Here is a 72,089-nt window from a genome sequence, read left to right as displayed (position 1 = left end):
AAATGGCTCACAATACTCCAAGTGCAGTCTGTCCAATGCCTCATAAAGCCTCAGCATTACATCCTTGCTTTTGTATTCTAGTCCTCTCAAAATGAATGCTAACATTTCAATTGCCTTCCTTACCACTGATTCAACTTGCAAGTTAAAGTTTAGCATATCCTGCACAAGGACACTAATTCCCTCTGCACCTCTGATTTTTGGATTTTCTCCTCATTTACAATAGTCCACACCTTTATTCCTTCTACCAAAGTGCATGACCAAGCACTTCTCTACATTATATTCTAGCTGCCAAGTGGTCCATTCCCCCAATCTGTTCAAGTCCTGCAATCTTCCAGTTTCCTCAAGACTATTTGCCCTTCCACCTATCTCTGTACCATCTGCAAACTGGCCACAAAGCCATTAATACCTTCATCCAAGTCATTAACACACAATGTGAAAAGAAGTGGTCCCAGTATCAACCTCTGTAGCACACAGCCAACCAGAATTGGCCCAATTTATCCCATTCTTTGCCTCCTGCCAGTCCGCCAACCTTCTATCCATTCTAGTACCTTTATCGCAATACCACGGGCTCCTGTTTTATTATGCAACCTCATGTGGCACCCTGTCAAAGGCCCCCTGAAAATCCAAATAAACAACGTCCACTGACTCGCCTTTGTCTATCCTCAATGGTTTCCAAAAGAATTGTCAGGTAAGATTTCCTCATTAGAAAATCATGATGCTTTTGGCTTATTTTATCATGTGCCACTAAGTACCCTGAAACCTCATCCTTGATAGTAGACTCCAGTATCTTTCCAGCTATTGAAGTTGGGCTAACTGGATTATAATTTCCTTTCTTCTGCCTCCCTCCCTTCTTAAAGACTGGAGTGACATTTGCAATTTTCCAGTCCTCTGAAACGATGCCAGAATCTATTAATTCTTGAATGATCATTACTAATGCAACCACAATCTCTTCTGCTACCTCTTTCAGTACACTGGGTGTAGCCTTCTGGTCCAGGTGACTTATCTACCTTAGAATTTTCTACTTCCCAAGCACCCTCTCCTTAGTAATAATGACACTAACTTTTTTCCCCTGACACTGACAATTTTTTTCATTGCCTTCTGTGGGTTTTTAAAAACTTCCCAATTCTATACCTTCCCACTAAATTTTGCTATATTATATGCCCTCTCTTTTGCTTTTATGCTGTCTTTCACTTCCCTTGTCCACCACAGTTTCTTCAGTCTCCCTTTAGAATACATCCTCATCTTTGAGATGTATCTTTCCTGCACCTTCTGAATCTCCTCCAAAATCACCTGCCGTTGCTGTTCTGCCATTATCCTTGCTAGTATCCCCTTCCAGTCAACTTTGGCCGGTTCCTCTCATGCCTCTGTAATTCCCTTTACTCCACTGCAATACCGATACATCTGATTTTAGCTTCTCCTTCTCAAACTGCGAGGTGAATTCTATTATATTATGGTCACAGTCTCCTAAAGGTTCCTTTATCTTAATCTTCATAATCAAATCCCTTTCATTATGTTGGGAAAGTCCAGAACGAGGGGTCACAGTTTAAGGATAAAGGGGAAGCCTTTTAGGACCAAGATGAGGAAAAACTTCTTCACACAGAGAGTGGTGACTCTGTGGAATTCTCTGCCACAGGAAACAGTTGAGGCTGGTTCATTGGCTATATTTAAGAGGAAGTTAGATATGGCCCTTGTGGCTAAAGGGATCAGGGGATATGGAGAGAAAGCAGGTACAGGGTTCTGAGTTGGATGATCAGCCATGATCATACTGAATGGCGATGCAGGCTCGAAGGGCCGAATGGCCTACTCCTGCACCTATTTTCTATGTTTCTATTACACCACATCCAATCCAGAATTGCTTTCCCCTACAGGGTTCAACCATAAGCTGCTCTAAAAAGCCATCTTGTAGGCATTCTACAAAGTTTCTCTGTTGGGATCCAGCGCCAACCTGATTTTCCCAATCTACCTACTTATTGAAATCCCTCCTGACTATTGTAACTTTGCCCTTTGGACATGCCTTTTCTATCTCCTGTTGTAATTCATAGCCCACATCCTGGATATTATTCAGACGTCTGAATATAACTCTCATCAGGGTCAATTTACTCTTGCATTTTCTTAATTCTACCCACAAGGTTTCTATATCTTCTGATCCTATGTCACCTCGTTCTAAAGATTTAATTTCATTTTTTAACAACAGAGCCATGCCGCCCCTCAGCCTACATGCCTGTCCTTTTGTTACAATGTGCATCCTTGGATGTTAAACTCACAACTATAATCTTCTTTCAGCCATGACTCAGTGATGCTCACAACATCATATTTGCTAATCTCTAACTATGATACAAGATCATCTACTTTATTCCATATATTGTGTGCATTCAAATATAACACCTTCATTCCTGTATTTGTCAGCCTTATTGATTTTGTCCCCCTTGTACACTGCAACTCATCCCACTGACTGCAACTTTGTCCTAATTTCTTCCTGATAGTCTCACTACACACTCTCTCTGCTTGTAAACCAACAAACCTATCCTCAGCCCAGTCACTTTGGTTCCCATCCCCCGCCAAATTAGTTTAACCTTCCCCAATGGCTCTAGCAAACCTGCCTGCACCTCAGCTGTCTCATCTTTGTTACAACAGTAGGTTTCTCCTTCCCTTTACTAAGAATACCTTTCCCTCATTCTTCACTGCACACAACGACATAGCCAAGGATTTATATTACATTTGGGTGTGCTGATGCCCAGTGATAACAGCATTTCTCCCTCACTTTGATGCAGCTCCTAGCTCCTTCAAATTTTCCCTTTGGATTAAATGTTTAAAACCCATTTGCTTCTTTAGTGCCCTCAAAGGAGGAAATCCACTATGCCTAACAATTAAGTAACTCCAGACCTGTAAAACTGCTGTTAATGCTCTCACTATTATAGATCAGAAAAAGAATAAAACAATTCAAACTATCTGTTAGCAACTTGGGCATTCAAAGATGGCAAAGTTGCTCCCAGACTCAGCCTTGAAGCCAGACACAGATTGAAGAGCAACACCTCATATTCAATCTTGACACCATGAATATAATTTTCCCTAACTTCCAGTAACTACGTACTCCTTTCTCCTCTCTCACTCTCACAACTTGCCCATCACCCTCACCTTCCACCTTTTGGTTCTGCATCTCCCTCATTTTTTTTCCATGGTTTGCTGTCCTCTCCTATCAGATTCCTCTTTCTTCAGCATCTCTGCCTTCACCACCCATCTCTTCCCAGCTTCGAACATTATTCTTTTTTATCCACTCCCTACCCTTCTGCTTTTCCCCTCTTACCAGGACTTTCCTATCTCCTCCCTCCTCCTCCTCCTTCTGCCCTTCTATACTACCTTCAACCCCCTTCCTTCCAGTCATGTGGAAGGGTCTTGGCTGAAAGCAATCACTGTTCATTTCCCTCCATGGATGCTGCCTGACCTGCTGAGTTCCTTCAGTATTCTGTGTGTGTTGATAAACTATTCAATTGCAAATAACAACACTTCAAAAGTGCCAGGAAATGAACATCTCCAACAAAACAGAGTCCAACCTTCTAACCTTGGCATTCAATGGTGTCATCAAATATGCACATTAACACCATGAAGGCCACTATAAACTGGAAACTCACCTGGAACAGCCACATAAATACCCTGGCTATAAAAGTAGATCACAAGCTGGGATTCCTGAGGCAAGTGACTTTCCTCCTTACATCTCAAAGCACTTCTACTGTCTACAAAGCAAATTAGGAGTACACTGAAACACCCTCCATCCACAAATGGGTGGAACTACAACAACCCAAGATGTTTGACCTTCTAGGACAAAACAGCCCACTTTAGATTGTTACGATAGACATTCGTTCCCTCCTTCTCCAGTGCACAGTGCTTGCAGTGTGCACCATCTACCAAATACAGTCTCCTTGTTCACTTTGTCTACTTTGACAGCACCATCCTAACCTGTGACCTCTGCTACCAGGTGTAACAAAGATTTCAGGCACATGAAAGTACCACCATTTGTTGGTTCACTTCCAAGTCTCACATAATCCTGACTTGGAAATATAGCATTATCACTGGGTCTAAAGCCTGGAACTCCCACCTCATCAGCAGTGAGGGAGTAGTTTCCCCAGACGAATTACAGGCTTCAAAATGACAACTCACCACCCATTTCTCAATGACAACTAGGTTTGGGTATTAAAAGCTACATTACTAGTGATGCCTAGATCCTGAAAAAAGAATTTTCTGTGTTCAGAGGGCAGCGGGTGAGACCACAACTCATGTATTTGATGACGAACATAAAGGTGAAAGAATATTTATACAAAGTAAACTCACATGAACATAAAACAGAGCTGAGAAGAATCCAGAGGACTAGGCTTCAAGTACAAAGTCTGCTTAGGTGGCAAGATGTGGGAATATACGTGTTACTACTGTACAGGCAGCGTGTGAGGAAATGCTTCGTTGGGCAGAAGGCAGCTGCAAAGAATGTACAGTATACACAAGGGAGTGGGCAGAGATCGTTGAGTCAAACATGCAAGTACATAGTCAGATCTACCTCATCAGTCAGGGTGACAGGGGACGGTCGGAGAATATGCGTTTCCCTTACCAACACATTTGAGTTGGAAATTTTGATATAGCTTTATAGGAGAAATTTGACAATGTGGTGACAATCTAATAAAGCCTTCTGAAGGAAGTGTTGTCTTCTTTCAGTTCCATGGGAAAGAGATAGGTTCGATCAGGTTTAGTTGAGATAGATTCACAGAGTTCAGGCCTTATAATCAATATGGTGTTCCATACTTAGCATGCAGGAGTAGGGAAACAACCTGATAGCTGTTCAGATGTTGGTAACAATGGAAGACAGCACACAAGCACAACTAGTAGACGTGCTGCCTGGCAAGCCCAGTGTTCAGTCCTGGGTTCAGTCCTGACCTCAGGTGCTGAGTGTGTGGACATTCTCTCTGTAACCACATGTATGCATTTCCTTAAAGTGCTTCAGTTTCCTCACACATTCTGAAGATTTGGGGAGTGGTAATTAATTGTCTCTAATGTGCAGGTGACTGGTAGAATCAACGAGGGTTTATCCTGGAGGAATAATGTAGGGCTGATGTCTGGTGGAGTTAGCACGGGCACAGTTGGCAGAAGGGCCTGTTTCCGGGCTATATGTGTCCATGACACTGACCAGCTGTATTATCTTTGTAGAAGAAATCTATGTCCTCTTAGAACAAGTGTGGAGTTGAAGCATTGACTCTCTGAAATATGATCAAATCTCACAGAGTCTGTGCTGTTAAAACAGGGTGTCACTGAAGTTGTACAGGGTGATGCACTGAAATTGCTTTTGGGGGCTTCCATTCAATAACTTAATCCCCTAATCTGACCAAAGCTCAGAGATTTTACTGTGGACATTTTTTCTTATATAAATGCTGAATACTTTCAACAGTTTAATCTCTCCACAGCCTGTTAGAACTCAGAACATAGTTTAAACTTAGATATCCAATCAAAGATGGCTAATATTGTAATTGTGTGTTTAAATATTTAAAGCTAAACACAACATAACTTTGGGATAAACTATAATTGCAAAACCCCAGAAAAAAATGCCTTATAGCTATTAAAATTGCAATGGATATATGCAAATCCTGTGAGATTTAAATACCTTTCTGAAGTCAAAAGGCTCTCCAGTAAACTCCTTGGAGAACTGAGACCAGAATGTGGGAATGGGAAAGAAATCAGAAATACAAATTGCCATTTGGAAATGTAAATTTAGCCCCAGACTGGAGGAAAGAGAAACGGAAATCCTATAGTGATTAATGTCAAATATATGTAATTTATATAGATGATCTGGAGACTTTAACATAATATTAACTTACGAAAATTTACTATCAACTCTAAAATCAAGGAGGCATTGAGACAAAAGGGTTAGAAGATCACCACTGGTTGCTTTCTCTAAACACATAATACATTAGCAGGTACTGCACTTCAGTCCCACTCAGAATTTCAGAACCAGAGTAGAACGAGCAGCCACTGATAACAATGTGAACACAAGAGGTTCTACAGATGCTGGAAATCCTAAGCACACACACAAAATGCTGAGGAACACAACAAGTCAGACAGCATCTATAGAGGGAAATAAACAAATGACATTTCAGAGACCCTTCATCAGGACTGAAGAGGAAGAGGAAGAGGAAGACAAAATAAGGTGGGGGGAGGCAAAGGAATACAAGCTAGCAGGTAATAGATGAAACCAGGTGAGGGAGAAGATCGATAGGTGGGAGAGGGAAGATGAAGTAAGAACCTAGGAGGTGATAGATGGAAGAGATAAGGGGCTGAAGAAGAAGGAATCTAATAGGAGAGCACAGTGGACCATGGAAGAAAGAGAAGGAAGGAAGAAAGGGAGGGAGGAAATGGGTAGGTAAAGAAAAGAGAAAGAGTGAGGGGGAAGCTGAATGAGGAATGGATAAAGAGAGAAGGGGGAGGGGGGAGAAATCCTCAGAAGTTAGAGAAATCAATGTTCATGCCATCAGGTTGGAAGCTACTCAACGGAATATAAGGTGTTTAACCTCCAACCACAGTTCGACCTCATCATAGCAATAGAGGAAGGCCATGGTCAGATATAAGGGAACGGCAATGGGAATGGAAGTCAAACTTAATGTATATTAAATTTATAGCACAAGAAATTGAGGATTAATTTCTGTCACAAAGACTGGAACTATAGTTTGCAGAAGAGTAGATTGATTAAGTAATTAAAGAAATAAATGGCGACTGAAATGGAATACAGATAAATAAAAAGTAATGTACAGAACAACGGCAGATGTGTCCTACATCATTTGTACATAATAAATCATTTAACTCCACTACGTGAAAAAGGGAATGGTGACAATCTTATCTGTTTGTTACTTTAGGGGGAAGAATTCTTACAGGCTTGTACTGCTGGATGCTGGTTTGCTTGGCAACAGTATATAAAATTCTGCAGGGGCTCTCTGCCCACAATCCTCATACTACTAAATTCAGTAGTCAGTAAAATAAGAGATGTGGGTGTCCAAACTCTTTAACTGCTTTCCCAGATCAAAAGGCTTTGCTTTGAGAGTATCGCCTTTGTTATTATCCAGCTAAAGTTTGGATATTGCAGTGGGGCACTTTTGTTTTAAAGAAAATCCTAAGAGATTGAAGTACTGGAGCCATTAGCCTTTTCTCAGAACCTTATAACTCCATTAAAACTTTCCTCGAACAAGTGAACCAATCAATTTATTTCATTTCAGTGAGCAATAAACTATTCAGTGATGTAGGTAAATACAAAAACACTAATTCCCTGGCCAAGGAATTCATGAAATAGCAGTGATCACGGGGAACACAAGGCACAAAGTGTCCACTTCCTCTGATTCTGTATCAAGGAGATCCTCTTGCATTTGTACAGAGCCCTGGTGAGACCACACCTGGAGTATTGTGTACAGTTTTGGTCTCCAGGGTTAAGGAAGGACATCCTGGCTGTAGAGGAAGTGCAGCGTAGATTCACGGGGTTAATTCCTGGGATGTCTGGACTGTCTTACGCAGAGAAGTTAGAGAGACTGGGCTTGTACACGCTGGAATTAAGGAGTTTGAGAGGGGATCTGATTGAAACATATAAGATTATTAAGGGATTGGACAAGATAGAGGCAGGAAATATGTTCCAGATGCTGGGAGAGTCCAGTACCAGAGGGCATGGTTTGAGAATAAGGGGTAGGTCATTTAGGACAGAGTTAAGGAAAAACTTCTTCTCCCAGAGAGTTGTGGGGGTCTGGAATGCACTGCCTCGGAAGGTAGTGGAGGCCAATTCTCTGGATGCTTTCAAGAAGGAGCTAGATAGGTATCTTATGGATAGGGGAATCAAGGGATATGGGGACAAGGCAGGAACCGGGTATTGATAGTAGATGATCAGCCATGATCTCAAAATGGCGGTGCAGGCTCGAAGGGCCGAATGGTCTACTTCTGCACCTATTGTCTATTGTCTAATTGAAATGAATTGCAAATGTAAAGCTTAACATCTTCACAAACAGGGGAAAATCTGCAGATGCTGGAAATCCAAGTGACACACACAAAATGCCAGAGGAACTCAGCAGGCCAGGCAGCATCAGTGGAAAGCACAGTCAATGTTTCGGGCTGAAGCCCTTCGGCAGGACTCCTCAGCATTTTTTCTCCAGTCCTGCCGAAGGGTTTCAGCCCGAAACATCAACTGCACTTTCTTCCATTGATGCTGCCTGGCCTGCTGAGTTCCTCAGGCATTTTGTGTGTTTTGCTTAACATCTTCACCCCCAGCCAGAGTGAAGGAGATGCTCTTCATTTTGGATGGCTATAGCCAAACAATATACATATATATTGAGGAAATATTTCAAAGCAGTGGAGAATGGACTGGGAAGCAAATGGCCAGTTGCTTTGGTAAAAATCTGATGTGAACGGAAAGGATGGAGAGGCTTCCTTCCACATCGTAACAATTCTATAATTCTACTGTTTGCACATAGGCATTTTACAGTATTTGAACAGCATAAACTTAATGATTTTATATTACCCATGTAATCACAGTTAATTCATTCATTTCTTCTTTAATAATATAACAATATTAATGCACTTGGCATAATATTACATAATATACATAAACAATTCACTCACCTGTGGAGTAAGCATTGCTTTAAAGATTAATTCTTCCATTCTTTACAGTGGAGTGGCATATCCAGGACATCAGCAGTACATAATCTGCAGTCATATGGATTGTGTCAACTGCAGAATTTATTTTACTATGATTAATGTAATAAAGTTCAAATACGCAGACACTCATGAGTGTACCAAATGATGGTATTAATTCCAAAAACGAACTGCTGAAAGAACTTAGTGAGTCAGCCGCATCTGTGAAAGCAAAAGGTCAACATTCTGGGTTGAGACCGTACACCAAGACTGTGACTGTAGAGGGAAGAGGGCTGATATATATTCATATGTTTCCACAGCCATGTATTCTTCATCAGTTTATCGCCACTCTACAATCTCAGTTTTGAGACATGAAACAGCAACTATCCCTTCTGCCTCCACAGACGCTACTTGACCTGCTGAGTTCTCCAGCAGTTTATATTTTGTGACAGGTTCTAGCATCTGCTATCTCTTAGGTCTCCATGGTAATTATCCCATTACATCGACAGGAACCAAAACTCCCTGCCAGCTATATCAACCCCACTCTCTTCATCAGCATTCTTCATTGTAACATACAACACAGCAGGGTATTGCTAAAGGGTTGCAGGTTCTTCCAGTTGTGACTCAGTTCTGCTTTCTGTCTGCTATTCTTCGCACGGAATATTTAAAAATGTTTTAAAGTATCATGCAATGATTCAATATCTGTTTATCCACTTATCCACATTTAAAAACACCAACTGTACCAAAACAGAGTTAGAATAATACATATTAAAATTCTTAAAATGACAAAAAATTTTGTCTTTCAGCTATTATTTCATATTGGAGGCAGACCATAATTCTGTCCTCAGTGGCACATTAAAATAACATATTATTGAGTCAGTATGCATTTCATAGCCTTTAAGGCATTAGATACCAATATGTAGCCAAGAGATGATAAATCGTTTGATACTAAACTTTGCTAAATATTTTGCTTAAATTATAAGTTCAAAATCCTTTTACTAATCAAATGCATTCGTTTCTGTGGGGAGATTTTCTATATTAACCAGGAGTAGTGAAATAATTACCTCATCCCTTACTCTGAGGCACCCAAATTAGTTTTCTGCTTAGTCCTATCTCCTCATTACCTAATAACATATATATTTGGCACCTTGCCAGTTGGAACAGCCAAGAATCTGGAAGTTTTCCTTGCAGAACCAAGCCAGTTCAGGTAAATTAAAATAGGGAATGTGGAGAGAAATGGAGAATCAACCAATAGAAACCGAGAGAGGGAAAGGTAAAGGCAGTCGGAGAAATTATTTTTAGGTGTATTTAAATTATTTACAAACCATCTTCCTCTTTTACTAAGTTGCCTCCATAGAGAACCACTACTTAGGGTGCTTAATATGGTGCCACGGTAGCGTTGGGATGTCACAGTAACACAGCGGTTAGCGTGACACTATTACAGCTGGGGTGTCGGAGTTCAGAGTTCAATTGCAGTGCCTTCTGCAAGGACTTTATACATCTTCCCACTGAACGTATGGGTTTTCTCTGGGTGCTCCAGTTTCCTCCCACATTCCAATAACATACCAGTTAGCAGGTTAATTAGTCACTGGAAATTGTCCTTTTAAGAGGATGGGGTTAAATAGGTGGGCTGCCAAGCAGTGCAGCTCGTTGGGCCACATAACCTCTAAATAAACAAAGCCCAACCGCAGTGGTTGAAGCATGCGGGACACAAACTGAAACCATTGAGCATTCAGGATTACATCAGGATCCTATTTATATTATAGAATACCATGCTGTATGGAAAAAATGAGATTCCTTTAAGAGTAACACCATTTAAAATGGCATTGATCTATGAACTGAGAAGAAAGTACTGCACTGCTGGTATACTCATAGTATGTTTCCCATCACACCAGACAAGGAAATAGATGAAAAATCTTTTTAACACCAGATATAATTTTAAATATTATTTTGTTCCCTCTCCTTTGCTTTTGGATTTCAAGCTTCCTATTTTTATTTATATCTTAAATATATGACAATTGAATGCATTTTATATTCTTGTCTGGTTTCACTTTGCAATGAGGACAATGCTGAAGCGCTGTACATAATGTACCTGCAATTCTGCTTTAACTTCATTTTCTATTTTGCATTTAAAAGTTATCTATTGCAGGTTAGTCATCAATGATAACTCCTTTCATAATCAATATTCAACCAGTTCGAAATTGTATTTTCATTTGTGCAATAAAATGCAACCTTTATTTTGAATAAATTTTGATCTGCATGCTGTTTCCTACATTTCATTCTCATTCTCCTTACAGTTCTATAGATTTTGAACCAGCTACCAAGCAGATTAGGAGCAATGTTCATGCACTGAATTGCTGCATATACCCAGTTCAATTTTTCTTCTGCTTGGCAGCTTAAAGTAGGAAAATTCATGTCAAATAAATTTTAAAGTGAATTTCTTAACTGCGTTGAACTAATGCCACAAGCTGACTTTATTATTTGACTGGGATTTAATCAAACTAATAGCTGGAAACCAGAATCCAGGAACTAATATTGGACAGCTATGCTGTTTCTAACTTTAACCCCATGATTGAAGTGGAATATCTTCAGAATGAATTACATTTATTTTATCAAACTGAAACTTGTTTCGCACATTCACTCTTCCCAAAATTCTTTCCAACTTGAATCGGAATAATACAATTTAAAATAAATTATGCAAATGAGAACATCTGAAAACACCATATCTATTATGATTCTCATATGTTTGATTCACAGCAACAGAGTCTTCTAATTCAGCGGGAAATTTAAACTTGAAACTTAATATTAACAAAGCACCAATTGTCGTCTTATAATATGTGAAACAACTATACAAAGTTCAATCTCAAAATGTTAAAATGTCACAGTCAATTTGCTGGAGTAAGTTCCCACACACAGCAATAGGATAATTACCGAATTACATTTTAATCAGTTTTCAGGATCTGGGCGTCACTGGCATTAATTGCCAAACCTTAATTGCTCTTGATCATGTGGTGGCATATCACTATCTCAAGTCACTGCAATCCATCTGGGAAAGGTACTTCCATATTTCTATTTGGGAGGGAGTTTCAGAGTTTAAAACCATCCACAATAAAGGAGAGGTAACAAGTTTCCAAGTTGGGTTGGTGTACAACTTGGAGATGTTGGTGCTGCCCTTGTCCTCCTTGGAGACAGAGGCAATGGATTGGGAAGTGCATTCAGAGTAGCCTAGGTGAATAAGTTTCACAGATGCTGCACAGTGCAGCCACTGAGCAACAGCGAAGGAGGAAATCAATGCTTAGAGTGATGAATGAGTTGCCTTGTCCGGAATCATTGAGATTGATGTTGTTGGAGCTGTTCTCATTCACTCTCACTCCTGACTTGGACAAATGGGTCTGGATTACTTGGGAATCTTGGTTGGCATGGAACAGCTGGTCTGAAGGGCATGCTTTCATGCTATATGACTCGATGACGTGCTTTGTAGACTGTAAAAGGAAAGTGAGTTGATCACCACATGATACTTACCTGTGAGCTGCTGAGGTTATGTGTTTGGTCCAGTTGAGTCTCACCAGACAAATGAAGAATAATTGATTCATTGATGTTAACTGAGGCATAATTATTTGTCAGGGGTCAAGGGAAGTTTCTCATATTTTTATGAACTATGTATTTTCCATTCTTTTGAGGGGGCAGAGAGGGCCTTGGTCTAATCTTTAATCAGACAAGCAATTCCCTTAATTCTTTGATTGCAAGACTGGTTCATGAGCTCGCAGGTTTTTGATATGAATTTTATCTCTCAATTTCAACCTCAAAATACCAACTATTATGATTGGTCAATGGTGATATTTGTGGCAATTTGCTTGCTCCAAAAGTGCTCCAGTTCCAATGTTGAGATGACTCTGAAAAGAAAATAAGTTTGCATTTGACTCATACAGATTCTGTTACAGATGCCAAACATTTTTGATATTTTTATACAGTACTTACTATTGTTCTTTTTAACTGCTATTGACAATCTGTGTTTGATGAGTTCAGTAAAATACTAAACATATTGTTATGTTTGAAGTATACATACTTTAACTACTACAATTTGGTTTAATTATTTTGTTAATTTTGGTGCACGATATATATTTTAGAAGTTGCCTACAGGAAAGGTGTCAGTTCACACATAGAAAATGAAAATTATTACAGAAAAGATCAAGTCAGAATTCCTGCCAGCTTGCATCTCTCTCCTAAAATAAATACCAGTCAAATCATATATTTCCACAGGCATACAGCATAGTCTTTATCATATGTCTTTGATTTTACTGAATTTATAATTGCATTGACAATTCTTTTAGAAACAGACAAAACATTATATACTTGCATAAAGTCGAAGTCAGTAAAATAATTCACATGCTTCTTTCATGTTCATGAAGATATTACAATCAATTAAATAGATATTGTCTGTCAAACATATAATACCCTGAGTACTTTAAAGTGCAACAAATAACTGAATCATAGAACATAATTTTATCAGGAAAGCAGAGGTTCAAGCCAAAAAAAAAGGTGTACGTATTCAGTTCTCAAATGTTGCTCTGTTATGAACAGTTTCAAGATCTTGGATGCTAGAAGCATCTGTGCTGCGATCACTGGCATCAGTGCTAACCATAGAAGAGATGCTAGCTATGAAAGAGTGCATGTTTTTGGCATATATGTCTCGAATGTTCACATAAGGTAAATCAGGACAACTTTCTGCAAGTTCTGCATTGCAACGGTCAATGTCCACCATCTTATGCTTCCTGTAGTACTTGGAAAACTTGTTGAAAATGATAGTAATGGGCAGAGCCACTACCAAAATTCCACATATAATGCAAATGCTTCCAATGAGTTTTCCTAGCAGTGTGACAGGGTATGTGTCCCCATACCCAACGGTGGTCATGCTAATAGTTGCCCACCACCAGCTCATTGGAATACTGTGAAGCCCTGACTCACTTTCATCCTTTTCAACTGAGTAAGCAAGCACAGAGAATATAGAGATCCCAACTGTCAAGAAGAGGAGTAGGAGCCCAACTTCATGGTAGCTGTGCCTGAGTGTGGCTCCCAACGATCGCAACCCAACTGAATGCCGGGCAAGTTTCAGGATACGGAATATCCTCATTAAACGCAGGATCTGAATCACCTTACCCACATTTTCTAACTCTTCACTGTCCTCATCCATTGACTCCAAGGTCAACGTAAAGTAGAAAGGTAAGATTGAAATAAAATCAATTAGGTTCAGGGGTTTTTTGAAGAATTTTTTTAGACACGGTGAAACTGAGAATCTCACAATAAACTCCGTGGTGAACCAAATAATACACGCAATCTCCAGTCCTTCTAGAGCAGGATCAACTATCACCTTATCGTTTGCATCAAATTGTTGGAACTCATGCATGCTGTGAATGCACATCGCCACAATGGATATCAGGACCACACTCAATGATACGATTGTGAAGATTTTGGCTGAGAGTGAATGTCCAGGATTTTCTAACCTGATCCACATATTCATCCTTAGTTTTCCACACCACATGTTCTCAAAGTTATCTATATCTTTATCCAAGACTGACAGCTCCTCAAAGGAAGAGTCAATACTCTCATCGCTTTTCTGATCCCAATCTTTATCCACCACATCCTCCTTCCTCTCTTGGTACCTGTTGCTGCAGCAGGAGTCAATAAAAAGTTCATTAATCCCCCAGTACTCAATCTCTTGACTGAAAGAAAATGCACAGAGCTCTTCCATGACATGCAGTTTCCCTGTGTAGTAGAAGTTCAGAATGTACCGGAACAGGCACGGATTCCGATCAAAGTAAAATTCCTTGTCCACAACGTTGTAATCATCGCAGAGCTCTAAAATATCCTCCTCGGTGTCACATTTCAGCAGTTTTCCTAACCTGGTGTGAGGAAACCGTAGCAGGGTCTGTTGGTCGATTCTCTGTTTGTATCCTCCCACGTTTATGTTGATAAGTTCGCAATCAGTAACAGTCCTTTCAAACAGCCTCCCATAAATCATGGTGACAAATCCTTATCATTTAGTACCTTCCATTTACTAGTCCCAAGTAAGAAACAATTGATACCTAAAACAAAGTAATGTTACATAGTCAATGGAGTAAAGGGAATGGAAAGAAAACTTTATTTTCTCCAAAGCACTGAAGCCAATGAATGTAAATTATAACTAAAACCATTACATTGTTTGTAAACACTAGTCACAGAACAATACAATAATCATTTACCTTGAATTTTGCAGAAAGAAGTTACTAAGTGTTCTCATACTATTTACCTTCAACATCTATTTAAGATAACTGATTTTAGTCAAAGATTTTGTGAAATAATAACATTTGTAAATTCAAAATAATATTGTATAGTTTAGAAAGTTATCTTTTAAAAATTTAAACAGGTCATATTTGGTCTGATGTACTTCTAGATTCTTTTACTTGGATAATTTTTTTTTAAAAAGTATGTTTGTATTCATCAGAAACACTGTAATAGTTTTTTGGTTCTATACATCACTAAATATTTTGTCAAAATCTTCCCAAAACTACAAAAGAAGAGTAAACTATAAATGATGAAAAATTATAAGATTTAATTTAACAATATTGTATGAAACTTTCATAAACTTACAAGATAAGCTTGTGTACACTGTTATAAGTAGATGTGGGCATAACGAACAGTACAAAACAGCAAGCAAAATTTCATCACTGAGATATGGACGTGATCCTATGTGAGAATACAATCAAACTACCATTGCCATAGGTGGCACAGGAACGTAACACTTAGCGTAATTCTATTACAGCACCAGTGATCCGAGTTCAACCCGCCGCTGTCTATCAGGAGTTTGTACGTTCTCCTCATGACTACTGGGGCTTCCTTGGGTCCTCCGGATTCCTCCCACATTCCAAAGACGTATGGTTAGTAGGTTAATTGGTCAGATGGGCATAACCAACCAGACAGTGCAAGCTCATTGGGCTGGAAGGCCCTGTGACCATGCTGTATCTCTAAATAAAATAGGCAATTAAAAACTATTGTGGAATTTAAATAAAACTGAAAATGTTGGAAATATTCGGCATGTCAGACAGCAACTGTAAAAAGAGAAAAAGAATTGTAATATTCAAGGTCAATAACTTTCATCTGACTGATGAAAGAGATTATGAATAGACCCTTATCCCAGAACATAAAGCATTAAATTATCAGCCTTCATTTTAAAACTCTCTCTTCCCCTTGTGTCTATAATTTCTACCCTCTCCATTTCTCTAAATTCTAGATTATCCTTGTAATTCAGAAATAAGTCAGCCCTTTCCCTTAAAACATTATTTACAAATGTTTGGTCCTATTAAAGCCTATAGTAAAATGCCTGGTGATATGAGGCTTTGGAAATATTTCAGTCCAGTGTCCATGTTTACATTGTAACCATATCTTTATATGGCCCTGCATCAATATTTATTTGACAATAGTTTTGTGTTATATAAGCGTGTGTTAATCTTCCTATTCCTACTAACACAACTACTGTAAAATTAGTGTGCTTCTCCATCACATAAATCATGGTTTTTCTCATGCTTGATGACTACGTTCAGCAGTTGTTTACATTTTGATGAGTATTACTGGGGATTCACATGTAATTGGAATACCTGAGCAAAGTAAACATTCATGGAAATTATTTCTACCTCAACCCCATTAGTGCCAGCAACTTTAGCTATCAATAGAAACACATTCTGAAAACTTCACTCCAACCCCAACCATTTCCTCCTGTTTGCTTCCTCATATTAGTTTTATTCACAGTCTATTTTTCCCCTAACCCACAGTGAAATACCTTTGATAAAGGGAGCTTTATTAGCGTCAATAGTGATTGCTGTCACAAAAGGTAGTTCTCAAATTGGAAGAAATTGTTAAGGAAAAGAAAGTTAAGGAACTGTTCTATAGTAGGAGGAATTGGTGTCTGAGTGTTTTTGATTTGCTTTTTAGCTGGTTCAGCACAACAATGTGGGCCAAATGGTATGTTTCTGTGCTCTACTCTAGGTAACATGTCTAGGTTCTGAAACTTCCTTGTGAGTGACTAACATCAACATTTACAGTACAGAAGTTATTAACCTACCATTCCATTCATGTTAGCAGTAGGTTAGCATTTTACTTTGAACTTAACATCATCGACCTGTTACAAAATAGTGAAGAAATTATTTTATGAAGAATAGGTAAAGTTTCAGACATTATTTAAAGCACCTCATTTAAAAGATGGTGGTAAAAAAAACGCGAATACAGTTACACAGATAAGGGAGTAAAGCAGAGTTAGGTAACAACTAAACTGCTCAGGTTTTCGCCTCAAGGACCAATGTATAAAGTATTTGAGCTGACGCAAAATGCTGGTCATTTGTGTATTATCTGTGTGGTTATTGCAGAAGTGGGTATTCCGGAGTTCATATTCGCTCCACTTCATGATATCCACACCCTTCCTTCCCACTTTCCATTGTACAGATTACAATTTTCAGTTGCAGTTGTTTCAATTGAGCTGTTCTCTCCATTTTAGTATGAGTTAATTGTGAAAATATGGTACATAGGTAATACTGATTTGAATTTGTAATTTGTGGCTGAATTATAATGCAAAGGAATTTTAAATAATACATATGTTCTGCAATGGTTAAATACTTAATTATTTTGTATCATTAGAATATTATCTGCAATATTATTAATATACAAACTACTATTCTTATTGGATACATCCCCAAAATAAGAGCACAGAAGAGCACAATTGTGATTGAGGAGTAAAACAGTCATGGAAGTTTCAAGATAAACATGTTTTAAAAGTCATATTCAGGCAAAAATGCACATACTGTATACATGAAGAAGAGCTCACAAGTAAAACGAAAATGTAAAACTTTCCACTTAAACTTTTAAAGAAAAATACTCTGCATTCTATTGTTCAACTATTTATATTTTTCTGAATTATAATAATGTAATATCAAAGTATCAACTGGTTTTGAATGAATCCTAAGCGTCTTCCTCTTTATGGGAGATGACTCACTATACTGAAGAAGGATCTTTGAGCTGAAACGTTAATTTTGTTTCTCTTCTCAGAGATGTGGTCTGACCTGCTGAGTATTTCTAGCATTTTTTTTGTTTTTATTTTAGATTTCCAGCAGTTATTTTTTTTTTCATTTTCATTCATGTTACTTAAGATGGGTTGCATGAAAGCTGAAACCAAGGTCGTAACTGCAAAATTAGAGTTACTCAAACAAGTTATATTTGCAAATTATCAAACTTTCCAAAAGTTGTCTAAGGCATCAGATTGAAAGAAAGCATGAAGTGAATTGGTAAAGTGTTTTATTTCATAGAGAGATGGTCAGAATTGACCTCTTGTAATTTAAAGAGTGTGGTTTATCTTGCTTCAATAACATAAAAGAACACTATAGGTTGTCCTACTTCAATGAGTCTTCCTAAATTAAACATGATAAGTTTTGATTTTCTCACCACCTCTCCCTCAGCCTCATCATTTTGGACTTCTGATCTTGTTTTGCTGCTGTATGGCTTTATTGTTACTGTTTTCTAGTTCAGACTGTGTATATCAGTATGTTTCACTCTCTGTTCATACTCACAGAAAGCAAATCCTTCCAGCTGCGAGTCCAAGACTCAGTTTCAAAGATGTGATGTTGTTTTCCTAGCCATCTTGACAAATTGCTTATTGTTTATCATCTATGAATAAAACTCACTCCTTAGTGGTTTTATTACTGTTGGCACAGATCCCTTATCAATTTGCATGTAAACACCACATTTAAAAAATAAAATTTAAAGTTTATTTTCATTGGAACTTTCCAGTGGAAAAATGGTCAAAGGAACTCAAAATGTAACTTCTATATATTCATTATAATCATGCATGCTCTAGCCAGACAAAATCTCATCTATGTCTCAATTCTTCTCTAGCTTTCAACTTTCCAATCTCTTCATTTCTTCCATTATAGCCCTTAACCTTACAAATGCTCCTCAAACTCTGGTTTCCTGATCCCACACAAATTTAACTGCTTCACAATTTGTGGTCAAAGCTTCAATTGCAAAGACACTAAGCTCTGAATTCCCTCACCAATCCTCTGTAACTGCCACCTCTCCTTTCTTTAAGCTGACCCTTAAAACCTATCCATTTGACCAATTTGTCTTGACTTGATTTCATATGGCTCCGCATCAATATTGATTTTGGGAGACTCTTGTCAACCACACTTTGCTTTCACAATGATAAAAGGTATTATTTAAGAGTATCTTGAACTTAATCTTATGATGAGAACTCTCAGTACAATTTAATAGTTATGAAAATCTAGGAAATATTAATATTTCATTGTTTCCACAGAAGGTTCACAAATGAATCTAAAAGTGCTTCTGATGAAGAGAGATTTTAAAAGTTTCTTTTCTTAAGAAATTAAATATAATACTGATACAAAGTTATTAACTAAAATAATAGGTGTGTTTCTCTTGCTATGTTTGCAACTTCATGAACTTTCTATTTCTGTATGTTCTGTTTAATTTTACCATTTAGAACACAGAATGTGGAACAGGGCAGCTATGTCCTACTCTTGTGTATCATCCATATACCTCTACATAGTCATGAATCTATCTAAAAGCCTCTTAAACTCCACCAAACTCCCTGATTACACTACTGCCCCTGGTAACCCATTCCAGATATTATCTGGAATAACATCCAGATGTGGATGTTATTCATCTCTCATGAGATGAATGAGAGATCATCTGTGATCTTTCTTTGTGTGTGAAAAACTTACTTCTCACATTGCCTTTAAACTTTCCTGCTCTAATCTGAAAAGCATGTCCTCTTGTGTTTGACATTGCTACCCTGGAGTAAAGATTCTGACTGTTTACTCTATTTATGCCTCTCATAATTTTAAAAACCTTTATCAGGTCTCCCCTTGACCTCTAATGCCCAAGGGAGAACATCCAAACTTTGTCCAACCTTTCTTTATAGCACTTACCCTTTTATCCAGGGCAGCATAACAGTAAATCTCTTCTGCACCCTTCCCACAGCCTCCTCATTTTTCCTATCTGGGGCAACCAGAGCTGTGCACAATACTCAAAGTGCAGTCTGACTCAAGTTCAATTCAGCAGCAGCACGACTTCCTTACTCTTATACTCAGCACTCCACAACACAGATGAACCAAGCATTCCATGTGACCTTATCCACAGCACTGACACCTTCAGTGAATTATGGACCTGGACCCCAAGATCCCTTTGTACTTCAGTGCTATTGGGGGACTACCATTAACTGTACACTTTCCCCTTTCTTTTGATCTCACGAGTTTGCAACATGGCACATCTACCCAGGCTAAACTCCATCTGCCACTTCTCTGTCCATAAACTATAACAGATCTATATCCGAGGAAATCTGCAGATGCTGGAAATTCAAACAACACACACAAAAATGCTGGTGGAACACAGCAGGCCAGGCAGCATCTATAGGGAGAAGTACTGTTAACGTTTCGGGCCGAGACCCTTCGTCAGGACTGATCTATATCCTGCTGCATTCTTTGATAGTCTTTTACACTCTCCACCATTCTTGGTGTCTCTGACAAACTTGCTAATCCACCCACCCACACTTTCATCCAAAATATTGATTTACTGTATATCAGAAACAAACATGGTCCCAACACCAATCCTTGGGGAACACCACTGGGCAGACAGCCACAGCCAGAGTAACCAGGCCAGGCCTTCCCAAATGTGCATAAAAATCTATTCCGCAGACTCTTTTCCAATAGCTTTCAAACCAGTGATATGAGGGTCACTGGCCTACAATTGCCTGGATTATCCCTATTTCCATTATTGAAAAAAGGCACAGCATTCTCTACTCCTCAGTCCTCCAGGACTTTGCCATTTGCTTGTGAGGGCACAAAGATTTTTCTCAAAGCTCCAGCAGTTTCCTCGCTTGCTTCTTTCAATACTCTGAGATAAATGCCAGCAAGCCCTGAGGACTGATCCACCTCAGTGCTTTTCAGAAGACCCAGCACTACCTCGTCCTACATCTCAAAATGTCCCAGCATATTAGCATGCTCCATTCTGTTTTCCCTGTACCGTAATCCTTGTTCATGGGTAAAAAACAATGCTAAGTAGTCATTTAGTACCTCAGCCACTTGCTCTGAATTCATGCACAAATTCCCTCCTTTATCCTTGAGTCCTTTCCATAGTTATCCTCTACTTCTTAATATAAGTATCAAATGCCTTGTGATTATTCTCTGCTGTGGCCATGAAGGTCATTTTGTTGGCCCATTTTGCTTCCTAATTGTCTGCTTTAGCATTTTCTTGCTATATTTATATTCCGATTTTAGCTTCCTAAACTTTATATGTGCTTCCTTTTGTCTTCCTAACTAAACTTAGGATGTCTTGATTCATCAAAGATTCCCTTATCTTGTCATCACCCCTTACCAGAAAACTCTGATCCTGAGCTCTGCTCTGTTGGTCTTTAGAAACAAGTCTCACATGTCAGACATGAACTTGTCCCACAGCAGTTTCTCCCAATCAGCACCCCTTGGTTCTGGCGTCATTCTGTCAAAATTTGCCCACCCCCAGTTCAAAACCTTCCCACAAGATCTTTATTTATTTTTATTTATAATTATCTGAAAACATATTCCAATATAGTCACTATTTCCAAATTATTCATCATGATCAGATATGTCACCTGGTCTGACGCATTTCCCAAAACTAGATAGATAGATAGATAGATAGATAGATAGATAGATAGATAGATAGATAGATAGATAGATACTTTATTCATCCCCATGGGGAAATTCAACTTTTTTCCAATGTCCCATACACTTGTTGTAGCAAAACTAATTACATACAATACTTAACTCAGTAAAAAAAATATGATATGCATCTAAATCACTATCTCAAAAAGCATTAATAATAGCTTTTAAAAAGTTCTAAGTCCTGGCGGTAGAATTGTAAAGCCTAATGGCATTGGGGAGTATTGACCTCTTCATCCTGTCTGAGGAGCACTCAATATGTTCTCTGCTCTAGCTGGGCTCTCCACACACTGCTTCAAGAACCTTCTTTTGGATATACTAAAGAAATCCCATGCCTTCTAAGATACTTGTGTTAAGGAAGAACACTGGGGAAGTTTAAGATCACTCCCCCAATGACAACCCTCTTATTTCTACATCTTTCCATAATCTTTCTATTTCTGTTCTTCCACATCTCTGGGCTATCGATAATGCAAACCCTCCACCTCTTCTGCTTGCCCTCTCTATCACAACTACAACAGCAAAACCAAGGAATGTTGAACTGCTAGTCTTGTCCGTCAAGTAGCCATGTTTTTATAATGGCATCAACATCATAATTCCATGTAACAATCCAGGCTCATCTAACGCATCTCATCTAACATCACATGCAGCTGTTGATTAAACACTTCAACTCAGATACAACACACACAAAATGCTGGAGGAACTCAGCAGGTCGGGTAGCATCCATGGGAATGAATAAACAGTCAACGTTTCTGGCCAAGACCCTTATTCAGGACTGGAAAGGAAAGGGAAGAGAGGGGAAGGCGGACAAGCCAGAAGGTGATATGTGAAGCCAGATGGGTGGGAAAAGTAAAGGGCTGCAGAAGAAGGAATTTGATAGGAGAAGAGAGTAGACAATAGGAAGGGGAGGCACCAGGGAGAGGTGATAGGCAGGTGAACAGAAGAATAAAGAGGCCAAAGTGGGGAATAGAAGAAAAGGGGAAGAGAAAAGTTACTCCTCCATGCTGACAATGATCTAATCATGGTAGAAGAGGAGGCCATGGACCAACATGTCGGACTGGGAATTGTGATAGGAATTTAAATAGTTGGCCACCAGGAAATTGGTTGTGCTGTTTTGGGGAATGAATATTGCCAGGACATTAGCAGAGTTTCCAGGTCTTCTTTGAAAAAATTCTGCAGATACTTTAGTTTAAGTGGGCAAAAATCAATCTGAATTATGCATGCAGTTGTCCTTCTATATAGGGCAGACACCTCAGTCTATCACAAGATCCAAAATATGCACTTTCATCATACCAGAACTGAAGCATTATTAAAATACATAAAAGTCAATAAGTTAATATTTTAGATCAGAACTCATGTTTAGAGTGCTAACTAATGACCTCTGATATTGATGGCATTAAAGTTAAACAAGACACAGCAGAAAGTGCAATGAATCTTTCACATTCCGTTGGAGAAACAGTTAATTTTAATAATATCAATGTCGTTCTCACAAAAAGAAATCCATCAAATACTTTAAGTGCCTCATCTTTTCTTTTTCAAACACTGTTAGTTGCTCCTGAATAATTTAGTACAGCAAGCAGATGAAACGTTTAACTGACAAATTTGAATTTTGCACTATAGTTCAGCAATCAGTGACCAGGATTGACAACAACTATTCCAACCTTGGAAGTATTAAAAAAAATATAAAATGCTATTTTGAATAATACAAATGAATAAAACTGGTTTATATATGACAGCAATGTTACAGTAATAAATATACATTCAAATCACATTAACACTATAGTGGTTTGATCTGTTTCAGTTAAAATCTCAAATTGCTCACCTATGAGGTACTGATCTCTCTACTGGCTGTGGTTCAGCAGGCTCACCTGTGTTTTTAAAATCTTTAGTCTTCCTTATGACTAAACAGGTTTAATCAGTGGATACCATAAGCCATATCAGCAAAGAGCTTTGTTTAGTTTGGATTGTTGACTGCATTTAGTCCTGTTAACAATAATTGCTTCTAAAAATCCTGCTATATAGTAAAATTAAAATTAAAAGTGACAAAGTAAGAAAAAAAAAGGTTACACTGGCTCTTAATAGCCAACTCTGAAAACAGTGCTAGATAATGAAGTACATCCTTTCATCAATATCCCTGTGAAATCTAATATAGGAAATAAATTCTGTGCTTCAATACATTCATTCATGATACTATTCACTGTCAAGAATATTATCAGACAACATGATCTCTTCCTTTGTCAAGGCATTGCATTAACTAACACAATTACAGCAAAATACTGCAGATAATGGAACTGTGAAATTAAAACAGAGAATATTCATCATGCTCAGGAAGTGAGATCGGATCTGTGGAAAAAGGAAGAGAGTTTAAGTCAAGAACCCAAAAACAGAACCAGCCTGTTTCATACTATACTGATGAAGAATTTGGTGGAGGAGGTGTAACCTTCCAGCATAATTAATGAAGGAATTATAAGATTTTTATTATAGTGCAGAGAGGACAAGGGGCATATGAGATCTTGGCAAATGAGCAAACCAGCTCTGGAACCAATTAAATAAAAAAAGACATTAAAAAAAAGCAAAAATAGCCACTGGATCTCTTGAGCCTCATCCACCATTCATCATGATGATTATCCTCCATAATGCCTTTAATTCTGTGTTATACCCAAATCTCTTAAATCTATTAATATCCAGAAATCTGTCAATCTTGGTTTGGAATTAATTTAATGATAGAGCCTCCATTGTCCTATGGGGTAAAGAATTACAAAGTTGTATCACTCTTTCTATGTAAAGACATCCTTCCTCACTTCATTCCGGCACCATATCTGCTGGTTTGCCCCTTATTTATTCCATTAGCCTCATCTTCAGGGGAACTCCTGTAGATTGGTCAAACATAACTTCCCTTTCATATATATCCCTGCTGATTCTGCTTAATCCTCCTAACCTTTTCAAGGTATTCTGTTATTACATCCTTCACTTTAGACTCCAGCACCTTCCCCACCACTGAAGTTTAGACTAACCATGTCAATAATATTGTGTTTCCTCTCTCCATTATTTCTTCTTAAATAGTTGGATCACATTAGCTGTCAACGATCCACAGAATTCACTATACCACTTTTGTCAAACACAGGAACGTAGATCATTGTGTTCTTAGGATTTATTGGCTTTTATCTAATTTCCTATTACTTCCTTTTTAACTAATAAAACATAAAAAATAGAAAAAAGCACAGGGATAAGCCTTTCAGCAGACAATGCCTTTATGTCAATTTAAGCTAATCTCACTGGCCTGCATATTATTGATATTCCTCCATTCACTGTCTCTTTATGTGCCTGTCTATGTGCCTCTGTACTTTGCTATCATACCTCCTTCCACTACTTCACACAACAATGCGTCCTGTAGGCACCTACTACTTTCTGAGTAAGAAACTTGCTTCGTAAATCTCCTTTAAACTTTCTCCCTCTCGCCTTAAAAATACGACATTTAGTATCTGACATCCCACTCTGGGAAAAGACCCTGCCTCTCATAATTTGCCTCTTGCAATTTTATACATTTTTTCAGGTCACCCCACAACCAAATTTGTCCAAGCTCTCCTTATAGCAAACACTCTAATCCAGGCAACCTCTTCAAAGACACCTTACTGTCAAGAGCTGACCAGAGCTACACACAGTTTTCCAAATGTGGCCTAAGTAAAGTTTTATATGGCTGCAATACTTACTTCTTAGTGATTTATTTTTACCAGAACCTTGATTTTCTGGTATTTCTTCTTTTGTGAAGGTAAAAGAGTACAACACAGGAGCAGGCCATTCAGCCCACAATATTGTGCTGAACCAACTAAAAAGCAAATCAAAACACCCAAACACTAATCCCTCCTACCTACACTGTGTCCATGTCCCTCCATCTTCCTTACATCCATGTGCCTATCCAGATGTCTCTTAAAAGCCTCTAATGCATTTGCCTCTACCACCATACTAGGCAGTGCATTCCAGGCATCCACCACTCTCTGTAAAAAAACTTACCCCTCACATCCACCTTGAACGTAACACATCTCACCTTCAATGAGTGCCCTCTGTTATTTGACATTTCAGCACTGGGAAACAGATACCCTCTGTTCACTCTATCTATGTCTCTCATAAACCTCTATCAGATCTCCGCTCAGCCTCCGATGCTCCAGAGAAAACAACCCAAGTTTAGGTAGCTTCTCATGATAGCATATGGCATCTAAACCAAGCAGCATCCTGGTAAACCTGTTCTGCACCCTCTCCAAAGCCTCAACATCCTTCCTATGGTAGGGTGACCAGAACTGTACACAATACTCCAGATGTGGCCTAACCAGATGTTGCAGCATAACCTCCTGACTTTTGAACTCAGTGCCTTGACAAATAAAATAAGCATTCTATTAGCCTTCTTAACCACCTTATCCTTTTGTGTAGCTACCTTCAAGAAGCTATAAACTTGGATCCCAAGATCTCTCTGCTTAGCAACACAGTTAAGGACCATGCTCTTAACAGTGTATTGTCTCCTTGCATTTGCTCTACTGAAGTGCAGCACCTCACATTCATCTGAGTCAACCTCCATCTGCCATCTCTCAGCCCATTTCTTCAACTGATCTATATTGTATATGTTTCTTTGTGAGGATGGACAGAAACTAGTTGCTAATTTCTCTTCTGTTATCGGCCCTTACCCTTCCCTTGGACAACATCGGTGGCGTGGAGAGGGGAGACTTGCAGCATGGGCAACTGTCGGTCTCCCATACAACCCTGTCCAGGCCTGCACCCTGGAAACTTTCCAAGGCGCAAATCCATGGTCTCTCGAGACTAACGGATGCCTACATTTGCAAGTCTCCTGTCACTGTCTGTACAGGACCTACATCTGCCGTGACTATTCCGTTCCCTTTAAAACACTGTAAAACTCTTATGATTCACTTGTACATTTATCAGTTTGCTGTCAGCTTCTGCCTTGCCTTCCTTTCAAGGGAAAGAAAGATTGAAAGCTAGGAACAAAAAGTAAAAATTAAAGTGTTTAAAAAGTTTAAGGAAGAAGGTACTAACTACTTTCTAATTATAACTATTGTGGATCCCCGAAGCTTGAGGGCACAGCCAGACCATAAATCACTCCAATAATGGAGTGAAATCATGGAACATTATCCCAAGCTTTTTACAATAGTTGAAAGGTAACCAGTCAGCTCCCTGTTTCACAAGGCAAACATCAGAGCATCATAAATCATTGCGTAGTCTGATTCAAAGGCACCATCATCAGAAATTACTTTTTAAGATGGGCACTGAAAATTATGTTTACCTTGGCTTGCTATCATTTTTCCAGCATATTCTAAATCATTATATATTAAATTAGATGGACTATAAATTATTTTTAGAATTCACCATTATAAAATTGTGCAATATTAACCCTTAGATCATTCTCCAAATGTTCTGAATATTATTACTAATAAAAATTGAATTGTTTTGAAACAGAAAACATTAATTATCTGAGAACTCAAGGCTATGTTAATAGCCAATGAATCAAACATTTTCCTAGAAATAGTTCAACTTCTAATCAATCACATTATGAAGCTTATTAGCTGTCCAGTTTCCAAAAAGAAAAGATTGTAAAGGAAGCACAATCAAACGAAATGTTGAAAAGTGACAAGATACGCCGAAATAAGGGAGACCAGCGTCTGTTTTTCTGGCTTTTCCCGCCTCTTTTCCGGTGCTGATGAAGGGTATCAGCCTGAAATTTCGACTGTCTGTTCTTCTCCATCGATGCTGTTTGACCAGCTGAGTTCCTCCAGCATTTTATGTGCGTTACTCCGGATTTCCAGCATCCGCAGAAATTCTTCTACTTTTTTGCTTCCTTCGCTGTGTACTCATCAGTTCGATAGAAGCTCATAAAACTCATCCTGGACGCGTTACATCATTTGAACTGTAGATCCATGAAGTGTATACATGCAGAAATAAAGGGTGTCATGTAGCAAAACTGAATTTCCCGAGTTGTAACTAACTCTTAAAAATTCAGATCCACGTAAACTACTGAAATTATATCATCGAAATCCAATCCCCAGATTCTATTAATGATAACTTAGAAGCTTATCACCAAGACATCTCTGACAATACGGACTGTTATTTGCTACCAACGCATAATTTCTGTTGTGTCTGGCCTGCTGCTAAAGTACATCTAGCAAATTGTCGGTGGAAGCTAGTTGACAAAGCGTGATGCGTTAAAAGGACCTGTGTGGGCGCGTTAGAGAAGTTCAAATATTCGCTGCCACTGCTTTAAGATCACCTCCGCTCACCTCATGTGAATAATTTAACATTTACCAAGCCTGAGTATGAAGCATTACCCGGCCTAACTTACTTAGCTATTCAGTGAAAGTAACCCATGCTCCAATCCATAATCACGCACACAGTGCCGACAAAATAACCTTCAACGTGGTTTGTCGTATTCAACCTGGCAAATCAGAGGTTGTAAATATACTGCGAGACTTACAAAGAGAGCGCGGATCTCGAAATTAAATATATAAACAATTGAGGGAAAATGTCACTCGATGGAAAACCAAAATTATAATGTGATTTACAGTATATAAAATGTGAACTGGAATTAGAAAATCAGTCTTAATAAATGATATCTTTTTAGGAAGACTTTTAAGTATTTATCTAAGGATGGACTCTAAATGTTAACCCATCCGCAGTAAATCACAATTAGGTTCACTTTAAACTCTTTTAATGAGGTCCATCTAACATATATAAATCACAGTTGTATACTTAATAGGAAGTCGATGCAACACACTTTCAAAATACGGTTATCTATTCGGCATATATTGGTAGAAAACGCAAAACAAGTTAGCAGACCTTTATAAGTCTTTTTTCATGGAATCTAGTAACTTTGTATTATAGCAGAAATCTGGAATATAACACGTTTCATGCTACGGGATGTCACAACTGTTAAAAATAATCTACCGAAATTAACAATGCAAGCTGACCACTCAATGTTGAAATTGATAACTTAGAAATATAACAGTATTTCATATAACATTACTTTATTACCTTGAACTGGCATTTGATGCTACAGACTTCATCCGAAAGTACACATTCATTATGCAGGTGTAAATACATATAAAATCTTTTAAAGTTCATCCTGTGGGCTTTAGCTGGAAAAAGGCGTATCTGACTGGAAGCTGGGCGCTACCCAGGTCAAGCCTCGGGCTCCAGGCACCGCTGCGGTCGCCGGTTGCAGTCCCAACACTGGATTATAAACGGAGGCGGGATTTCACTCATTCGCTCTCTGGTAGGCTTGCTCTCGCCTTTCTTCTGGGTTTGATTGGTGAATCTTTTTCTTTCTCCCTTTTGCTGTAGAAACCTTTGTTGTTCCTTTCACCTAAACTGACATTTCTTGCAATGCGCCGAATGGCTAGTATCTGAGCAAAAGAGCGATTAGAATTTGGCCGAAGGGGAATGTGCTGTTAGTGAAGAGCTGCTGGACGATGTATCAGTATGAACAGTGCCGCTGCCGTGATCACAGGACTGGATAAAAGTCATGGAACTGTCCAACTCCGGAGCGTTTTCGCAAATATCCACCAGTCACCAATTCACAGACCATCAAAAGCACGTATCGTTTCTTCCTCTTATATATACCGAATGTACGCTGAATGACGCGCTCACAAAAATGTGAGTGTTCGCTCTGCATGGATGAATTTCAATCGTGAGTTATCAGAAGTCGTCAAGTTCATAATGGCATATAAAGGCTTAAGAGTGCCGGGACCATTATACTAAAGACAGTAACAAATTCAGTTTGCTTTACAGTTAAAAACATAATTTGTTTGCAATTTGCAGAAATTTATTTCAAATGCAAAAAAGACGGGGCCGTGCTGAAAATGATAGCCCAGCACAGAAGGGAAGTGATTCAAGACAAAATGGGGGGAAAAAAGTACAACATTTTCAATGACAAAATCTTACGGGTGGCTGGAGATTCTGCATTAGCTCGTTTGGTCTGTAACTAAAATAACTATATTTTATTCATTTATTTCGGATGCCAACTGTTAAAATGCCCAGAAGCCAACTCTCATCAAACGATACTTGCCTCTGACCAAAATTTCCAAACAGGTTGTGATGTTGTAATGTGGCATCACGTGTTTACCTGCTCATATCTTTTGAATAGAAAATTAAAGTTAGACACATACAAAATGCAGCCTTGTTTGCAACTCCATCTGACTTTGGAAACTTGTGCCATTAACAGGCTAAATGCTCTGGGGCATCATCTGAAAGAGAAGGTTAGTTCCAGAATTCAGCCACTTGAACTACACTGGCATGCAAAAGTTTGGGCACCCCTGGTCAAAATTTCTGTTACTGTGAATAGTTAAGTGAGTAGAAGATGAACTGATCTCCAAAAGTCATAAAGTTAAAGATGAAACATTCTTTTCAACATTTTAAGCAAGATTAGTGTATTATTTTTGTTTTGTACAATTTTAGGGTGAAAAAAAGGAAAGGAGCACCATGCAAAAGTTCGGGCACCCCAAGAGATTTGAGCTGTCAGATAACTTTTACCAAGGTCTCAGACCTTAATTAGCTTGTTAGGGCTATGGCTTGTTCACAGTCATTGTTAGGAAAGGCCATGTGATGCAAATTTCAAAGCTTTATAAATACCCCGACTCCTCAAACCTTGTCTCAACCATGGGGTCCTGTAAGCAGCTGCCTAGCACTCTGAAAATTAAAATAAATGATGCCCACAAAGCAGGAGAAGGCTATAAGAAGATAGCAGAGGGTTTTCAGGCAGCCGTTTCCTCAGTTTGTAATGTAATTAAGAAATAGCAGTTAACAGGAATGGTGGAGGTCAAGTTGAGGTCTGGAAGACCAAGAAAACTTTCTAAGAGAACTGCTCATAGGATTGCTAGAAAGGCAAATCAAAACCCCGTTTGACTGCAAAAGACCTTCAGGAAGATTTAGCAGACTCTGGAGTGGTGGTGCACTGTTCTACTGTGCAGTGACACCTGCACAAGTATGACCTTCATGGAAGAGTCATCAGAAGAAAATCTTTCCTGCATCTTCACCACAAAATTCAGCATCAGAAGTTTACATCTAAACAAGCCTGATGGATTTTGGAAACAAGTCCTGTGGACTGATGAAGTTAAAATAGAACTTTTTAGCCTCAATGAGCAAAGGGATGTTTGGATAAAAAAAAAGGGTGCAGAATTTCATGAAAAGAACACCTTTCCAACTGTTAAGCACGGGGGTTGATTGATCATGTTTTGGGCTTCTGTCGCAGCCAGTAGCACAGGGAGCATTTCATTGGTAGAGGGAAAAATGAATTCAATTAATTACCGGCAAATTATGGAAGCAAACATCACATGGTCTGTAAAAAAGCTGAAGATGAAAAGAGGATGGCTTCTACAACAGGATAATGACCCTAAACACATCTCAAAATCCACAATGGACTACCTGAAGAGGCGCAAACTGAAGGTTTTGCCATGGCCTTCACAATCCCCCGACCTAAATGTCATCGAAAATCTGTGGATAGACCTCAAAAGAGCAGTACATGCAAGATGGCCCAAGAATCTCACAGAACTAGAAGCCTTTTGCAAGGAAGAATGTGAAAAAATCCCCCAAACAAGAATTGAAAGACTCTTAGCTAGCTACAGAAAGAGTTTACAAGCTGTGATACTTGCCAAAGGGGTTGTTACTAAGTACTGACCACGCAGGGTGCCCAAACTTTTGCTTCAGGTCATTTTCCTTTTTTGCTATTTTGAAACTGTAAAAGATGGAAATAAAAAAGTAATCTTGCTTAAAATATTAAAGAAATGTGTCATCTTCAACTTAATTCCTTTTGGAAATCAGATCATCTTTTATGGTAGCTATTGACAGTAACAGAAATTTTGACCAGGGGTGCCCAAACTTCGACATGCCACTCTATACAGTATGTGACTTCACATCAGAAAATTATAAAATTTGTGGGTTTCTTAGTAAATCTGCCAAAATCATAGAAAGGGGAAATAATAGATTTGTCTCATAGTGTAATTTTCAGGATACAAATTAGCTAGATGCAAGTAGGTGAAGTTGTGACAGTCACACTTCCTATCTGGCTGTGGAATCAATATGTTTTCTTAAGAACCATTAAATTAACCCAGATTTTACAGATGAAATAGCAGCAAACTTGCTGTTTCTTATCGTTACTCCTCTAAACCTGGGGCTGGGTACCTGGTCAGGTTAAATGCGAATCAGAATAAGATTTATTATCACTGACACGTGATGTGAAATGTGCTGTTTTGTGGCAGCAGTGCAGTGCAGACATGAAAGTCTATAAATGATAGAGTAAGTAAGTAGAGGAAAATAGAAAAATAATGAAGTAGTATTCATGGATTCTTGGGCGGTTCAGAAATCTGATAGCAGAGGAGGAGAAGCTGTTCCTAAATCGATGAGCGTGGGTCCTCAGGCCATCCTCTTGGTGTTTAAAATACTCTCCTCCACAACATAACTGATGAACTTAAGAAAATGAGTATTCCTGTTCTCCTATCGATTGCAATCATGCTCATCTTTTTCATTAGCCACACGTTCCTGCACAAAACCCATATTCCTTGATTCTCTTGCGATATCTCATAATCCTACCTGGAACTAGTAGCAAATTTGGATTAATTCCCCACTTTGGGGATGATGGTGGGGGGGGGGGGGATGTAAAATAGGACATGGGAGTGGCACTGAGCAGAAGTATATCCTCACCTGAATCTCAATAATTATTAAGAATGTTAAAGACTCATCTATTTAAGATGGCCCTCCCTAAGCAGTCATGTTTAATTGCTTTATATGCCCCAATGTCCAATAATTACAAATGTAAATATCCTCAAGTTTATAGAGTAAATATTAAAGATATGGAAAACTTGTTTACCACAGCAAGAATTTTATGGAAGAAAATTACACAAATAAATAATTATTGGCTTTTTTAAATCATTTCACACTTAAGTGACTTTTTAAAAAATCACATCTGCAAAGATTTTTCTTATTTTTTTTTAAAGCCCATGCAGGAATTGCTTAAAGATGGTGAGGGAGAGAAATGAGTCTTCCATTTATGGCCACAGTGGTAGCAGATTTATACATAGTGTAAGTCAGATAAAAAGATGGAGTCAGGAACCCATTAATAAACTTTTGCCTATCTCAAAAATGTGCATTGACAGTATCACTTCAGGAATTATATCAAATGAGCTGTGTTTGAGATGACACACACAAAATGCTGGAGGAGCTCAGCAGGCCAGGCAGCATCTATGGAAAAGTGTACAGTCAACGTTGTGGGCCAGGACTGTGTTCCTCCAGCATTTTGTGTGTTGCTTGGGTTTAGAGCGTCTGCAGATTCTCACTTGTTTGTGGTAATGATGCTTCAGCAGAGTTAATTGAATGTTTCCACAAAATGCTAAGATGTGCATTATAAGTTTAGATTGCCATTAGCTATGATAGTTGTGGTTCTCACATTTCATGCTTGTGGATGATTTGAATCAGTGAGATGAGCAACATCACATATGGTGGGAGGACATCTACTCCTCAGGTTATGGACATTGTATTTACGGAAATTCACTTCCTCGACATATATCTTTCCTTAGGCACGTATCAGTCTTTAGCACTGACTTGATCCATATGGATTTCCAAATCTGCCCCACACTTCAGGATGTATCTATAATCGTTAGGATATTAAGTGTTTCCCAAATCGCTGTATTTGTCGCATCCTATGATCTGCCCTCAAAGTTGTATGAACTCACTATCCAGCAAAACCAGCTTGCACTTTCTCAAAGCTTCTGCACATCATCTGTTACTGCATGTGGTACTTTAACAAGATATATATTCCTTCCATCCAGATGCCAAGTATCAAAAATGTGAAATGATCTTGATTTCGTTCCTCCAGATATTTTTTTCTCTTCATTTTCTTCTGATCCACATCTTATCCTTTCCCAAGTCGTTCCTATTGTTTTTGCCTCTCTCCTTTCTGATCCCAATCAGTGCCAAAACTTTATCTCCCTACATCTCTGACTAAATGCATTCCATCCCAAACTGGAAGATTAGCTCTTCTACCCCCTTTACCCATTCCTTTAGGTAGAAGTCTCTACACCCCAGGCTCTTTTTCTTGATTTCAGATTCCCCTATCCATTTAGATCCCTTCCATCAGATTCTTATTCTCTCCAGATAAGGTTATCACAAATTACCAATGTGGCATTGACTGTCTCATTTACTCACTCTAAAGTACCCATTTCTGAAATGGCAGCACTCCACTTATATGGGAACAAGCCCAACATTGTTATCAACCAGCTGACAAATATGGTGCTGTTGTTATTTGGCAAACTAATCTTCACCTCACAAGAACTGAATGCCACCTCTGGTCACCACTCTCTGGGTCATGATTCTACTTTCAGTCCATTGTTTCCCAAGCAGAAACTGACCTCCTTTCCTCTGGAGACCTTCCACAGCTTCCAACCCCTTGTCCACTAACCTCGCACAGCCAGTTTTTACTTTCGCTCTGGAATCCACAAGGATTCTCCTGGTGGTACCCACTCACCTTCATTTCAATCAGTTCTTGTCCCACAAAATCTTTGTTGTTCTCTCCACAGAGCCTGTGTCATCTGATGATTATTTTCAGATTTTCTGCTCTGTGATGCCTGACTTCGCATCTGTGCTCTGGCGACATTTACTTGGCTTTGTGATGAACTGAGACTGTGGCGTGCTCCAGCTGCAGTGATGGCTGACTTCATGTATTTCGTAAAACTTCAGTTCTGAAGCTATTTGCTTACTTTTATCACTGGCATGATTTGTTCTCTCTCTCTCTCTCTCTCTCTCTCTCTCTCTCTCTCTCTCTCTCTCTCTCTCTCTCTCTCTCTCTCTCTCTCTCTCTCTCTCTCTCTCTCTCTCTCTCTCTCTCGTTGGTTCTTTTGAGCAACTGTCTTTTCATTGAGCTCTTATTTGTATTCAGATAAGTATTTTTCTCACTAATTCTGGAAGCTTCTCTTTTACTCTAACTTGGCCCATTTTATATATATATATATATATATATTTCTCACTCTTTGAATAATTCAAACTTGTAGTCCTTTTCTGAAGTTGACAGTATTTTATGTTTTCCCCCTCTTAACATTCTGAATGGTTTATGCACCATGGCATATCCAATATGTTTTGTTTTGGTTAAACAGTTACAGAATTTCATCCTGAGCAGCCACCACATACAAATCTAGCCTTGCCTCTAGGATGAAGAGCTGAGTTTCTGACAACAGCACTCATTTTGAAGGTGTTGGAGCGAAAGATGTTCAGTGTCAGGCATTCATCCCTGTGCGCTATAAGCTTGCTGATCCCAGAAAGCCGGTGTTAATCACTCCCTCCGCACTGAACAGCAATCAAATGGTCTTCCCTGCCACGGCAAAAATAGTAATTTGTTTGGAAAGTTGAAAGCCTGAGTATTGAATCAGTCAACTAAAGCCACGAGTCTTCTCTGCTGCTGCAGCAGCAATGTCAATGTCAACCAAAGATCAAAGGAGGGGAATAATTGATGCAAGTCATAGCTGCTGCAGATATATCAATTGTAGAAAAAGTTGAAAATAGATCATTTACTGGCAATTTCTCTCATTCTATTTACTCTTTGCAACACTTGCTTGTATTGATTTATGTGAGGCACAATGGTGCAAACAGTAGAGCTGCTGTCTCCAGTGACCTGGGTTAAATCACAATGGTCTCATCTGTGGGGTCTGCACTTTCTACCTCTGCCCTTTTGGGTTTCCTCCAGGTTGTCCGCTTTCCTAGCATATCCCAATAACGTGGGTTGTTAGACTGAGTGGTCACCTTCAATTGTTCCCAGTTGTATAAGTGAGTGGTAGAATCAAGGAAGAATTGATGGGAACCTGGGGAAAACAAAATGGGACTAGTGTAGAATCAGTATAAATTGGTATTTGATTATCAGCTTCGACTCAGTGGGAAAAAAGGGCATGTTTCAGTGCTTTCAATGAGTTTACCTTGTGGCTTATACAATTCAGTCAGATTGGAAAAGTGATATATTCACCTTATTTAGGAGAACAGAATGCCCAGCAGTAAATATGTTTCTATTTTTTCTCATGAACATAAGTCACTTGAGTTTATCACTGTTCTATCTGCTCCATTTTGTGTGAGTTAATAAGCAGGCAGATAATTAACAGCAGCATCAGAGTGCAGAGATGATTTATTAAGATGGAAAGTGGCTTAGTAGAACATAGAACATAGAGCAATACAGCACAGTACAGGCCCTTCGGCCCACAATGTTGTGCTGACCCTTAAACCCTGCCTCCCATATAACCCTCCACCTTAAATTCCTCCATATACCTGTCTAGTAGACTCTTAATTTTCATAGTAGTTTTCTCATAGTAGTAATTTTCATAATAGTCTCTTAATTTTTCATATTTCCTATTAAATTAATAATAGAAAATCACTCAAAAAGAGTAGAAAAAATTGTTTGTTATATCAAGAAATACATTAACTTTACAGCAAACTTGTTATTCCAGTAAATTTTATTTACAAATGATAGCTATTCTACATTCAAACAGGCTAAACAGTAGAAACTGAAATGTTTTGCCTCCCTCTAGAGGTCAATACAAAATTTACAAAAGCAAATCATGAACTGAGATCTTTAGTGTAGTGTATATAATATTTCAGTTATATTTGAGTAATCTTGTATATATATTGGTTGATTAAGCATTCTTGTTCTTTAAATAATTCATTACAGGTTATATATAAAAAACATTAAATACATACCACACTATCATGTGATACATGCACACCTCACTTAAAGTAAACTTGAAGATAGACTCACATTTTCGGTCTCCTGTGTCTTCCTTTGAATTAGTTTAAGGTTTTGAAGTTACAAAACATAACAATTAACGTTCAATTAAACTAAAATACATAAACACAAGAGACTCTGGAAATCTTGAGCAACACACATAAAATGCTGGATAAATTCAGCAAGTCAGGCAGTATAAAAGGAGGGGAATAAATGCTGACTATTTATTCCTCTTCATAGATGATGCCTGCCTTGCTGTGTTCATCCAGCATTTTGTGTGTGTAGCTCATCTAAAATTCATGTCTAGATTTGAAATTGTTTGATGGAACTATAATAAATATAAACAATGTGGTGATAAAATAGTTATAATTAAAGGGAAGGTACAAAGGATTACAGCTCAGTGTATCGGGGTTCAGAGTTCAATTCCGATGTCATCTGCAAGGAGTTTCTACACCTTCCCCATGAACGTGTGTGTTTTCTCAGCGGGTTCCGGTTTCCTCCCACAGTCCACAGACATACCAGTTCGCAGGCTAATCTGTCGTTTTAAATTGTCCCGCGATTAGGCCAGGGTTAATTGGTGGGTTGGTGGCAGCATGGCCTGTTGGGCCAGAAGGGCCTGTTCTGCAATGTAGCTCTAAATAAATGTAAATACATGGAGTAGATTACGAGAAAGGCAAGTTAGTTGTTTCATAAGAATCAAAAAGAACTTGTGGTGATTAAAAAATAATTTTATCAAAATCCTCATTGAAAAACTATTACATCCTTTTATATCTCTCTCGTCAATTTTCAAAGGTTCAAAAGTCCAATTTAATGTCAGAGAAATGTATACAATATACATCCTGAAATGCTCACAGTAATATTGTAAATGAAGACACTTTAATGAGGAATATCCTTTATTTCACCTTAAATAGATAGATAGATAGATAGATAGATACTTTATTCTGAAATTAGTAATGAAGCCCTTCAAAACTAATATATCACAGCATCCAATTGCTTCTGATGTCCTTCCTGAAGCAGTGGTCTACATTTGTGTGAAAATCTCCACACTGGACTTATATTTGTTTTTTATATCTATGAACGTCAGCAATGTGTTCCACTGTAAGAATCAATCTGAATGGACTTCCTTTCTGCTTATTATAATACGACATCACAGTGTTGCTAGTCAAAATCTGTAACAAAACTTTCAGTCCTTCATAACTCAGTCTTAGAAAAAATAGGGAACACTTGTTTTCATTCTCCTACAAATTATTTCCAAGTTCTTCATATATTCATTTTTTCTCAAAGACTATAAAAGTGCTTCAAACTAAAAATCTTTTAAAGTTCCAACAAGCTTAAGTACTTCAGACATCCTCAGTTATGTTCATTTTTAATATGATTTTCCTTTTAATTCTGCCTTGGGCAATTCTAATTTTCAGCATCATGCAGAGTAAATTTATGTTATCCAATATATAATAATTTGAGGTTATTATACAATGGATAATTTATTTCCAATGTATAATAATCTGTGGTTTATCATATTAAAGTTAATTAATTAATTTTTCATTCATAATAAAGGTCATTTCATGCAATTTAGAATTCATGGCTTCTTCTTAATCAACACTGCCTTCCAGTTTGAAATCATTTGCAAACTGATGAATTAAACGAGGTTGTTAGTATCTAAGCAATTAATACTAATTAGAAATAGTACTCCAAAATTTAAACCAGGTCTTGCTCACCAATCACTTTGCTATTTCCAGTGCCTTCACTGTATAACTCTCATCTTTATTTTCACATTCTTTTAGGCCCTTAGCGTTTTTATTTCCTTGTAATCTCTTGTGCCTTCACAAGCCCCTGAGATATCTGTTCCTTCATTTCTGACCTTTTTAATTATTCCACTATTTACTCTGATGCCATAGGGGCAAAACCCTGTAAATATGTCCCTGAACCTTTCTCTCCTCCTTAAATATAATATTTTAGTCAAAGTCTTAACAGCCTAAATATTTTATTCGATAACACTTATGTGAAGTATCTTGGGAGCTTTTGTAAATTAGGGCTACTTAAGTACTAACTGGTATTGACAGTCAATGTTCATCCTTCATTCTTAACTCTTCTATATTCCCTTGTTCTTCAGCAGGTATCAGTGGTCGCATAAACATCAACTTCTTTGTGATTACTCATCAAAGTAGAACATTTTTATGTGAGTCTTTGAGTGCTTGTGCAACTGGACCTCAATTTCCTCACTTGCAGACCTCAGTCAGTTCGGATTAGCAACATCTCCTCCACGATGTTCCCCAGCACAGGTACACCACAAGGTTGTGTGCTTGGTCTCCTGCTCTCTCGCTTTACATTTATGTTTGTGAAGCTAAGCAAAGCTCCAAAGTCATATTAAAATTGCTGATGCCAAATCAAAGGTGGTGATGATTCCGTGTATACAACGCCTATAAAAAGTATTCACACCCCTCTCCTTTGGAAGTTTTCATGTTTTATTGTTGGACAACGTTGAATCACAGTGGATTTGGCTTTTTTTTGACACTTATCAATAGAAAAAAGGCTTTTTAATGTCAAAGTGAAAACAGATCTCTACAAAGTGATCTAAATTAATTACAAATATATAACACAAAATAATCGATTGCATAAGCATTCACCCCCTTCAAGTCAGTATTTACTATTTGCATTTTTGGCAGCAATTACAGCCTTGGCCTCTATCAGCTTTCTATATCTGGACACTGCAATTATTCCCCATTCTCCTTTACAAAACTGCTCAAGCTCTGTCAGATTGCATTGGGATTGTGAGTGAACAGCTCTTTTCAAGTCCAGCCACAAACTCTCAATTGGATTGAGGTCTGGACTCTGATTTGGCCTCTCCAGGACATTAACTTTGTTGTTTTAAAGCTTTGGCTTTATGCTTGGGGTCACTGTCTTGCTGGAAGACAAATCTTCTCCCAAGTCTCAGTCCTCTTGCAGACTGCATCGGGTTTTTCTCAAGAATTGGCCTGTATTTTGCTGCATTCATTTTACCCTCTACCTTCACAAGCCTTCGAGGGCCAACATCACTACAGCACAATGCAGCCACCACTATGCTTCACAGTAGGAATGGTGTCTTTTTGATGATGTGCGGAGTTAGGCTTATGCCAAACATAGCATTTAGTCTGATGGCCAGAAAAGCTCAATTTTGGTTTCATCGGACCATAGAACATTCTAACAGCTGACTTCAGAGACTCCTACGTATCTTCTGGCAAACTCTAGCCAAGATTTCATGTGAGTTTTTTTAGCACTGGCCACTCTCTTTGCCACTCTCCCATAAAGCTGCAACTGGTGAAGCACCCGGGCAACAGTTGTTGTATGCCCAGTCTCTCCCATCTCAGCCACTGAAGCTTGTAACTCCTCTAGAGTTGTAGTAGGTCTCTTGGTGACCTCCCTCACTAGCCCCTTCTTGCATGGTCATTCAGTTTTAGAGGACAGCCTGCTCTAGGCAGATTTACAGCTGTGCCATATTCTTTCCATTTCTTGATGATGATTTAATCGACCTCCAAGGTATATTCAGTGACTTCGAAGTTTTCTTGTATCCATCTCCTGACTTGTGTTTTTCAATAACTTCAATGACTTGTGCTTGGAGCATTCTTTTGTTTCCACGTTGTTGTTTTTGCTAGGATACCGACTCACCAGCTGTTGGACCTTCCAGATACAGGTGTATTTTTACTGTGATCAATTGAAGAACCTTGACTGCACACAGTGATCTCCATTTAACTAATTATGTGACTTCTAAAACCAATTGGCTGCACCAGTGATGACTTGGTGTCTCATATTAAAGGGGGTGAATACTTATCCAATCAATTATTTTGTGTTTTATATTTGTAAATAACTTAAATCACTTTGTAGAGATCTGTTGTCACTTTGACACGAAAGAGTCTTTTTCTGTTGATTACTGTCAAAAAATTAAATCCATCATGATCCAGTGTTGTAAAACAATAAAACATGAAAACTTCCAAAGGGGGGTAAAGACAAAAGAGCTGATTGTGGACGTCAGGAAGGGTAAGATGAAGGAACACATACCAATCCTCATAGAGGGATCAGAAGTGGAGAGAGTGAGCAGTTTCAAGTTACTAGGTGTCAAGATCTCTGAGGACCTAACCTGGTCCCAACATATCGATGCAGTTATAAAGAAGGCAAGACAGCAGCTATACTTCATTAGGAGTTTGACGAGATTTGGTATGTCAACAAATACACTCAAACTTCTATAGAGTGTGGAGAGCATTCTGACAGGCCGCATCACTGTTTGGTATGGGGGTGGGGGAGGGAGGGGCTACTGCATGGAACCAAAAGAAGCTGCAAAGGGTTGTAAATTTATACATCTCCATCTTGGGTACTAGCCTACAAAGTACCAAGATATCTTCAAGGAGCAGTGTCTCAGAAAGGCAGCGTCCATTACTAAGGACCTCCAGCATCCAGGTAGGAGGTACAAAATCCTGGAGGCACACACTCAGCGATTCAGGAACAGCTTCTTCCCCTCTGCCATCCAATCCCTAAATGGACATTGAATCTTTGGACACTACCTCACTTTTTTTTAATATATAGTATTTCTGTTTTTTGCACATTTTTAAATCTATTCAATATACGTAATTGATTTACTTGTTTATTTATTATTTTTTTTAATTTATTTTTTTTTCTTCTTCTCAATTATGTATTGCACTGAACTGCTGCTGCTAAGTTGATAAATTTCACGACACATGCTGGTGATAATAAACCTGACTCTGATTCTGATTCTGTTACTTTTTATAGGCACTGTAGATAGATAGATACTTTATTGATCCCAAAGGAAATTACAGTGTCACAGTAGCATTACAAGTATACAAATATATAAATACTAGAAGAGAAGTAAGAAAGAATAAAAATTAAGTTACCTCCAACAGTCTAACAGGTGTGGGGCTGTCATCACTTCCCCGGCTATAGGTTGACTCACTGTAGAGCCTAATGGCTGAGGATAAGAATGATCTCATATAGCACTCTTTGGAGTGGCACAGTTGTCTTAGTCTATTACTAAAAGTGCTCCTCTGTTAAGAGGAGGAAGATTGAAAATCTGGCTGGAGATGCCACAACCACAACCTCTCATTCGATGTCTGCAAAACCAGTGTGATGATTATTTACTTCAGGATAAGGAAGCCGGGGGTTTATGTTGTCATTTCAAAGGATCTATCCTGGGCCCAGCACGTAAGTGCCTTTACGAAGAACGCACGGCAGCGCCTCTACTTTCTTAGAAGCTTGTCAAGATTTGGCATGTCACCTAACTCTTTGACAAACACCTATAGATGAGTAATGGGGAGTATATTGACTGGTTGCATCACAGCCTGGTATGGAACCAACAATGCCCTTATACAGAAAGGCCTGCAAAAAGTAGTGGATAAAGCCCTCCCCACCATTGATCACATTTACAGAGAATGCTGTCACAGGAAAGCAGGATCCATCGTCAAGGACTCCAACCATCCAGATCATACTCGCTTTGCATTGCTGCCATCAGGAAGAAGGTACAGGTGCCTCAGGACCTGCACCATCAGGTTCAGGAACAGCTATTATCCCACAACCAATAGGCTCCTGAACCAGGGCAGAAAACTTCTTTTAACTTCATTTGCCCCATTACTGAACCATTCCCACAACCTACGAACTCAGTTTTTATTAGTTTTTATTGGTTTTTGCCGGATCTTTCATTGTTTCTATTGTGCTTCTTGTATTTATTGTGATTGCCTGCAAGAAAACGAATCTCAGGATTGTGTATGGTAACATATAGGTACATTGATAATAAATTTACTTTGAACTTAGTGTGATAGTCTGCTCCTTTCTGTTTCTGTCGTAGTTTTCTAATATTTTTTTATACAGAATAGGACTGAGTCTTGATGAAGGGTCCCAGCCGAAAACTTTGACTAGTTGCTCTTTTCCATAGATGCTGCCTGGCCTCCTGAGTTCCTCCAGCATTTTCTGTGTGTTACAGGCAGTTAGAATGCTCTCCGTAGTACATCTATAAAAATTTGCTCGAGCTTTTGGTAACATACTACATCTCTGCAAACCACTAATGAGGTATAACCGCTTGTGAGCGTTCTTCATAATTGCAACAATACATTCGACCCAGGGCAGATCCTCTGAGATGTGGAAGTCCAGGAACTTGAGGCTGCTCACTCTTTCCACTGCTGCCCCCTCAATGAAACTGATGGATGTTCTCCTGACTTTCCCTTCCTGATGTCCGTGGTCCAATCCTTGTACTTGCTGAATTTGACTGCATGGTTGTTGCCGTGATACCTGTCAATCAGTTCATCTGCCTCACTTCTATATGCCTTCTCATCACTATCAGAGATTCTGCCAAAAGCAGTGGTGTCAACAGCAAATTTATAGAGGACGTTTGAACTGTGCCTAGCTACGCAGTCATCTCAAGTTCAAGTTCAGTTTATTGTCATTCAACTGTACACATGTATACCACGAAATGAAACAACATTCTTTCAGACCAAGGTGCATACCACAGCACATATAATTCACAGACCTAGCACATAAAGCAATATTACCACAAATAAATTAGGAAAAAGTAAGCGGTATCAAGCTACTAGCACTTTGTACATGATGAGACCTCTGTGGTGGCAGGCTCCAAGGGTAGTCATAGGGGAAGGGTGGTAGTGGGGACAAGCTCCCACTGCTAAACAAATGCTCTTCATGTCGTGCGTCTCAAACAGCCTCTAACAACCAAGTTCAACTCCTGGCCTTCACGTGTGGCATAGCTCTTATGCCCGGCGGAGCTGTTCTCACTGACAGGAGAAGGGGCAAAGGTGGACCACTGACACCTTAAAACCAGCCATTCAGGGCGGATGGGCTCGTTAACCACGGATGGTAGCTCTTCTAGCAGGGGGAAAACTCCGATTTCAAACCTCCGCTGCCTTACAGCTATACCCGCTCACAGGAAAGGTTTGGAAGTAAACCCCGAGGAAAAATCCAGAGTCAGAGTCCCGAAGGCGGCTGACTGCTGTACCCAGCACTGGCACAGCAACTCCTGTGATGCTGCTGGCACCGAACTGTATCGACTTTCATCGTTCCTTTGGACCTGTCATCAGCATGGAGAGGGGGGACCCACTGCATGGGCAACAGACGGATCTCCATATCAACTCTGCCCTGGCTTGCACCCTGGAGAAGCCACTCCAGCTTCGCAGGATTGGCCTCAATAGCCATAGTCAACGCAGCTCGATAAACCAGTGACTACCAGAGGTGCAGTACCCATGGTCGACCACACGGTGGCAGGGAGTTCAGTAGTCTTATAGCCTGGGGGAAGAAGCTGTTTCCCAACCTACAGTTCTTGTCCTAAAGCGATGGTACCTCCTGCCTGATGGTAGTAGGTCGAAGAGATTGTTGAACAGATGGAAGGGATCATTGACAATGCTAAGAACCCTGCGTACATAGCACTCCTGATAAATACCTAATGGGTGGAGGAGAGACCCCTATGATCCTCTCAGCAATCCTTTTCAGACACTTTCAGTCAGACACCTTGCAATTCCCATACCAACCGGCCAGGACACTCTCAATGGTGATTGGTTAAAATGGGGGATGGTGAAAATCCTCACTCACCTCAATCTCCACAAGAAGTGCAGACACTGCTATGCATTTTTGACCAAAGAGGTGGCATTGAGGGACCATGTGAGGTCATCCGTATGTGCACTCCCAGAAACTTGATGCTCCTAACTCTCTCCATGCATGTTCCATGAGAAGTGGTCAGCCTGTACCTTCCTAAGGTCCACAGTCATTTCATGAGTGTAGAGAAAGTAGAGCAGTGAGATAAGCACGCATCCTTGAGGTGGGCTTGTGGTGACTGATGGCGAAGGGCCATGTTATTACTAATCTGCACTAACTGTGGTCCCATGTGGTCAATGATCCAGTTGCAGAGTGAAGTAAAGTGGACCAGGTTTTGAAGCCTACTGATTTAAATGGCAGGGATAATGGTGCTGAATTCTGAGTTGTAAATGATAAACAACAGCCTGGCATAGATATTGTTGTTATCCAAATGATCTAAGGCCAACTGGACAGCCAGTGAGATTGGATTTGCTGTAGATCTATTGTGCTTGTAGGCAAATTGCAGTAGGTCTAGGTCCTTGCACACGCAGGAATTAATTCTAGACATGAACAACCTCTCAAACATCATCACAATAGATGAGAATGCTACAGTTCAGTAATCATTGAGAGAGATCATTCTACTATATGAAGGAATTTCTGCTAAAAACCCTTCATATACTAGGTAAGGAGCTTGAGAATGATTACTAGCAGTAACTTTCTAAGGGATACCTCAATTGCAATTAAGTTTAGCTACTTTATTTTAATATTGAAAATATTGATTTTAACCAGTTAAGCCATGGAAAGATCATTTTCTGGCGGTATGCTGGGGAGGATATTCACTCATAGTGAATGCCATAATTGGCAAAGTTGGCACAAATTTGGAAAACCATTAAGTTCATCTGAAATGGCATTCTTCCTGGAAATAGATAATAGTTGTTTGCATTTCAGGGAGCCTCTAAATGTGAAGTTTATAGATGCATGGTAACATTGAGAATAATTTACAGTAGAATAAAATGCACCATTTTCATGCAATTTTTTCTGGAATGAGTCCATATCAGCACATTATTGTATGAAGTTGTTGGCGAATTCAGAAATATCAGTCAGCTCTTTGTGAGTCACTGTCAGCTGTGCTGCACAGTCACCAGCAAATTACATTATTAAAACAATTTCTACTTTGCTTCTTCAAGAAAAATGCAATTAAGATATTCTGTTGCATGGAATAGGATGATAAGATTCTTACAATAGTTCTCTTCACAAACACAACTAAAGAATACCTGAAATTTGAAATGAACCATTGCATAATATTTTGGTTGAGGTAGATTGTGTAACCCATCTAGTGGGCTCCCTGATATTACTGGTAAATATGTAAATTCATCTATTTCAACATGCTGGGTAAAAGTTGTTCAGAACTGACAACTTATTTGACAACTTTTAGTCTTTCAAAATTAAATTTCAGTTCACATATCAATCCAATTAACTGAAGTTTACAAGTTTAGATGGTTCATAGATGAGAAAACTTACTCATTTATTACAATATTTGATATTCAACAAAAAACAATAACAATTTCAATACACTCAATATTCTATCCATATCTATATTTCTAAGTCTTGCAATAATCAACTCATAAATCTTCACCCACAGCTCTAATTTTCCAAATGGCTAATAGATTTGTATTTAATTAGATGAAGCTATGAACAAATCAGAAGAAGTGATTGGCTAGTGAGGTTAAATGAATGGAGGCAGAAGCACTTGTCATAATTGCATTGTAGCACAATTTTGGATCACACGTTACCTCAAATAAAATTTAGAAATCATGCCATATTCTCAGTTACCTCGATCTGATTATAGGTTGTTTCTGATCTGCTTCGCTTTATTCTTCAGTTAATCTCTATTCCTCTCAAATCCCAGATCAAGTGTTTCCTTGCAACTGATCCTGGTGGACAGGAAGCCACATCTGAAAGCAAAATACTGCGCAAGTTAATATTGCATTAGGGTACAGATATTGTTTTTGTTTTCTTTCCCTTGTAGATTTAGTTTTCTTTATGCTTGCTTATATGTTTGTATAATCACCTGTTAGCTTGTAAACTTTTAGTAACTTGCAGTGTATTTAGTTCTATACTTCTGTAGTTTCTTTGCAAAGTGGAGATGTGACTCAGTCAGTACCTGTTCACAGGTTTCGTGTCTAAACTCATTCAGACCAGTTTACAGTATAAAAGGAAAGCATATACTCAGTTTCCTTTATTACTTCTTGCCTTGCTTGCTGGCACACACTGGCCTTTTCTGACCTGCACTATGATGAATATTTAATAAAACAAAGATAACCATAAGATGTTCACCTCATTCTTGGCTTCTGAAGAACTTTCTGGACAATATCATCTCCAGATCTAATAACTTGGCATCGTGAACAGGATAGCTGAAAGGATCAAGACAGGAAGAATCACAGATGACACAGAAAGTTCCAATGCACACATTTAACATTTCCTAATTGTCAGAAGAAGCATCTAGTTCTTGTCTTGATACATGATTTAAAGGATGTCTAAGAGCAAAGTTAAAACACAGGAGTCCTGTCTTGTACTCTGCTTGAAGTGAAATTAAACAGAACAGGAATGAATGACGGGAACTATCAAACAAAGACTAAGTATCACAAGGAAGGTGTACCACGGCCTCAAGCACTCCTTATGGTCTTGCACAACACCAGAGCAACCCTCCTAAAAAGAATAGCCTAAGCCCATTGGAGATGGTGACATTACCCAGAGGTATTGACCCCAGAGAAGCTGTTATACACATAATGACAGACATCCTAGTTGACGACTGTGTGAAACGAACCCATGCTGTTAAATCTGCCTCTCAGCAGGTTTCTGCCACCTGGAGCAAATTGACAGAAGGAGGACACAGCTTGATTCCTAGTGTGTGGGTTCCCATAAAGAAATCAGGAACCATAAGGAACCACGGGGCACTTGGTGGGAAGGGGTGCTTGTGGGAAGGGAACCAGCAGTAATGGTCAAAGGAAAAAGTGGGTCAATTCTGCTAGCCAAATGAGTCAAAGTGGCATCTGGAAGTGAAGAGACAGCAAGCACTAAGGTTAATGTGCTAGCACCCCCTGACTCGGTGTCCACACCACTGTGTTACAGTGAATAAATCATTAACCAGCCAAAAGACGTTGAAGTTGCTAACCACTAGACAGGATGAAACTGATCCTGATAGATTTTGTTATTGCTATGTACATTTTTATCTGTCTTGCCTACTGAATTGAAATGATCCATAACATGTCCTTATGAGTTTGAAGACATTGGTATAGTCTCTTGTGGAAATGCCAATAGCTACCACATATCTCACAATACCCCCATCCCTGTAGACCCTCTATAAGCATGTACTCTTTTCCTTGAATGAAGTTCAACTTCAGGGTCTAACAATGACAGTTAGACCATAAGACCATAAGATATAGGAGCAGAATTAGGCCATTTGGCCCATCAAGTCTGCTCCGCCATTTCATCATGGCTGATCCAATTTTTCTCATATCCCGTCTACTGCCTTCTCCCCGTATCCCTTCATGCCCTGACCAATCAAGAATCCATTAACCTCTGCCTTAAATATTCATAAAGATTTGGCCTACACAGCTGCCTGTGGCTAAGAATTCCACAGATTCCTCGCTCCCTGGCTAAAGTCATTCCTCCTCATCTCCATTCTGAGGCTGTGTCCTCTGGTCTTGGACTCTCCAACCATAAGAAGCATCCTGTCCACATCCACTCTATCAAGGCCTTTGACCATTTGATTGGTTTCAAGGAGGTCACTCAGTCTTCTGAACTCTAGTGAATACAGGCTCAGAACCATCAAATGCACTTCATAGGAATGACAAGCCATTCAATCCTGGAATCATTTTTGTGAACCTCCTTTGAACCCTCTCCAGTTTCAGCACATCCTTTCTAAGAAAAGGGCCCAAACATGCTCACAATACTCCAAGTAAGGCCTCACTAATAGTCACCAGCAGCTCCCTTTATTCCCACCCTTTGCCTCCTGTTAATCAGCCACCGCTTTGTCCATGTTAGGATCTTTCCTTCAATACCATGGGCTCATAGCTTGTTAAACAGCCTCATGTGTGGTACCTTGTTAAAGATCTTCTGAAAATCCAAGTACACAACATCAACTGATTCTTCTTTGTCTATCCAACTTGCTACTTCTTCAAAGAATTCCAACAGATTTGCCTGGCAAGATTTTCCCTTTAGGAAACCATGCTGACTACAGCCTATTTTACCATGTGCCTCCAGTACCTTGAGACCTCTTCCTTAATAATCAACTCCAACATCTTCCCAGCCACTGAGGTCTGACTAACTGGCCTACAGTTTCCTTTCTTTTGCCCCTCTCCCTTCTGGTGTGGCAGTTTCAATTTTCCATTTCAATCAATTCCAATCCCTCATTGACTTTATTTGAATAAAACATAGATATCCAAGGATCACATCTCTGGCACAAGATCTTAGACTAGATCATTTGTACTGATAATGCCTGTCTTATCCAGAGATTCCCAATGGGGCGGTTGCATGTCCTAAGGAGGGGTTAGGGGAAATAGAAATTGCCTGGGACTGTTCAAGACTCTTGAGGGGTAGTAAACGGTGCCCTAACTTGAGGCATGAGACCTGACTGACCATTTGTAGAGCAGGCACTTCCACAAAAAAAGAGGATGAGGCACTAGAACACAGGAAGAACCATAGCTCTGCAGGCGGGGAGCACTCGTCGTCACAAGGCATCTGAAACTCAGCAATCTCATCCAACCTTACCAACCAAACAGACATTATTGGGAATGCATAAATTAGTGTCCAGGGTGCCCAACAGTTCCCCTTGACTCATGGCACGGAACGAGTTCATGCAATTCAACAGTTGGTAAGTCAAGTACACCCTCTCAACTTTCTCACAGATCTATGGAAAACAGATCATGCAACAATACAGCGCTGGCTGGAACCAAACGGTGAAATAGAGCCAATCAGCCGACCCCATGGATTCCTCTTAGGTGTTCAAAGTGACCTCGCTTCATCCAGTCAAGAGCCATCTTTGGGGATTATAAGACCTTATGTGATTGGTCAATCGCACTAACTGGAATAGTACAGAATAGTTTTGTGGTATGTGACTATACTGTCATACAAAGATTTCTGGTCTTAGTAGAGGAGCCAAACTGCTCTTCATTGCATTTCCATCCTCCTATCTTGTTGAAAAAGGCTTCAGTGCAGTGAACCACACACTCACAAAAAACAGAAAGCGCTTGGACGTTGTTACAGGTGGGGTCTTAAGGCTTTTGCTATCACAACTTGAAGCAGATATTTCAACCCTGCTAACAGCCATCAAGCTCAAGGATCACATCAATATTGAAGCTGCAGTGCACAGATACTGTGTAAGCCAGGTTTAAAGATAAATGAAAATTTAAAGCAGAATAATTTTTCTCCAAAAAAACTTCCTAAATTGCGACCAGATTCTCAAAGTATGTTTAAGAACTGGGTTGTCAATAATTTTACTGAAGGGTAAAGGAAGAGAAGATCCAAGAAGAGAAATAATTGAGGCACTTTTAATCGATTGAGCTTCTAGTAAAGTCCATGGTGGACAGTCGTCCCTCTTGATATAATATGACCAGAATGTGATATTCCTTATGTTAGTTGCCCAGTAATAGAATCTGAAATTAGGTAAAGCTAGACCACCATCTTTATTTTTCCTTTGAAGAAAGACTTTGTTCAGCCGGGTTGTTTATTATTCCATATGTAAGAAAAGAGAATTGAGTCCAAAGAGTCAAAAAAAACTCTTCGGAATAAAAATAAGCAATGCGTGGAAAAGATATAAGAATTTAGGTACCACATTCATTTTAATAGAATTAATACGGCCTAACAAGGATAAAGAAAGAGGAGACCATTTACTAAATAGCCTTTTGAGGTAACTCAGTAGTGGAATAAAATTAGCTTTATACAAATTTTTTAAATTTTTAGTAATAGTTATTCCAAGATAAGCAAACTGATTAGTCATAATTTTAAACAGAAGATTGGTGTTTATTGGTATCAAGTTGTTTAATGGAAATAATTTGCTTTTATATAAATTCAACTTATAACCTGAGAGTCGACTAAATTGAGAGAATAAAGAAAAAGTGGAAGCTAAGGAGTCATTCACATTGGAAATAAAAAGTAAAATATCATCTGCATATAAAGAAATTTTATGAATAGTATCACCTCGGGTGATACCTGTAATATCCTTGGAATTACGGAATGCTTTGGCTAGAGGTTCTAGAGCCAAAGCAAACAACAGAGGACTAAGGGGACAGACTTGTCTAGTACCTCGATATAGGTTAAATGGTTTAGAGAGTTGAGAATTAGTAAGAACCTGAGCTGTAGGTGAGAGATATAATAGTTTAACCCAATGAATAAAATTAGGTCCAAATTCAAATTTTTCTAAAGTCTTGAATAGATAATTCCATTCCACTCTATGGAAGGCTTTCTCTGCATCTAAAGATAATATACATTCTGAAACCTTGTTAGAGGGGGAATACATCACATTTAATAAACGCCGCATGTTAAAATATGAATAGTGGTTTTTAATAAATCCAGTCTGATCCTCTCGTATAATGAACGGTAAAATATTTTCAAGCCTGCGGGCTAAAATTTTAGACAGAATTTTAGTATCTATATTAAGTAAGGAGATTCGTCTATAGGAGGAACATTCAGCAGGATTTTTATCTTTCTTCAAAATAAGCGAAATAGTTGCTTGATAAAAGGATTGCGGAAGTTTACCTAATTTAAAAGATTCAGAAAAAACAGTGGATAATTGAGGTATAAGTAGTTTTGAAAAGGTTTTATAAAATTCGCAAGGAAAACCATCTGGTCCTGGAGTTTTACCAGAGTGAAGAGCCGCAATAGCTTCGGCAATTTCCGCACATGAAATGGGTTGATCAAGTTGGGACAAGGTAGGATCAGAAAGTACTGGAATATCAATTTTACTAAAGAAGCTGTGCATTTCTGTGTCATTTGAAAAGGAATCAGAACTATAAAGCCTTGAATAAAATTCTCTAAAAGTATCATTAATTTCAGAGAGATCGGAAGTCTTGAAGCCATCAATCTTAACAATCTCTGTAATTTGTCTGCTAAGTATTGAAGACTTTAATTGATTGGCTATCAATTTAGTTGATCTGTCTCCATGTATATAAAATTGACTTTTATTACTTAGCAAGATTTTTTCAACTGGATATGTCAAAAGACAGTCGTTTTTAGCCTTAGTTTCAACACATTCTTTATATATATGTGGGCCATTGGAGGTAGCATACTTTAAATCCAAAGCTTTCAATTTCTGTGCTAATGCATCTCTTTCTCCATCTGCTTTTTTCTTAACACTAGAAGAATAAGAGATCATTTGTCCTCGAATATAGGCTTTGAAGGCCTCCCAAATAATCAAGATAGAAGTCTCTTCCTGGATATTCTCCTGAAAAAAATAATTAATTTGCTTCTCCAAAATGTCTAAAAAATCTTTATCTGATAATAAGGTTGGGTTAAAGCGCCAGTTTCTATTTATTGTAGATCTAACAGGTAAAGCTAAGACAAGAAGAACAGAAGCATGATCAGACAATGTGATCTCTTTATATTCATAGGATTTAACTGAAGACATCATGTGTCTATCAATAAAAAAGTAATCAATTCTAGAGTACGTATGATGGACATGCAAGAAGAACAAGTATTCCTTGCTCTGTGGGTAAAGAAAACGCCAAATATCCACAATATCAGACTCTTTCAAAAAAGAATTAAAAAGTGAAACTGATTTACTAAGAGCAGAGTTTTTATGGTGAGAACAGTCTAATAGTGAATCTAAACACAAGTTAAAATCTCCCCCCATAATTAAGGAATAACGATTTAAATCAGGAAGAAGGGAGATAAAATGGTGAGAAAAAATAGGATTGTCTATATTAGGGGCATATAAACTAGCAAATACAATTGGTTTATTCTCTAGACTTCCTGAGAGTATAACAAAGCAACCATTTTTATCAGAAATTACATCATGTACAGCAAAAGGGATCTTATTATCTATAAAAATAGAGACCCCACTTGATTTGACTTGAAATGAGGAATGAAATTGCATTCCCTTCCATTTAGTAAAGAAACATAAAGTGTCTTCATGTCGAAGATGAGTCTCTTGGAGGAAGAAACTTTGAGCTTTAAGTTTTTTTATATAGGCAAAGATCTTACTACATTTCAAATGATTATTGAGACCTTCTACATTAAAACTAAGAATTTCAAAAGCGAAATCCATCATATAACATAAAAATAATCATACAAGAGAATAATAACAAACATCTCTCGAGACAAATTAGCGACATACACATAGTAGACCCAAATGGCTTCGAAAAAAGTCCCCAAACCCCCTCCCTCCACCCAAAGATGAAAAAACAGCCAAGCGAGTCTGCCATTTCTAGTCCCATTCTTTGTAATTATTTTTTTCTACCCTCTACTACTGATAAAGTTTTTATAGAATGGAATAGATTGCTTATTCGACAATTTTTGGATTTATTTGTTGATGGGAACTTAGTGTCATTTGAGCAGTTGTCCATCAAATTTGGTTTACCCCAAACTCATTTTTATGGTTACCTTCAAATTAGAGATTTTCTGCGTTCTCAATTGGCTACCTTTCCTTCAAGTTCTGATAAGAATCTCTTAAATGATATTTCAAATTTGAAACCTTTTTTTTTGATGGATCAATCTCTAAGATATATATAATAAACTGCTTATGTTTAAGCAGCTTTCTTTACATAATATTAGGCAAGCTTGGGAGCATGATCTGAATATGCAAATCTCTGATGAAGATTGGAATGCCATTTTGAAATTAGTGAATAAGTCATATTTTTGTGCTCGCCATTCTTTGGTACAATTTAAAGTGGTACATAGAGCCTATTTGTCCAAAGAGAAATTATCCTGTTTTTATTCTGATATTTCTCCAACTTGTGACAAATGTAATTCAGCCAATGCTTCGTTAATTCATATGTTTTGGTTATGTCCCAGCTTAGAAAAATTTTGGAAAGATGTATTTTCTACTTTTTCTCAACTTTTTAACTCTAACTTTGAACCTAATCCTCTTACTGCTCTCTTTGGTATTCTCGGAACTCAAGATATAACTTTAACTCCCTCAGACATGTATGTTCTAGCTTTTATCTCACTTATGGCGAGAAGACAGATTTTGCTTAATTGGAAAGAAACAGTCTCTCCTACTCATATGCAGTGGTTAGAAGACATTATGACTCATCTTAGTTTGGAGAAGATTCAGTGTTCTATTTCTAATTCAGTACAGTACTTTTATATGACATGGGGTCCTTTTATGAACTACTACTCTAACTTGTGAAAGGTTTTTTTTCTACGTAGATGTTATTAATTATGTTATTCTTTGTTAACAACTTAGCAACACTTGTTTAAAAAATATTTTTTTCCTTGTTCTTACCCATTGGCTTTCTTGTTAGGGGCTAGATTTTTTTTATATATATAAAATTCCTAATGTATACTCTTTATAAATTTGCAGTATTAGTAATCATTACCGGAGTACTATATACATGTGTGTTACTCAGTCCTATACAGTTCAATTTTTCTATTGTCTGTATTCTCTTAGTAATTTTTTAATATATATATATACTCTGTATTTGTTATATATTCTTGTATATAATAATAAAAATATTGAAAGAGAAAGAGAATAATTTTTCTCATGTTAGCATATGGTAGACATGTTGTTACACTATGGGGGTCACAGAAAGTTTATTGTACCTAAGAGGGGTGCTGACAATTATGAAGGTGCTTTAAGGGGGCATTGGGAAGTATGGAATGCTTTAGGGGAGCATTGAGCTAAAAAAGGTTGGGAAACACTGGTCTAAACTATTGAGTTATATCTAGTGTAATCTTGCCTATGTTTTCACCTGGGATATCTCCATATTCAGATCTGAGGTCTGTGGCAAGGCAGTTAAGTCCTTCCAGGTGTTCACTGTAAAGGCTGCCTTTTGCATGAATTAATAATGTATTCCTCCAGTTGGGTATAGTTCATCTAACCGTACATTACACTCTCCTAAATGGACTAATGATACTGGTGTTCTCATTGGCAATGTTCATTGTGTGAATATCACAATCCAAGAAGGTTCCTGTCAATCATTAAAAAATGGCTTGAATTCATAGAGCAACATGTACTTTGTGTGTGGAGTTGGAGTTTATCTCCCCCTTCCATGTAATTGGTCAGGATCCTGTTATTTGGGTTATGTCTTCACCGCTATGAGACACACTCAAATCTTATCTTACTACCTGAATCCAAATATAAACATGACATCACAGAAGCAATTCTGTTTCCAATGTATGCTATTGCAATACCTAGGAGGGAAATTAAAAATGTTGCTGCTGTTCTGGGAAGGATAAGCAATGACACTGCTTGTGCCTTAAATAAAATAACAGCAGAAATAGATGCAATGTGTAAAATGGCTCTCCAAAATCATATGGCCCTGAACACGTCCCTCTGCAACTGGATCCTAGACCTCCTGACTGGGAGACCTCAGTCAGTCCGGATCGGGAGCAGCATCTCCAACACCTTCACACTGAGCACAGGGGCTCCCCAGGGCTGTGTGTTCAGTCCACTGCTGTTCACTCTGCTGACTCACGACTGTGCTGCAACACACAGCTCAAACCATATCATCGAGTTCACCGATGACACGACCGCAGTGGGTCTCATCAGCAAGCACGATGAGTCAGCTTACAGAGAGGAGGTGCAGCAGCTAACGGACTGGTGCAGAGCCAACAACCAGTTTCTGGATATGAACAAAACAAAAGAAATGGTTGTTGACTTCAGGAGGTCACGAAGTAACTACTCCCCAATGAACATCGACGGGTTCTCGGTAGAGATCGTTAAGAGCACCAAATTTCTTGGTGTTCACCTGGCAGAGAATCTCACCTGGTCCCTCAACACCAGCTCCATAGCAAAGAAAGCCCAGCAGCATCTCTACTTCCTGTGAAGGCTGAGGAAAGTCCATCTCCCACCCCCCATCCTCATCACATTCTACAGGGGTTGCATTGAGAGCATCCTGAGCAGCTGCATCACTGCCTGGTTCAGAAATTGCACCATCTCAGATCGCAAGATCCTGCAGTGGGTAGTGAGATCAGCTGAGAAGATCATTGGGCTCTCTCTTCCTGCCATTATGGACATTTACACTACACGCTGCATCCGCAAAGCAAACAGCATTATGAAGGACCCCATGCACCCCTCATACAAACTCTTCTCCCTCCTGCCATCTGGGAAAAGGCACCGAAGCATTCGGGCTCTCACAACCAGACTATGTAACAGTTTCTTCCCCCAAGCTATCAGACTCCTCAATACCCAGAGCCTGGACTGACACCTTACTGCCCAATTGTCTTGTTTATTATTTATTGTAATGCCTGCACTGTTTTGTGCACTTTATGCAGTCCTGGGTAGGTCTGTAGTCTAGTGTAGTTTTTTTTCTGTGTTGTTTTTAATGTAGTTCAATCTAGTTTTTGTACTGTGTCATGTAACACCATGGTCCTGAAAAAACATAGTCTCATTTTTACTATGTTCTGTACCAGCAGTTATGGTCAAAATGACAATAAAAGTGATTTGACTTTACTTGATATGCTTCTAGACCTTTTCTTAACTGTTAAGGGGGCAACATGTACAGTTATAGGCAAAGAGGATTGTACCTATGTACATGTACCTGATGAGCCTGGAGATATATCCGATTCAAGTATTTGACTTGATCAAATCAGCCCTAGGGAGCCGAGGTTATTCCATGTTATGAATTGTAACGTTTACTCCGGTAAGCCTTATCATTGTTTTTATTGCTCTTCCTTGTAACTTTAGCTTTTTCTACACTTATTTACATGTTTGTATAATCATCTGTTTTTTCTGTAAACTTTTAGCAATTTCTAGTATATTTGTTTCTTTACTTCTGTAGTTCCTTTGTCTGCAAAGCTGATGAGTGACTCAGTCTGTACCTGTGCACTGTTTCAAATCGTTTTTTACTTTAAACGTAAAGCATAGCTTAAGTTCCTTTGATATTTCTTCACTTAACTTTGTTCCTGTCTGATACTGTACCATGATGAACATCTAATAAAACAACTTTAACCATGAGATTTTCTCCTCATTCTTAATGTTTGAAGAACCTCCTAGACAACAGCATTTAGCATTAGACATCTGAAATAGATGAGAAAACTGGAAATACCCAACAGGTCAATTAATATAAAACAGTATCAACATTTCAGATCCACCCACTCTCTGGTTCAATTACTAATCATGCTGTTAATTATATGGATATGGTTTGTTGAAGTTACCAAATGTCATTTTATGAACAAGTGCCTTTAGATCAGGGGATGTGTTATCAAGTTTGCGGTTGGCACAGCTATGGTCGGCCTCATCAACAACAATGATGAGTCAGACTACAGAGAGGAAGTGGAGCAGCAGGTGGATTGATGTGAGAATAATAACCTAAGTCTGAACATGGAGAAGACAAGGAAATTATTGTGGACTCCAGGAAGGTGCAGATGAACCCTTCCCCTCTGCGAATATGTGGCTTCTTCATAGGGAGAGTTAAGTGCGCCAAGTTCCTGGGAGTTCACATCATGAATGACCTCACCTGGTTCCTAATATCACCTCCCTGAGCAAGAAGGTATAGTAGTGTCTCCACCTCCTAAGGAGATTGAGAAAAGCAAGCCCCCCCCCCCACAAAACATCATAACTGCCTCTTATAGGAGCACCATTGAGAGCATCCTGACGTTGCAGCTCCATCTGGTATGGGAGCAGCCAAGCATTGGACCGAAATCCCTACAAAAGACTGAAAGAAAAGCTGAGAGGACCACAGGGGCCTCCCTACCATCCATTGGGGACATTTATCAGAAGCGCTGCATTCACAGGGCTCTTAGCATTGTTAAGGATCCCACTCATCCATCCAGCATCCTCTTTGACTTTCTACCATCAGGCAGGAGACTACGATGCATAAAAACAAGAACAGTCAGGATGAGAAACAGTTTCTTCCCCCAGACTATTAGGCTTCTGAACTCCCTGCCACATCACATTCAAAGTGTCACTGGTTAATCTGTATCTTACAATGTTTAATTTATGCACTTTAGTTTGTTTATTTATGTGTAATCTATCTGTAGATTTCATCCTTACTATCATGTTTTTATGCATTATATGTGTTTTGTGTACTACAGTGCTTTACACCCTGGTTCAGAGAAACATTGTCTCATTTGTCGGTATAAGTGAAAAGGTGTCCCCCGTTTTACAAAAGTTCGTTTTATGCCACTTTGCTTTTACAAAAAACCTACTTTAATACCTGTTAATGCTAAAAAGGCGCCCGCTTTAAATATGTGTTTAGCCCAAGAAAGACTACCATGACCGTGAAGCCTTGCGCGGGCAGGTGTGTGCGCATACGTGTACGTGCCAATTTTTTTCTACAAATTGGTTTTGGCTAAGTCTTCCCGATTCTGTTAAGTGAAACTACACTGTACATACATTATTTCTACTTCATATAGGCTGTGTATTTATCATTCCATTCCTGCTTTTACTATATGTTAGTGTTATTTTAGGTTTTATGTGCTATTTGGTATGATTTGGTAGGTTATTTTTTGGGTCTGGGAATGCTCGAAAATGTTTTCCATATAAATTAATGGTAATTGCTTCTTCATTTTACACCATTTCAGCTTACAAACGGTTTCATTGGAATGCTCTACTTTCGGATAGTGGGGGAAACCTGTGTATAGTTAAATGACAATAAACTTGACTTGAGTAATGTCAACTGGATATAATGAAGTGAGACAGCCCACAGGAAAGAAGAAGTGTATAAAAACCTGATCTTTTATTTATGGTATTAGCAATATTCATTTACAAATTTGGCAGTTATAATTAACAAACACTTCCCAAACACTCACTCATTTAGCTTTAATATTCGTCTTCCAGCCCACATGATCCAAGTATTTAGCCTTGTAAAGAAATATTCAATTAAATGTACCAAGATCACTAGAGAACCATTCAGGAATCCTGAAATTAATATTCCCCATTCATTCTAAAGACAGAGAGATAATTAATCTATTTTACAGCTTAAGTCATATTTGCTATATTTTTGTGCAGTCTGTTGGCATCTGTGGGTTTCCCGTGCGATCTTGTACTATTTCAAGTTACACGCGCTGAACAGTTGTTGTTCAGTCTTGAACTAGCCTTTCCATTGCCGCAGAATATATATCAAACATTAAGGAATTCATTGCTAATCTTTTGACGTTATTTCAATTATCTACGAAATAAGATCAAAGTCAAATATTCTTTCTGTAACACACTAAGTTTGAATGATGGGTAGATACGAAACAAAGTAAAGTGAAAACACTCTCAGATCAGGCAGCATCTGTGGAAAGTTAATGTTTCAGATCCATTAGCTCTATTAACTGGTCTTCAGTCTTCAATCTGAAAATTTAACTCTGTGTCTCTATCCACAGATGCTGTCTGGTCCACTGAGTATTTCCAGCATGATGCTTATTTCAGATTTCCATGAGCTCAGATTTTTGAGTTTCAAAGTAGAACATTTGATACAAGTATATGACTCTCAATAAACTAAGTATCGGACTCTGAGTATACAGATCAGAATCAGAATCGGGTTTAATATCACTGGCACATGTCATGAAATATGTTGTTTTGAGGCAGCAGTACATATAATTATAATTATAATAATAATAATAATAATAATAAACTACGTGTCATGAACCCTTTGGATTAGCGGGAACCCCCAAGGGCCCCAGACATCGGCATTCTACTTCATCTGAATATCGTTGATTTGCCTAATTATGACTTGTTTTACAAGTTAATTATTCCCTTAAGATTTTTTGTGCAGTTTATTGGCAACTGCAGGTTTCTCGTGCGATCTTTTACTATGTAAGTTACACGCGCCGAGCAGTCGTTGCTCAGTCTTGAACTAAACTTTCCATTGACGGTCCTTTCGGATATTTTCGACGATTATTCTATGAACGAACATGTCGATGTTTCATACACAAGTTCTTCCGTTACTCTGAGCCTGGCTTCACTAGCCTGAGACATCGTTACATTAAGACGGAGCCTTCACGGACTGATAGGGTTTGACTAATTACGAATGGCAGTGACCTACTAGGAAGAGGCAGTCGGACGGCATAACCACTGACTCCAGGTTTGGATCAATTAGGTACGGCATTCGCCTGTCAGAGAGAAGCAGCTGGGAGCTCCAGAAGATGCCAACCTCATTGTGGAATTTCTGAGCCTGGCAGGCGGGATTTCCATCTTTCCGAGTGGTTCTAGTTCTGAGCACTCCGCTCTGCGTCCTGCCATGGATTTCCTGAACATCCGTGAAGGATCTTTAAACCTACCGGCTCCTGAGCGGGAGAGTGGCACTGCCGGCATCCCCGAAATTTGCTGGGGTGGTGGTGGGGGGAGTTTGATATAATGCTCGTTATCATTTGACTTGAAGATATTCCTGGACCCTGGCACCTGGGAGGAAACATGCCATCCAGGAATCTCATTCTTGCCCACATCTACCTGTTCGCCAACTAACAAATCCACTATCACCACAATATGCCTCTTCTCCCACCCCCCCCCCCCCCCCCCACTTCTTCCCTTCTGAGTCACAGAGGCAGACTCAGTGCCAGAGACCCGACCACTGTGACTCTCCTGATAGGTCACCTCCCCACACCCCTAGACAGTATCCAAACTAATATACCCGTTGATGAGGGGGAGGGCCACACAGTATTCTGCACTGGCTCCTTAACCCCTCTTCCCTTCCTGATAGTCGCCAAGTTTCCTGTGCCCTGCACCTTGGGTGTAACTTCCTCTGTGTCCTATCTATCACCCCATCAGCCTCCCAAATGATCCAGAGTTAAATGATCACTCAGAGAAAGCAAAGGAAGGAAAAGCTCAAGTTTTTTCATTCTCTTTATATTTGCTCAGCTAGGGACAGTAGAGATGACAGGCAGGGCGGGGAAGGTAGGGAGATTTTCAGTGCCGCAGGTGACTACAACTGCGAGAAATGCATCCAGCTGCAGCTTCTAACAAACTGCATCAAGAAGATGCAGCTGGAACTGGATGAACTCTGGATCATTTGGGAGGCTGATGGGGTGATAGATATAAATATATTCAGGATAGCAAGGGACAAAATTGATCCTTTGGGAGATCAGTGGTAATCTATGCGTGGAGCCAAAAGATATGGGGGAGGTCTTAAATTTTTTTTTTTTTGCATCTGTATTTACTCAGGAGATGGATGCGGTCATGGGGAGAACGTACAAACTCCTTCCAGACAGCGACAGGAAATGAACTGGATTAAATGGCCAAAGTGATCTCCCACTGACACTTCAGTCAATGAACCTCTCTCACTTCCTCTCTAGTAGAACCATTGTTTGAGAATTTTTTTTCTGGACACATTTAACAAATTCCACCCTATTCAAGCCCTTTGCACCTACAGTCCCAGTCAATATAAAAAAAGCAGATGTCACCTATTATTATTCTTACAGCGACCTGTTGCTGTAAGCACGAGGACAATTACTGAATGTGGTACAGAATTAAAGGTGGAGCTGGATGACCTACGGCTCATACAGGAGAATTAGTTGATAGATAAGAGCTACAGAGAAGCAGTCACACCTAAATTGCAGGAGACAGATAGCTAGGTGAGGGAAAGGGAAAGGGAAAGGGCAGACTGTGCATCGTATCCCTGTGGCCACAGGGATATCCCTTTGGATCCCTTTGGGGTGAATGACCTGCAATCAGCTCAGATAGGAAGGGGGAAGAAGAAGAGTGTGGTAATAATAAAGGATTCATTATTTAGAGGAACAGACAGGAGATTCTGTGAATACGGAAAGAGACACCTGGATGGTATGTAACCTCCCAGGTGTCAGAGTCAGTACTTGTTGGACTGGGTCCACAGCATACTTCAGGAGGACAGTGACCTGCCAGAAGTTGTTGGACTTATTGGTACCATAGTGCCCAGTAGCAACAGAAACACTGAGGTACAGATCGGGAGACAGATTTTGGAAAGTTAAAAAAAAACAGGTTTTGTTGTCATGGGTGACTTCAACTTCCTTAATACTGATCGGCACCTCTTCTTATAAAAGGATTAGATGGGGCAGTATTCGTTATGTATCCAGGAAGGATTCCAGATATAATATGTAGACAAGCTGACTAAAAGAAAGGACATACTGGATCTATTACTAGGCAAGTGAAGATCTCCCGGTGGATAAGTATTTCAGAGACAGTGACCACAATTCTGACCTTTCCCATAACCCTGGACAAGGATAGGAGCAGATGGTATGGAAAAGTATTTAACTGGAGGAAGGGGAAATTACAATGCTATGAGGCAGGAACTTGGGAGTGTAATTTGGGAATGGATATATTCAGTGAAATGCTCAACTGGAATCTGAAAGTTAATTAGGGAGCACTTGCATAGGGTTCTGGATAAGCTTATCTCGTTGAGTAAAGAGACCATAGTTGACAAGAGAGGTGAAGCATTTAGTCAGGAGGAAGGAGAAGCATACTTAAGGTTTAGCAAGCAAGTATCAGATAGGGCTCTTGAGAGTTAAAAGGTAACCAGGAAGGAACTTAAGAAGTGACCTAGGAGAGCTAGAAGGGGGCATGAGAAGGCCTTGGTGAGTAGGATTAAGAAAAAAAACAGGCATTCTACCCACAAGTGAAGACTAGGAGGATTACTAGAGTGAAGGAGGAACCAATCAACAATAAAAGAAAAAAACATGCCTGTATTCAGAGGTGGTAGGGAGGCCCTTAATTAATATTTCACTTCAGTATTCACCAGTGATAAGGACGTTGAGGAATCTGACAACAGCATAGAACAGGCTGATATGCCAGAAAATGTTGATCTTAAAGAGGATATGCAGGAACTTTTGTATAAGATGATGAGAGGCATTAATCCTATGGATAGCCAGGGGCTTTTTCCCAGGGCTGAAATGGCTAACACGAGAGGCATAATTTTAAGATGCTTTAAAGTAGGTACCGAGGGGATGTCAGGGTTAAGTTTTTCACACAGTGAGTGGTGGGTGTGTGGAATGCACTACCGGGGCGGTGGTGGAGGCGGACACAGTAGGGACTTTTAAGATACACTAAGATAGGTACGTGGAACTTAGAAAAATAGGGTTAGGGTAAATCTAGGCAGTTATTAGAGTAGGCTGCATAATCGGCACAACATTGCGGGTCGAAGGACCTTTAATGTGCTATAGATTTCTATGTTCGATTTTCTATTTGTCTTTTTCTTTGACTCTGCTAGAGCTGTGAAACGGCAACCCTTACCTTAACCGTAACTTTGCCGCGGTGCAAAGCGCACCGCTGAAGTGTACTTGGTTCCACTGAGCCCATGACAGCCTTAGCACGGGAATCATGTGCCCGCCACAACCAGCGCCAGGTGATCGCTGCGCCCCGGTCCGGACCGGTTTAAACAGCGAGCGATCATGGTGACCTCGCTTTTTCTCAGGGAGACGAAGCAATTGAATGAGACAGGCAGCGCTCGGACGAGGGTGCGCGTCCTGTCAGTGGGGTGAGCCTTTGCAAAGTGACGGGAGACAGGCTTTACCATCCACCCGATGTGCGCTAGTTTGTTTGACACGATAGTGCTGGCGGCAGCTCCTGACAGCGGGATGCAGATTGAGTGCTGGTCAACCATCGGGAGGGCGTGCAGATGCCGGGTCCGGTGTGCTTTCTGTTTCTGTGGGCTGTGACGAGTTAATGTCTTTCGGATTGGGCTGGGCAAGTGCTTTCTCGCTGGGAAGCTTTGATAGATTATCATTGTTGGTGAGTTCTCCGCGAGCTGGACTGCATGGTCCTCTGCATATACTTCTCCAATGTACCGATCACCTCCTCCCTTTCATGGTACTCTGTGTCATTTCTGCCTAATCTAAGAGTCAGTAATGTCCCGTTAGTGGAGTAAACTCGTGTAGAGAGCGATCACTTTATGGCGAAATATTACGATTCTGTGCTAAGAAGTTGACTATACCTGACCACGTTTGGACATTCGTGATTGCATAAAGTGAATGGGATATGCCTGCATTTGGTATTCTTTCATAAGTGATTGAATATGTAAAGGCTATGATCATTCTTTCCATTCTATAAAAATATTGCGTATTTTCTTCCTCCGTCTACATTTTTATCCAGTGTAGCTGGGAATTCCTATATCTGTACGTGAACTGAAAATGGCTAAATTTGAGCAGTATATTTTTTGAAGGGTAGAATCAAAGGAATGTTTTTTTTCTAAAATTTTTCATATTTTTCTACTTAAATGTAATATGACAGAACCAGAGTGTTGAATTAGCTGAATATTAATTAAATCTTTTAGTATCTAAGTAGCTTTTAGTAGCTGAAAGACTTGTTTTTGACATTGGTCTTTTAAAATTATGCCATCTAGTTTTAAAAATCAATTTGAGAAATCTTGAATTTGAGCATTAAATAGGAGGACAAGCTTCCTCTGAAATTTCACTCCTGCAATTTGAGTTGGAGTTTAAAGTCTATAATCTTGAATGGGGATATCTCTTACATTAGTTTGAAACTAACCAATTAACATTTGAGTGGAAAAATTTAACCTTTTAATCAAATTACAGTATACCTGTTTAAAAATCCAAATTGTTTTGCTAGCAACTAATCTTGTTACCAAAAACAAGACAGTATTACTTTCTATGTAACAAACCAATTCAGCACTTCATCTGAAGTAGGATGAATGTATTTAATGAATGGTCTAATTTGACAGCTAAAACGTTCAACACTACACCAATCATTTAACAAAATTCATAAAAAGTAGACATGAAATCTTGAGTTTTCTTGCCCTATTTTCATGTGTTCCTTAATTTATACTTAATATGCTACCTTGAAGAGTTTAACAGTTGTCTTGTTATCAATATATACTTTACAATTTGACTTGCTATGAGTTAGTACAATAGTTGTTATTTTTTTAATCTGGGTTAGCTGGTCTGTAATTCCATCCTAACAATTCATTTTCAGTTCCAGAATAGCAGAGTGTTTGGACCTGTGTATATCAATTTGATAACTGCAGTCCTGATGAAGGGTCCCTGCCTGAAACATTGAATTTTGGCTGTTTTCCATTGATGCTGCCTGGTCTGCTGAGTTCCTCCAGCATTTTGCATGTGTTGCGGTATTGATTGCCAATTTACAACAATATGTACAGTAAGTGGAGTTAACTTGCGTGTGATTTACTTTCTCAGATCATTTGGGTTACTACACCCCCAAGATTTGCACCACAGTGTGGTTACACAATTTCTGTAGATCACCAGAAAGTTTTATTTTGTGCTTCTGTTCTGAGCTGTTGTGTGCATATTCTAATAAGTAGTTGAGAGCGGTGAGGATTTTTTTCTCTGCAGAAGATCCCAATTTGTGACCTAATATGGAAGAAAGTAGGAAGTATTTTCAGTTATCATATTACTTTAATTAACCAAGACCAAAATATTTATAAATCAGATGTTCAGCATCTGTCAAGAGTTTTGTCACTTAGGTGTTCAGTCTTGAAAGACTACTGACCTAATTGTTAGTGCAATAAGGAACCACAGCAATAAAATTAGTAGATAACGGGAACTGGAAAAAATGGATGGCTGTACATTTGAGCTCAGAATGCAAGAATGCAATCTGCCATTTTAAGGTTATGTTCTATCTCTGTTGTGATCTGCAAGTTGTTTCTGGAAATATCATTCTCTACTAAAGTGGGAACAACACTGGTCAAATGATAGAGGTTCATTGATGGCAGAGGGGAAGAAGCTGTTCCTGAATCGCTGTGTGTGTGCATTCAGGCTTCTGTACATCCTTCCTGATGCTAACAATGAGAAGGGGCTTGTCTTAGGTGATAGGGGTCCTTTACAGTGGGTGCCAGCTTTCTGAGGCACTGCTCCTTGAAGATGTCCTGGATACTATGGAGGCCAGTACACATGAAGGAGCTGTATATATAAGACCATAGGAGCAGAATTAGGCCATTTGGCCCATTGAGTCTACTTCACCATTTCATCATGGCTGATCCAATTTTCCTCTCAGCCCCAACCTCCTGCTTTTTCCCCATATCCCTTCATGCCCTGACCAGTCAAGAAGCCTCTGTCTTAAATATTCATAAAGACTTGGCCTCCACAGCTGTCTGGAGCAAAGAATTCCACAGATTCACCACCCTCTTGCTAAAGAATTTCCTCATCTCTGTTCTAACAGGACACCACTCTATTTTGAGACTGTGTCCTCTGGTCTTTGACTCTCCCACCCTCTCCGCATCCACTCTCTCAAGTCCTTTCACCATTTGACAGGTCTCAATAAGGTCACCTTCATTCTTCTTAATTCTAGTGAATACAGCCCCAGAGCCCTCAAATGCTCTTCATACAACTAGCTAGTAAATCCTGGAATCATTTTCAGGAACCTCCTTTGAACTCTCTCCAGTTTCAGCACGCCCTAAGATGAGGAGCACAAAACTGTTCACAATTCTCGAAATGAAGCCTCACCAATGCTTTATAAAGTTTCAACATTTCACCCTTGCTTTTATACCCTAGTACTCTTGAAACAAATGCTAACATTGTGATGGCCTTTCTCAACACAGACTCAACCTGCAAATTAACCCCTGTGGAGTCCTGCATATGGACTCACAAGTCCCTTTGTTTTTGTTTGTACTTTCTCTCCATTTAGAAAATAGTCACCCCTTAATTTTTTTCTACCAAAGTGCATAACCATACACTTCCCGACACTGTATTCCATTTGCCACTTTTTTTTGCCCATTCTCCTAATCTATGAGTCCTTCTGGAGCCTCTCTACTTCCTCAAAACTACCTGCCCCTCCACCTATCTTCAGATCAGCTGCAAATTTTGCAATAAAGCCATCAATTCCATCATCCAAATCATTGACATATAGTGTAAAATGAATTGGTCCCAACACAGATCCCTGTGGAACACCACTATCCACTGGCAGCCAACCAGAAAAGGCTCCCTTTATTCTCACCCTTTGCCTCCTGCCAATCAGCCACTGCTTTATCCATGCCAGAATCTTTCCTATAATACCATGGGCTCGTAGCAGCCTCCTGTGTGGCACCTTGTCAAAGATCTTTGGAAATTCTAAGTACACAACGTCAACCAATTCTCCTGCTTGTTGTTTCTTCAAAGAATTCCAACAGATTTGTCAGGCAAGATTTTACCTTGAGAAAACCATGCAGACTATGGCCTATTTTATCATGTGCCTCCAAATACCCTGAGATCTCATCCTTAATAATTGACTCAAATACCTTTCCAACCACTTGGGTCGGGTGATTATATTGAGATAACTTGTATAATTAGTACAGAATCACATGAGTTAAAGATTATCAAGGGAGTAGAACTAACTCAGCAGGCAGTGAACTTGACCTTCCAGTCATTCCAGTGATTTTTTTAAAAATATATATATATTATAAAATCATTACTGTAGCTATGGATACTTTTTATTTAAAAAAGCTAGTATGGACACCATTGCTATCTGTGGGTTTTTCAAGTTGAACACAGTCCTAAAGTGGAAATCCATCACTGATCCCCAGCTGGCCAGTCAGCTCAATCAGTTTTATTGCTGGTTTGATAAGGACAATCAACATCTACCTCTTCTCACTTTCTCTGAACTAGTATGCTGAGGTCCTATCTTCCCCCCTCCCACCCTTTCACAACTACTCCAATGTCACCATCCCCCTTCACCTCAGTCCCATTCACCACTTTCAGTCTCCTGTCCCCTCCCTCCATCCCACACTATACTTTCTGTGAAGCAAGATGACATTCGCAAACAATTCAGAAAACAGTACATCAGCCAAGTTGCAGGCTCTGGTGGTGTCTCATCTGGTACTCTAAGGCATGATGTGGATCAGCTAGCACCTATCTTTAACACCTCCCTGCAATTATGCAGGGTTCCAGGCTGTTTTAAAATTGCTACAATTGTTCCAGTTCCCAAGGAAGACAAGATTACTGGACTTAATGGACTTAATGAAGTCAGAGCCAGTGGCTCTGACTTCAGTAGATGTGAAAACTTTTGTACATCTGATGTTAGCCTAACTGAAGTCCACTACCGATCCTCTTCTTGATGCACTACTATTTGATTATAGAGCAAATCATTCAGTTGAGGATGCAGTTAACTTGTGCCTTCATTACATACTTAACACTTGGACTCCCACAACACCTATGTGAGGATTTTGGATCCGTCTTCAACAGTATCGTTCCAGCATTGCTCCACAGCTAGCTGTACCCTACGTTATCTGTCAGTAGATTATGTGCTCGTAACAACTTGGAGCTTCATGCTATCAAGACAGTGGAATTGAGGATTGACTTCTGATCACAGCCCCTGCCTGCCCCCCCCACTTTGGAAATTAATAGTCAGGCTGTGTCTGTGGTCAAGTCATTAAAATTTCTGGTGACTATGAATACCAGTAGGTTGAAGTGGGACAAGCACATTACACTCATCACTAGGAAGAACAATCTCTGATGGACTTCCTCGCTCAGCTCAGTACCCTGATGAATTTTTTCATCAGTCTAGGTTGTGGTTCATTCTGTGGACAGGATCATTGGCTGTCAGCTACCTAACTTTTTTTTTAAAAACTGTTCATCGCCAGCGAAGGTGAACTGAAAAATAACTGCTGATTCCACCCACCCTAGCAGTCGCCTATTCACCAAATTGCCATCAGGGAGATGCTACAAGTCCATCACCACCAGGACTACACATCATCTACGAAGCATCTTTCCTGTAGCTCCCCAGCTTCTCAACAAAACTCACTCAGCTGTAATACTCTAACTGTCTCTGCACAATGTCTGTTTGGTCTTTTCTCCTTGTTCTGTTGTTAAGTATTCAATCTGTGGTAAAGAAGGCAGGTGCAATGTTGACATTTTTTTCAAGAGGATTAGAATACAAAAGCGAGCAGATGATACTGAGCCTTTATAAGATACAAGTCAGGTCGCACTTGGAGTATTGTCAACAGGTTTGGACCCCATAATCTCAGAAAGGATGTGTTGTCATTGGAGGGACTCCAGAGGAGGTTCACGAGGATGATACCAGTAATTATGGGATTAACATGTGAGGAGTGTTTGGCAGCTTTGGGCCTGTACTCACTGGAATTTAGAAGAATGTGGGGAGGGGATCTCATTGAAACCTATTAAATTTTGAAAGGACTAGATAGGGTGGATGTGGAGAGGATGTTTCCTGTGGTGGGGATATCCAGAACTAGAGGGCACAGCCTCAAAACTGTGCAGTGGAGGCCAAGTCCGTGGGCATATTTAAGGCTGAAGTTGATAGTTTTCTGATTGGTCAGGACATCTAAGGATATGGTAAGAAAACAGGTGTATGGAGTCAAATGGGATCTGGGATCAGCCACGATGGAATGGTGGAGTAGACTCGATGGGGTGAATGGCCTAATTCTGCTCTTATGTCTTGTAGTCAATCATTTCATATGTTCACATTTATTAAGTTTGATACTTCAGGTGTGACCATTCTGTTAATTATTGATTGCTCATGGCTGTTTGCACTATTCTCTTGTAAATTGTTGTTGCTAATGTTGTCTGTTTTGGTGTCTTTCTGTGTTTTATGCTTGGCACTGAACCACAATCCTCAATCTATTTTGGTCTGTTACACATACTAGCAATAAAGTGATTCTGATTGTTGTGTCTAATTCCTGCACTCCCTAACAACAATACTGAGCACTTTCAGCAAGAGCACACCAGTTTAAGAATGCTCACAAGTTGGTAAACTGCAATAAATGTTGGCCACATTGAAATCCAGTACAGCTTTTATATGAAATACACTAATTTTCAATTACTTACAGGTCTCTGTTCAAAGAAACATACCAGCCATTAAAGAGGATTATGCTCAAGATGCTTTAGCATTTCATGAAGTAGAATTTTTTTTTCTAACTTTAACCTAGTGAAACCACTAACTCCATTTCTATTAATCAACCCTAATATTTATCCGTGAAATGCCTCTTCCATTTTGATTTGGATTAAGGAGTGTATTGCAGTTGGATATCCCAATATTTGCCACATTATTTCAATTTGTTCCCATTCACCTGGTGTTTCCTACAGGCAACTGGTTGAGAAACTGGAACATGGCAAGTGATATTTCACACTTCTAGTGGCAGAAAGAGTACAACTGTGAAAGAAGTTAAACTATGTAATCAACACCATGTCGTGCATTTTGTTCCCTGATCCACGTAACACAAAGGAGGCTGAAGTTGTTCTGGTGAGTTTATTAATTCCTATCCTTGCTCTGACTTCCCCCTTCCACTGTATTTCTTATTCGTGAGATTGTCATACTTTGAATTATTCCCTTCTCTTGGGTCCAGGGTGTTCCCTTGTCTGTTATCAGATCAACAAGCTTCTACAAACAGCATTGGTCGATTCTCTTAATTGACACTGCAGTACCTTATCCTGGTGTGAAAAACCAAATGTTACATGTTCTATTAATTACAATTGACTCTGCATTCCCGGTACTTAATTGGTCAGTTTCTATTTATAAACTGGACAGTTATCACATAATGATTGGTCTTGTATAATAGATCTGAACAATATTATCAGATTTTTTAAGATGTACCTATCTTCGGTCTGTGGTAGCACGCTATCACTAATCTCAATTGGATATATGCATGTTAATCTAAGATAATTTAAACTATTGTCAACAAAATCTTATACACAGTGCAAAGGCAAGTCTAGTAATGATAACCCTGAAATGAAACCTAAATTCTGGAAGTTCTTTGGTTATTCAATAACTGGAGAAACTTCTCACCATGAGAGTGGCATTAAGCATTTTTGATGTCAACAATATTGGATTCTAGCCTATAATATTTGAGGAACTATCATTTAATCCTTGTCTGAAGTAATCTGGTACATGGAAACTTAATCAGTTTGAGAAAACTAACCTGTGTTTTTTGCCCTTCCAAGATGCTACTGCATTTACTGATAACTTTATCTGGACACTATCAGGAATCCCCTCTTCAGTTGTGACCAGTGCAATTCATCTAGACAACAGTGCTATGGGAGTATCAACTGGATCTAGGAGGAATGGCTCTTAAAATATTCTTTAGATTTAAAAATGACACATTCCTTGCTAATTCCATTTGCAACACGGGATAGACACTACAAGGTTAGTTGAATTTAATTACTTTTATTGGGATGGATGTCACATCAAGACTTTCTTCATTTAAATAAATGTACCTCATGAATACAGTTAGAAGCCAAATCTTGCTGAATTTAAGAACACTGTACATTGACAGCTAAAGCAAATTTTGTATATCGTCTAATGGGAAGAATTTGGCACCGCTTTTGACATTTGTCGTGGGCTTGGGCTAGCAGTTTCAGTAGCAGTGCTGATGTCTCCAGCAGTTTAAATTTCAGCAGATTTGCATAGCAAGTTCAACATGACTGAAGATTTGATGAGTTGAATAAGCAATCGCTATTGGGAGAATGGGGAATGGCAAATGACAAACCTACTGGAGGGTCTTTAAAGTCACTTGGTCCTAACAACCAAATTGTTTTTCAGAGCCATGTGGTGAATGGTCAGTATGGCATCAAGTATAGCATTAATCTATTCTTGGAACACTTGTGGGAAGATGACACCTGGGAACTGAATAAAATAAATGTCGTCCATCCAGTGACCACTCCTTTTTATTTCTAACCCTTTTATTTCTCAGGTGATGGGTACTGTAAAATAATTACTGAAGTTTGTGTTTTTAACTACAAAATTTCTTAAGCATTCTCTAGTAGAATTTCAGTACTTAAATCCAGAATGTATTTTATGATAAGATATGGATATGAGCTTTTTTGCATTAGTTATCAGTAAATAAAGATTTATTAATAGTTGTGAACGCTAGTAGCAAGTGTGGGTTTGGGGAACTCCACCACTCGATTATGCTTGATGAATACTTGAATATGCTGGTTGATGGAGAGCTACTATAAGAAATATAATTAGCTTTCTGTTGCCCCACAGATATCCAAATGGAATCTTATTCCTGGCCAGTGCTGCTGATTGGAGATGCAACAATTAGTCATTCAATTGTAACTGCTGGCCACAAAAGTCAAAGGAAAAATATCCATAATTTTATAAAGTTCAAACATCCAGAGGCTTTGGTTGTCATGGTAAAAGCACAAGCTTTGAAAGGGCATGGGATTTTTCTGTAGCTGAAAATATTTACAAGCTAGAAGCACTCTGCTAATCAGATGTTATTAGAGGGGAGAGGAGTGGTTAACCTCCGGAGTTGGAGTGATGTAAATGTCAAGTACATAGAGCACAGGAGCAAAAATCCAAGTAGAAAGTGTTTGGCCAAAACTCTCCAGGGTTTATCAAATTTCTCTTTAAATTCTTGCTAATGGTTTTATTCCAGCAGCACTTATTGGGCCAGTACTTGTGTTCTGTAAAAACTTGAGAGCTGAAAAGTATGATCTAAGCAGCGTTTGCTTGGTTGTAAAATAACTTCTGATTCTCTGGATGTTGTTTTAACACCTGGCCACAGCATTTCATGTGGATTTTCATACTTGAATATTTAACTTTAGAGGTCTCACTTTCATTAGCCTTAACAATTAAATTCCATTTGTCACAATCTTTTGCTAATTTTCTATCCAGATATTGAAGTCTGATAATAGCAGCTGATAATAACTCTCTATTACTAACCTGCATTATTGCTCAACCTCACAGACCATTTTCTACAAACTGAAATTGATATTCTTTAGGACTTCAGTATGTTCTGAAATTCTGTAATTAATGTACCTAGGGTGGCCTTCAAGATTTATTGTGTCCTACAGATTGTATTGGATTTGGAACAGACTAGTCAATTTTATTTGTATCTCCCCTTTCCCTATCTACCCTGGGGAAAGCTGCCAAATTTCTGAATTGTTAGTAATATAATTGATTTTTTTTCCAGTGCTCATTAACATCTATCTGCCTTGTGATTTGTGCCACCAGTGCAATGTTCTTTAATGATGTTCACAGTTCAATTACTCATGCATGCTATTCCACTAGAAGTACTGTTGTAAATCATGTTGAATAAAGTTCTGTACCTGATCATTCCAAACCATTTTGTCTCCCATTACTGCTTTACCTTTAGGCTTTTTTTAATTTTTGCATTGTAGTTTTTTTTGTGTGTTCACTCTTTTGTATGCTTACTACTTCAATGTCATTATGTTATGCCACATTTTTAGTGAGACTGCTCCTGCTTGGAGATGTCCATCTCTGTTTATAAGATAAAAATAGAGATGGATAATTAGTCACGTGATGGAAGACTTTTTCGTCATACCTCACTGAGATAATTGCATGGACAGTTAAGCAAAGGCTCTTTTATTGTGAACCACAAGTCACTGCTTCAAGTTTGTCAGATTTCAGCCTCTCTTTGCTAGTGGGATTGGGGAGAAGTAATTTTAAATGATAAAGCAATGTAAGATAGACCCATTGCACTAGTGCTGAA

At 39.0% G+C, this 72,089-nt stretch overlaps 1 protein-coding gene and 1 long non-coding RNA gene across 5 annotated transcripts; one reads left to right on the top strand and one right to left on the bottom strand.

Moving 5' to 3' along the window:
• Nucleotides 1-12,915: 12,915 nt before the first annotated feature.
• kcns3a (potassium voltage-gated channel, delayed-rectifier, subfamily S, member 3a) lies at nucleotides 12,916-28,669 on the bottom strand. 2 transcript variants are annotated; one of them, XM_073057025.1, is made up of 3 exons: nucleotides 28,401-28,669; nucleotides 16,736-16,792; nucleotides 12,916-14,723 (listed from the first exon to the last, which is right to left on the bottom strand). In XM_073057025.1, the coding sequence occupies exon 3, from the start codon at nucleotides 14,657-14,659 to the stop codon at nucleotides 13,190-13,192; it is 1,470 nt and encodes a 489-aa protein (XP_072913126.1). In that variant the 5' UTR covers nucleotides 14,660-14,723; nucleotides 16,736-16,792; nucleotides 28,401-28,669; the 3' UTR covers nucleotides 12,916-13,189. The 2 variants fall into 2 exon arrangements, with proteins under 2 accessions (XP_072913126.1, XP_072913125.1); XM_073057024.1 differs by lacking the exon at nucleotides 16,736-16,792.
• Nucleotides 28,670-28,833: 164 nt separating this feature from the next.
• LOC140733554 (uncharacterized) lies at nucleotides 28,834-71,682 on the top strand. Of its 3 annotated transcripts, XR_012100311.1 has the most exons (5): nucleotides 61,988-62,207; nucleotides 63,662-63,844; nucleotides 68,719-68,875; nucleotides 69,574-69,775; nucleotides 70,619-71,682. It is a non-coding gene; the product is annotated as an uncharacterized lncRNA (long non-coding RNA). The 3 variants fall into 3 exon arrangements; XR_012100310.1 differs by lacking the exons at nucleotides 61,988-62,207; nucleotides 63,662-63,844 and adding an exon at nucleotides 28,834-28,958; XR_012100312.1 differs by lacking the exons at nucleotides 61,988-62,207; nucleotides 63,662-63,844 and adding an exon at nucleotides 62,234-62,461.
• Nucleotides 71,683-72,089: the final 407 nt, after the last annotated feature.

The sequence above is a fragment of the Hemitrygon akajei genome, chromosome 9 (genome assembly GCF_048418815.1).
Source record: "Hemitrygon akajei chromosome 9, sHemAka1.3, whole genome shotgun sequence".
NCBI lineage: Eukaryota > Metazoa > Chordata > Chondrichthyes > Myliobatiformes > Dasyatidae > Hemitrygon > Hemitrygon akajei.
The sequence above is the reverse complement of the archived record's forward strand: the minus strand, read 5'-3'. Positions and strand labels throughout refer to the sequence as shown.

Excerpts from the sequence above, each read along its gene's own strand:
- kcns3a (XM_073057025.1), bottom strand. The coding sequence starts at position 14,659 with ATGATTTATGGGAGGCTGTTTGAAAGGACTGTTACTGATTGCGAACTT.